This window comes from Triturus cristatus, chromosome 4_2 (assembly GCF_964204655.1).
Source record: "Triturus cristatus chromosome 4_2, aTriCri1.1, whole genome shotgun sequence".
Taxonomy (NCBI): domain Eukaryota; kingdom Metazoa; phylum Chordata; class Amphibia; order Caudata; family Salamandridae; genus Triturus; species Triturus cristatus.
The window spans coordinates 451,830,189-451,902,277 of record NC_140586.1 but is presented as its reverse complement, the minus strand read 5'-3'; positions in this window follow the sequence as shown (position 1 = coordinate 451,902,277).

Below are 72,089 nucleotides of genomic sequence, written 5' to 3'. Positions count from 1 at the left end.
AAGCACAAGATGTCTGTGATGTCACACAGAATCTCAAGGTGAAAAACAACTGTTATTCGACCTTGTACCCATATACAGTTTTTTTTATTTTTAATAAAATCTTTTTTATTAAGCAGTTAACCCATCTATAGTTTTATGTTAAGTATGGCCCACAAAACTCATCTGCCCCAGTTTTCAACTGCTACTCAGTGGCAAATGAGTAAGAAGGAGCAATATATAACATGGCCTCTCCTTTATCTCTCAAATGTAAGTAGACAATCCTAGCCACTTTTCACTCACTCCCACGACCCTCAGTGCCGTCCCTTCCTAAGATCTACTTTCAGCTCTCCAGCACAGCAACTGCAGGCTCTCAGAGAGGCCTGCCAGGGCGGCTGGAAGTTCCCTTATGACATAGCAATAGAGCAAGAGCATTTGCTACCTACTATTGCTATGTCATACCAGTGAATAACCAGATTTAGAATATGGTGTTCACATATGGCCCTTCAATGTGATCCATACATAACAATGAATGAACTGTGGCAGGACCAGCTTCAGTACCTTCCACTGAGGCAACATTACCACCTGCAGAATCAAGCATGTAATGCATTATTGGCCTCCATGACCTACAGGTCCTTTGATATCAACAAATTAAAAATTAAAAAACCTCAAAATTTAGGACTCACCTTCTTGTAAGCATTTTATAATTAACGTATTTACATACATTATCTCATATAATAACCCCAAATTGGAAAAGGGTGTTAAAGAATATCTCAAAACTACTCATGAAAGCCAGTAAAGTTTTAGTTCTTCCGAAGCACATCATTCCTGTGCTATATTTTGCCACCATTACTTTATCTTTATTACCACATGGCGAACCATAGCAACCAGTTGCACTGCAGGCTATCTCTCCCTCAATGGGGACTTGGGGGGCAGCCGAGCACGGCGAGGTCTGCCCCCAGGCAGATTGGGAAGGGGGGTGGACTGGCCAGCGAGCGGCCATTTTGTATGTGTTTTTGGCTACATTGGGACTAGCCCAATTGTAGCCCAATATTTGTAGAAATAGCCCAAGGGGTATTTATTCCATTTTCGCGCCTCCCCAGCCACCGTTTTAGGTTTGGTGACCTGGTGGCTGGGAGTGCTGACCTAGATAGGTTTTTTGTCAGGTGTTAGGAATTTCTGTGGTGCTTTTGTGGCTTCCTATTGTGAGCGGTGGTCATGGCTGGCGGTGATTATCGTGTGCAAGAAGCGATGCGGCTTCTCCGCGAGGCGGGCAGATGGATCTCTTGATCCCCGCGGTTGCCGTGCCCCGCGCACGGTGAGGCGCGTGTTGGTCGGGTTGGCGGCTGTCGTCGCGGCCTGCTCGCCCCCTCGTAAGGCCATCAGAAATAAGATGAGCGGTGGGGGCTGCGTAGATGCTAGGAGCGCGGCCCCGAATGTGGGAGCGGTGTCGGGTGGGGTTGTGGAAGGTGCGGGGGGGAGTTGCGCGGGCTTGCGGCAAGGCAGAGGGCAAAGCGGATCGGCGGGGGAGCGCATTGTGCGTCTCCCTGCCGGGTCTGCAGGTCACTGGGGGACTCTCAGATGCCAGAGGACCAGCCCCAGAAGAGAGAAATAGCGCGAGGCAGTTGGCCGAGGGCCGCTCGTGTAGTGGAGCGGCCTCGCTTGACAATGCAGCTTTTGGGCAGACGGGCAGCCTGCGGAATGAGCGCGCTGCCCGGAATGCGTCAGGGAGGCTGACGGGGGGATTCTGACGTGGGTGTAAGGAATGTGTCGCAATCAAATGAAGGACGAATAAAATGTTGAAGACAGATGGGCTATATTTAATGAGGTCCAGTATACAAGCCCTGAAATAGTTAAACGGAAAGGGTATACAGTTCCTCTACTGGTAAAGGAGAGTGTAGAGCACACTCTCCTTGGAATTAGACTAAGTGGGGGGTAATGTTCAGTAAGCCTGAAGGGTATAGGACTGTGTGGGGTGGGGGAACCCACATTGGTGGAACTAAAACCCTCACACACCCAGCAAGCTAGGTGTCATGCTTCATCATCTGGGTTTTGCTCCTCGTCGGGTCGGCGCTGCAATTCCCGACGGGCACCCAGGGATGGGGCTCTTTGGCGGAGATCTTTTGTTCCTTGCCGAGGGTGAGTGCAAGTGAGGGCCAGGAAGGTGTAGATGTTTGTGAGTGTGGTTAAAAAGGGGTTGGTTAGTCTGGATAATTGATTTTATTCGGTCAGTAAACCACCCTGTTAAAAATGAAATGAGAGGCGGTAGTCTTGACTAAATGGGTCAGGGACTACTCTACTCTGCTCCGGTGGTCAACATGTTTCATGCCTATAAGGTCAGGGGGATCCAGCGGCAATTCATCAGGACCAGTGATTACAACTATCTACAAAATGTGAGGGTGTGATACTAATTATTTACAGTGATGTATAAAACTACCCTAAGTAAGTGTCGGAAAAACTAGACTCTTACATGCTGGACCGGCCTATAGAAAAGGGAAAAAGGAAACAAAACAGGCACCAGCGTACATTAAGACGCACACTTAGTCAAAATTATACATTGAAAATAAGAAAAGGAGCCAGAGACTCCTCCTATGCATCTTCACTAGACAAACAATTTGCGTTACATACTGGTGATCATGCACAGGTGGATGCATGGTGCAGGTACGTGTCAGGTGATCAGATCTAAAATGTAAAATTAAAAATTTAAAATTAAAAACGCTCAGAATCTTACGTTAAGTGCGGTAATGCTCACCTAACGTATTAGAAAGTGCCACTCCAGTCGGTACTTGGCGAGCCTCTTGGGGATGCGAGATTGCCTAAGTTTTGTCGCCCAAGGGTGGTTTGTAGACCTACCCCGCTCCGCCGAAACCGGGAAGTGAAATCTGCTTCCCGCTGCTCAGTAAAGAGTAAATCCCGTGAGGCTAGGCGGGTACTGATTGGTCACCGGACATCGCCGAAAAGAGTAAACAGGCAGTCTAGTTTCCAAGGTAAACATGGGTGCCATCTTGGAGAGGGGTATGTCACTATGTAGTGGATAGTGTATAGGGCATGATGGGGTCAAGGGGTCCTTTAATGATTACAAAGTGCTGACAAAATATAATCATCTAATATATCCTTCTCAACAAGATTGAGTAGTTATGCTCGTATGTATGGTCGTATGGATGAGACTCAGACACATATATGAGCATATGTCTTATAACAAAGTGATGTAGGAGGTGTGGCGGGTTAATGTTACCACTTGTCATCTAGAGCCAATAACGTCAGATCTGTAAGTAATGGTAGGTGTATTGGGGACTGACATGATGCTGCCGACGGCAGTCTCGTCATAGAGGATGATTATAGGCGCCATATTGGGATGGGAAGATGCGTGATGTAATATTACTGAAAAATAGCAAGGCGCTGCAGGACGTCGTTCTCCGATGTGAAATTCACGACTAGTGTATTAATGTCATGGGAGAAACGTGCTTGGAAAAATATGTAGGTGACTCCGACAAGGCGGTGTATGCCAGAGAAGTATAGTAAGGGTTGCTAAAATTGCCCAGTTACTGTCACTAATTAGGAGATAATGCCCCTCCCTTTCTGGGGTATTATTCGCTGGTAGGATTACAGTGAAATATAGGTATCATAAGAGTCTAGGGATGTGCCCTATCGCTGTCAGTATTATGGGGTGATGTTCCACCCTTGCTTGGGTCAAACTTGTTAGTAGGGACTGGAATGAAAAATAGGTATCATCTAGGTTTCAGTGAGTTAAAGAACCCCATGGTATGTCATCATTAAGACCCCGTGTATCCGAAGCCAGTTTGTGGACCCATCTTTGTTCCAGTCTGAACAAAGATTGTGGTGGCATGCCTGGATGTGATTCAAGAACAACCCATCTCAAGGAGTCTGCTGTGTGGTGGAGATTTTTGAAATGACAATACAATTTTGTGGTCTCCTTAGAGCATCTGATATTACTTTTGTGCTCTGTGATGCGTGTCTTAATTGATCGTGTCGTCATCCCTATGTAATACAAAGCGCAAGGGCATTGTAATAGATAGATGCAATTCTTTGTATTACAATTTGTGTGACGTCCCAATTTCCAGGTCAAATTATCAGATAAGACCAATTCCTTTACGGTCATCGTCTGATAACAAGATGTGCAACTGCCACACGGGAAATGTCCTGTGACTGGTGGAAGGCCCCAAAGGGTCGCCTGGGTGTTCTGCGCTGTTTTTTTGGGTCTAGTATGGATCAGAATATCTTTAAGGTTTTGCGTTCTCTTGAAGGCAAACCTTGGTTGTGGTAGAGTTAGATCCCCAGCCGCCAGAATCCCCCAGTGTTTCTTAATGACTTTTTTTATGTTGTTGGAAGATGGGGTAAAAGAAGTCACACAAGTCAAGATTTCGGTTTGTTCACGGGTCCTAGTCTCTAGTAAAACCTCTCTAGGGTTATTCCTTGCCCGTTTCATGGCGTTATTAATAGTAGCGGGGGGGTACCCTCTCTCTTGTAAATTATTGGCCAGGGTATCTGCCTCTTTCTTGTAGTCCAACACAGAACTACAATTTCTCCTTAATCGGAGAAACTGGCCAAACGGAAGGTTGTCCCTCAGTGCTTTGGGGTGGTGACTACTATACAACAACAGGCTGTTTCTGTCCGTTGGTTTTTTATAGAGACTAGTGGTTAAGACTCCTGACTCCAGTCTGATATCTAGGTCCAGGAAGGCAATGTGTGAGGGGGAGATGTGGTTGGTAAATCTCAGGTAAGGATTCTGGGTATTAATCCATTGGCAGAACTCTTCACATCTGCTCATAGAACCCTTCCAAAGAATGAGGATGTCGTCAATGAATCGCCTCCACAAAATCAGATTCTCATTAAAGGGGTTGGTTGGGCTCTGAATGATTTCCTCCTCGAAGGCTGCCATATAAAGGCAGGCTAAGCTAGGGGCAAAAGTACTGCCCATAGAAGTCCCTTGGCATTGATGGAACAGTTCATTCCTGAATTCGAAAAAGTTCTCAGTTAATGCCAAGGATGCTAGGTCCATGATAAAAGACACCGGAGTGGGTGATGTCCATTCTTCCTTACGTAGGACCTCTTCAATCACAGTTAGGGTGGCTTGTTGTGGGATATTAGTGTAGAGTGCCTCCACGTCTAGAGTGACGAGGAGGCTGATATCCCCATTAGGTGCCAACCCTTCAATTGTTCTTAAGATATCACTAGTATCTTTGATATAAGATGGTATCCTTTGGACCAGGGGTTGCAGGTAGTGATCCACAAATCTGGATAGAGGTTCCAGGACCGAGCCAATTCCGGACACAATGGGCCTACCTGGAGTGGGAAAGGTTCCCTTATGGACTTTAGGCAAGGTGTAGAAATATGGTGTCACGGGATTCAGTGTGTTGAGGAAGTCAGCCTCTTTCTTTGAGATCCATCCATTCGTCTCAGCCTCAAGCGTGAGGCTGTTGATGGTGTCCTTAAGCCTAGGAGTAGGGTCTAAAGTGATCGGAGTGTAGTATTTCCTATCACTTAGTTGTCTCCGACATTCTCTCTCATAGTCAAGGGTGGACTGGATGACTGTAGCCCCACCCTTATCTGCTTGTTTGATGGTGATTAAGGGGTCATCTGCCAGGGCCCTGGCTGCATTCATTTCCTCCTTTGAGAGATTATAGAAGGTGTTAGACCTATCTCGTGTCATGGCTAAATCCTTTAGTATTGCTTTTTCAAAAGTTAAGACTTCTGGGGGGACCATGCCAGCGTTGGGAGTAAAGGTTGAGGGATTGTGCAGCCCAGTGTCTGTATATTCAGTATCGTCATTAGATTTGTTGTGAAAAAAGGCTTTGAGGCGAATCTTTCTGAAGAAACTGTGCAATTCGCAAGCTTCCCTGAAATTATCAACTTTAGGAGTTGGTACAAAGCCTAATCCTTTGCGCATCACTCGTAATTCAGTGTTATCGAGTGATCTTTCAGAGAGGTTGATCACTAGGTCCTTCTGCCCCTGCGTTGGCTCCGGGTTTCCATTGGTGGCTGAGCTTGATCTTGCCACTGAACATGTTGTGTTCCTCGCCTTCGCCCTCTTCCTCTAACCCGCCACACCTCCTACATCACTTTGTTATAAGACATATGCTCATATATGTGTCTGAGTCTCATCCATACGACCATACATACGAGCATAACTACTCAATCTTGTTGAGAAGGATATATTAGATGATTATATTTTGTCAGCACTTTGTAATCATTAAAGGACCCCTTGACCCCATCATGCCCTATACACTATCCACTACATAGTGACATACCCCTCTCCAAGATGGCACCCATGTTTACCTTGGAAACTAGACTGCCTGTTTACTCTTTTCGGCGATGTCCGGTGACCAATCAGTACCCGCCTAGCCTCACGGGATTTACTCTTTACTGAGCAGCGGGAAGCAGATTTCACTTCCCGGTTTCGGCGGAGCGGGGTAGGTCTACAAACCACCCTTGGGCGACAAAACTTAGGCAATCTCGCATCCCCAAGAGGCTCGCCAAGTACCGACTGGAGTGGCACTTTCTAATACGTTAGGTGAGCATTACCGCACTTAACGTAAGATTCTGAGCGTTTTTAATTTTAAATTTTTAATTTTACATTTTAGATCTGATCACCTAACACGTACCTGCACCATGCATCCACCTGTGCATGATCACCAGTATGTAACGCAAATTGTTTGTCTAGTGAAGATGCATAGGAGGAGTCTCTGGCTCCTTTTCTTATTTTCAATGTATAATTTTGACTAAGTGTGCGTCTTAATGTACGCTGGTGCCTGTTTTGTTTCCTTTTTCCCTTTTCTATAGGCCGGTCCAGCATGTAAGAGTCTAGTTTTTCCGACACTTACTTAGGGTAGTTTTATACATCACTGTAAATAATTAGTATCACACCCTCACATTTTGTAGATAGTTGTAATCACTGGTCCTGATGAATTGCCGCTGGATCCCCCTGACCTTATAGGCATGAAACATGTTGACAACCGGAGCAGAGTAGAGTAGTCCCTGACCCATTTAGTCAAGACTACCGCCTCTCATTTCATTTTTAACAGGGTGGTTTACTGACCGAATAAAATCAATTATCCAGACTAACCAACCCCTTTTTAACCACACTCACAAACATCTACACCTTCCTGGCCCTCACTTGCACTCACCCTCGGCAAGGAACAAAAGATCTCCGCCAAAGAGCCCCATCCCTGGGTGCCCGTCGGGAATTGCAGCACCGACCCGACGAGGAGCAAAACCCAGATGATGAAGCATGACACCTAGCTTGCTGGGTGTGTGAGGGTTTTAGTTCCACCAATGTGGGTTCCCCCACCCCACACAGTCCTATACCCTTCAGGCTTACTGAACATTACCCCCCACTTAGTCTAATTCCAAGGAGAGTGTGCTCTACACTCTCCTTTACCAGTAGAGGAACTGTATACCCTTTCCGTTTAACTGTAAGGAATGTGTCCCAGAGGCAGAATCAGAGGCGGAGCCCGTCGCGTGGCTCCCCTCCGCACTCACAAGTTGAGAGGGGCTGCTCGTATGTGAGAAGAGCGGCCCCAGTTAGGGCAGCAGGTGGGGGGTTGGTTATAGAGGCCTGGGAAGGTGCAGGAAGCCAAGTTGTGTTAGAGACACAGTTGGCGGCTGGGGGGGACAGCAGGTTGCTATGGTGGCGGGGAGAGTGGGTAGGGTACCTGGGCTAGGGGCGCAGGCTCACTTGGCAGGCGGGGTGGGGGTACGGGGGCAGGCAGGCCTGGAGGGGGGCTGGGGGCCTCTGGGGGGGTAGGGGGTGAGGCAGACGGGGGAGTCACCTCTTCTCATAGAGTCGGAATGGAGCTTTCGGGATTGGGCAGGTTTGGACATTTTTCCATCATGAGAGGAGGGGGTTTCTGGGGCACAGGGGTCGGGGGAGCAGGACGGGTTTCGTTCGGGGGCAGGTCCCGAGGTTTCTGGGAAGGGGGGGAAGGCTTTGCGGCGCGGTTGGCGGGAGGGGATCTAGAGGAGGAGAGGGCTGGGCCGAGATGGTGGGGGGGTCTTTGGCAGGAGGCTTGGTGTGGAGTGACAGGGAGGGGGATGGGGATGTGGAGGAGGTAGTAGAACTCAGTGCGGTAGGGCGGGCATGGGTGGCAAGCACTTTGGGGGCTGCGAGTAAGAGGGGTTGGGATGGGAGAGAGAAGAGAGGTAGGCCCAGCACACCAGACAATCCTTTTTTGTTACAGGTGGTGGAGCGACGACCAGAGCATCGCGGAGTGCCAGACTTGGTAGGGCTGGGAGCGGCCCATTGGCACCAAGGAGAAGGGAGGGTGGAGCCTCGGGATGCGTACCCAGTACTGGCGCGGGATACCGGCATGGCTGACATAAGTAGGCCCGGGACGGGCTCGTCGGCCCCAACACCCACGGGTACGCAACATCCTGGGGGGCAACGCGGATGACGGAGCGACGCTGAGGACGGGTTTTGTCTTTCTCGTAGGGCTCATTCTGCGCAACCAGCGGGGATCGCTAGGGGCGTGAGGCATGAGGAGATAGATTATGAGGAGGATAGTATGGAAGAGGGAGAGGTGTGAGATGTTGACGTAGAGGGAGAGGGGGGCCGAGTAATGTCTAGTATTTTCCAGGTATCACGACGCCAGGCACTGCCCACGTGTCGGACATCGCGATGGGAGGACAGCTCGACCCCTCGGCCAGGACGCAGTGTGGAACGGCGGACGGAGTCCTTGGCGCCAGGTAAACGGTCATTGTGCGGGCGGCCTGTGATGGTGTCAGTGGGTGTGGGTGGGGCTGAAAGGGAGGAGGGGGAGGGGGGTAGGTTGAACAAGGGTGCTTATGTGGTGGATGTTGGGGTAGGAACTGAGGATTCAGGTAAGAGTGTGGTCGAAGGGGCAGGTAAGACGGCCAGAGACGTGGAGAGCATGACGGACAAGAAGGTGACGGGGGAGATTCAGACAGGGGAAGGGGAGACCAAATTGGAGAGTAAGGAGGTGAAAATAAAACGGTTGCCATATATGGGGGTTACTAAGCCTTTGGGCGCTCATCTAATGTTATGCACCAAGGAAAAGATTTGGAAAGGGGAGTATGTTGAGATGCTCAAACTCCTCCATAGGGAGGTGAGGGCAAACTAGCGTGTATTGTGAAAAATTCCCGGACAGGTCGGTGGCCATGTTTAAATACATGGACGTGATCAGGAAGGCTCAGATTATGGGTGGCGGCTACGCCTGGGCGCAGTACAATGAAGAGTTCCAGGCACGCATGGCGTGGGACCCGGAGACGAAATGGGGAGAGCTTGATACGGATTTGTGGCAATATACGATGGGGCTAGCGGGGTCTGGAAAAACAATTTTTATGGCCAGCTGGCTCCCGCTCATGCATCGGCCCTTTCGAGGAGGTCCCACCCATGGGGGGGTGGGGAAGAAGGTAGGGGGCAGCCGGGGGCAAAAGGGGCTTGCTGGGATTATAACAAAGGGCTGAGCACCAGGGAGTACTGCCGTTTCCGGCACGATTGCTCCGGGTGTTGGGGAAGACACGGTTTGGTCAATTGTTGAGGCGGCCAGGGGCAGTTGCAGGGCTCCCAGAAGTGGCAGACGGGAGGTTTTAAGGCAGGGGGTCAGCAGCAGCAGCAGCAGTAGATGGGAGGGGGGCGAGGGGCTAAGGGGCCTGGGCCCAAGGGCTCGTACTTCGGTTAATGTCGATAATTTGTTGGCAGCCTTGCAGGGGTATCCGGAGAGGTAGGCTGCGGAGCGGTTGCGACTGGGGTTTCTGGAGGGTTTCAGACTGGGGTAGGAGGGCAAAGGGCGAGGAGGTGGGCTGACAATCTAAAATCGGCAAGAGAGCACTCTCAGGTAGTGCAAGACAAGCTTGATAAGGAAGTGCATGAGAGCTGCATAGCGGGTCCCTTTGAAGATTGGCCTTTACCTAATTTAATTGTGTCACCCATTGTTATGTTATGTTATGCTATTTATTCTTTTGTATAGCGCAACGGTTACTCAAAAAGAGTGTCCCGGCGCTTTTTAGGTAAGGGAAACAGATTTCAGAATAACACAACACAACTAAAAACAGGTTAAAAGATAAACAAAAAGAAAACAAACAACTGGGAGACCTATTGAGAAAACAGCCAGGTTTTGAGACCTCTTCTAAAATCAAGGAGAGTAAACGCCCCCCTCAAAGGGAGCGGTAGTGCGTTCCACATCTGTGGGGCCAACAGACTGAAAGAGCGGCCCCCCAGGCGAGCCCTCTTCACACGCGGAACAGCCGCCAAAAGTAGAGATTCTGACCGCAACGAGCGAGTCGGATGGTAGAAGGTCAGTCTCTTTTGAAGATGTTTAGCTCCCACCGCATGGAGCGCCTTGTAGGCCAGGGTCAAAGCCTTAAAGGCAATCCGTTTGCGGATGGGTAGCCAGTGCAACGCCACCAACAACCCGGAGGCGCTGGCCCGTCTACTTAGGCCAAAAATGGCCCTGGCCGCCGCGTTCTGTACAACTTGAAGCCTTTGTAGCAGATACTCTGGCAGGCCCAGGTAAAGAATGTTGGCATAATCCAACCTGGAGCCTATCAGAGCCTGCACCGTCAGCCTCCTGTGCTCCTCGGATAAGAGAGGCAGGAACCTCCGCAGCATTTTTAACAGGCCGAAGCAAGTGCCGGTTACCCCCAAGATCTGGGCTTTCATCGTCAGCCCCTTGTCCATCTTAACCCCCAAGTTTTTAGCCATGGGAGAAGAACCGGACGGAGGGAACATGTCGATGGGCCACCAGGCCTGCCAGCTAGGCTCCGTCTCGCACCCAAAGAAGAGTACCTCCGATTTGTCGGAATTGCACTTGAGGCTGTTCCGTTGGAACCATGCGAACACAGCCCCAAGGCAATTCTGGATACTCTCCCCGTCAAAGTCGGCCCCTCTCTCGCAAGAGAAGAGGAGCTGGGTGTCGTCGGCATACAACACGATCCGGGCACCAAATGACTCCGCCAACGCCGCCAAAGGGGTCATAAAGATGTTAAAAAGGGTCGGGCTCAATATAGAGCCCTGAGGGACCCCGACTCCCAGAGGCGGCATTACGGCGGTGTCAGATGATGTCCAGATCGTTTGCCGGCGGCCGGCCAAAAAGGAAGAAAACCATTTGAGCACCGTCCCCCGCAGACCAATCTCAAAGAGTCTTGCGAGCAGGCCCTCATGGGGGACGGTGTCAAAAGCCGCCGACAAGTCCAACAACACCAGCATGACTTTGCCCCCGGTATCCAACACCCCTTTAATGGTTTCAGAAACCTCAAGGAGCGCGGTCTCGGTGCTGCGATGTGAACGGAAGCCCGACTGGGAGTCATGTAATAACTCATGAGACTCCAGAAAATTTGAGAGCACCGACTGAACGTGCTTCTCCAAAATTTTTACAAGGGCCGGCAGCAACGAAATTGGCCTATAATTGGCTGGGGCTTTCGGGTCAAGTCCCGGCTTTTTAAGCAGCGGGATGACCATTGCCTGCTTCCATACTGGCGGCACCTCTCCCAGACTCAACGACAGGTTGAGAAGAGGGTGCGCCAGCGGATTAACCACCTCCGCCAGTTTACCCAGGAGCTTAGCAGGGCAGGGGTCAAGCGGAGACCCAGATTTTAAGTTGCCCATAAGCGCTAAAGAAGCTGAGGCTGGCAGAGAAGGAAACTCAGCCAATAAGGCACCCTGCGCAACTGAGGGAGGTGAGCCCGCCTCGGGCAGCGGCAATATAACCAGTTCACTCGATAGAAAGGAGTCCTGGATAAGTTTGATCTTGCCAGTAAAAAAACATGCAAGATCCGCCGCCCAAGATTCTGCGGGCCCCTCTTCCGAAGCAGTAGTCCGAGGGGAGATGATTTCTCGAACGATGGTAAAGATCTCCTTACTGGAGTTCGAAGCTGCTTCGATTCTCCCCGCAAGATAGGCTTTCTTTTCGAGGCGAATGTCTCGGTGGTAAGCTTTAACCACCGCCATGTAGGCAGACCTGTCCTTGCTGTCATAATGTGCCCGCCAGGCCCTTTCGGCTACCTTGCACTGCTGCCGCGTAGCCTTCAGAGCAGGGGTGAACCAAGGGGCCGAGACCCGCTTAGATGTCGGGCGGGGGGGCGGGACTGGGGCCAGGTCATTCAGCCTCTCCGTCAGCCATTCTTGCAGGGACTCCAAATCTCTCTCTAGCTCGCCAGACAGAGGACAAGGGTGCTTCACAGCAGCCTGAGCCAGCATCTCAGGGGTCACCCTGCTAAATGCTCTAAAGGCTCGTCCCCGCTGCTGTGAGACAGGGTAAGGCGCCCTGGCGTTGCCGCTGATTACAAATTTGGCCAGCCAGTGATCCGACCACAAGACCGGGAGAATCTCTTTCACCACTAGAGGCGAGGTCGAGAAGACCTGGTCTAGAGTGTGCCCCTTGTCATGGGTCGGGCCCTGCAAATGCGGGGTAAGACCCAGCGGAGTCATAGCCTCCAAAAGCTTAATAGCGGCGGGGTCCGACGGATCATCCATCCGGATATTAAAGTCCCCCGCCACTAAGCAGTGTTCTGCTCTCAGTGCTAGGCCCACCAGCACTGAATCAAGATCAGCAAAAAACGTCCCAAGCGGACCAGGGGGGCGGTAGACTAACAGTCCCTTTACTGATTGATGCGGCGCTAGCACAATTGAAAAAGCCAGCGAATCCGAGCCGCGGATGTCCTCAGTGGGCAGGATAGTGCAGGGCGTGCCCCATTGGAGTGGTGCCTAAAAAAGAGCAGGGTCAGTTTTGTCTCATTCAACATTTGTCGTGGCCTGAAGGAGGTTCGGTGAACGATTTCATTGACGAGCGGGAGGCCGCAGTCTCTGATTCATCTGTTGACGTAGCCATGCCACTGGTAGTGACCGCGGGCGCCACAGCAATGATGGCAAAGTGCAACATAAAGTTGGCTTTCCGGCTGCTTCCAGTTCACCCGGATGACTGGGATCTTTTGGGCATCCAGTTTGGCGGTCTCTGGTACGTGTACAAAGCGTTGCCGATAGGCTGCTCTATGTCATGCACGCTTTTTGAGTGTTTCAGCACGTTCCTACAATGGTTGTTTACGGAACGGACGGGTCACCACGGAGTTACGCACTACCTGGATGACTTCTTTTTTGTTGGCACCTCAGGCTCCGCGGACTGCCAGAGGGCTCTGGACAGTTTCCATGAGCTCATGAGGAGACTGGGCGTGCCGTTGGCACCGGAGAAGACTATGGGACCCAGCACGGTCCTTTCCTTCTTATGAATTGAATTGGACTCACGGTTGATGGAGGCATGACTTCCGGCAGACAAAAAGCAGCAAATGTTGGGGCTGCTGGAGATAATGTTGGCAAAACATAAGGTCACGGTTAAAGACATTCAAGTGCTGCTGGGTCACCTCAATTTTGCTTGTCGGGTAGTCAGAGTAGGGAGGACTTTTTGTAGACGACTTGTGGGGCAGAGGCCTCCGCGTCATCAGGTACGACTGTCAGCGGGAGTGCGGGAGGACTTGAGGAAGTGGCAGTTTTTGTTTCTTGCGACATTTCAATGGCATACATTTGATGAGGGAGGCAGACATGTTATGGGATGTTCAAATTTTTTCGGACGCGGCGGGGAATACTGGATTTGGTTTGTACTGGCAAGGGAGGTGGTGTGCCGAGCAGTGGCCTGAGGAGTGGTTGGAAGGGGGCAGGAGCATTGTTTTCTTGGAGATTTTCCCCCTGGTGGTGGCAATCACACTTTGGGGGGAACTCTTGGCGCACAAGAAAGTCACTTTCCGAATTGATAATATGGCGTTGGTGCACATTGTAAATCGCCAGTCTCCCCGAGATGAGCAGGTTTTGAAGTTGTTGAGGGTCTTCGTGCTGGGGTGTTTGAAGCATGATGTTGCTTTTCGCGCGGTGCATGTGCCGGGTGTGGACAATGACATTGCGGATTCTTTGTCTCGTACACAGTGGGGGAGATTCCGTGGGCTCGCCAAGGACGCGGACAGGATGCGGACAGGACCCCGACCAGAATGCCGCACCAGCTGTGGTATGTAGGCAACACTGGATGTTGCAACTGGTTCTAGGTTCTCTAGCCCACTCCACGAAAACAGCGGGCCTGTTTGGCAGCTAGACAGGAGTTTGTTCTTCAGTTTATCTTGGACTTGGTGGAGAAGGGTCTCACGAAGGTCACGATAGCGGGCAAACTGGCGGGAATTGCTTTAGTCGGGAAATTATTGTGGGGCTATGCCCCCTCCGCGGGGGAACTTGGGGCTCGCATTTTGGAGTGTTGGGCGCGGGAATGCGGATGCGCATCCCGAGTGCGGAATCCTTTGTCATGGGAGCTGTTGGAGGGGGTGATTGGGGTGTTGCGTGGGTTGTGTTTTGAGGTTGAGGAAGTGGTCCTTTTCTCCACACTGATGTCCTGGATGTTTTTCAGGGCCTTTCGAGTCTCTGAATTGTTGGGAACCAAAGCGGAGCAGGGGCTGTCTTGGAGGGAGGTTTCTTTTAGTGCTGATAGGGTTCACATATGGCTGAGGAAGGTGAAGACGGATCAGAGGGGCAGGGGAAAATGGGTTTCTTTGCAAAAGGGGCTGGCTTTGCAGGTTTGTCCTTATCAGTGGGGTCTGAGGTGGAGGTCTTTTTCTGGGGCTTTTGGGGGTTTGGTCTTTGGGCATGGGGACGGGAGGTGTGTCAAGGCTTCACAGCTTTTAACGGTACTGCGGAAAGCGTTGGGCAGGCTGGGGATCGACGGGAAGGATTTTGGAACGCATTCGTTTTGGATTGGTACAGCTTTAGAAGCTCACTGTAGAGGCTGGGAGCGAGGGGGCATTATGAGGTTGGGCAGGTGGTCTTCGGACTGCTATCAGCGTTATGTGCGCAGCGTACCTGGAGGATTATAGCATGTTTGTTCCCTTTTTTCCTGTTATTCATTCATGTTTCTCATTGCAGGTTCGGTGATGGGTCCCCTCGCCAGGGAGATGTCCATTTCGATTGTCGGACATTCTTTTGTGAAACGGGTGCAATTCCAGGCCCGCTCAAGCTATTTTGGGGAAAGTTTGGGGTTTAATAAAGATCTCTTTTCTGTGGGTTGGCGTGGTAGGCGTGGTATGCGGTGGAATGAGATATTACAGGTCCTCAACGGGATTTTGGTGGCTGGTAGGTGCCCGGATGTGCTGGTACTTCACTTAGGGGAGAACGACATGGTCAGGGAGACGGGCTTGGCACTTATGCGTTGCATGAAGAGGGACTTGGCTTTGATTAAAGCTCAGTGGGCTGGCTGTTCTATTGTCTGGACAGAGTTTGTTCCTCGCAGGGTTTGGAGAGGGGCAGTCAACCCGGGTGCGGTGGACAAGGCCAGGCATAAGTTGAACACGGAAATGGTGAGATTTTGTCAGCAGTCGGGGATTTGCAGGATTGCGCATAAAGATATTAGGTATGACACGCCGGATTTTTTCAGAGATGGCGGGGTCCATTTATCCCGGCTGGGTATGTACTTGTACGTATTGGAATTGAGAGAGGTGTTGGCCAGGTTACTGGGTGTTTATAGGCGTTGAGAAGGGAGTTGGGGTGTTGTTGTGGGGGGGCAGAAAAAGGGGGAGGCGCGTCTCTGCCTACACTCCCGCCTTTTTCTGGGTGGGGGGTTGGTTGACAGTTGGCCGGGATTGGCTGTAGTTTTTTGTTATATGTTGCTAGTTTGTGACAAGGGAAAGGGTAACGAGGTAGGATAAGTTTAGATTAGAGGTTGGTTAGTTACAGTAGCACAAAGGCAGGTAGTGATTAGGGTCAGGGGAGTTTAGGATTTGGAAATGCTGCCTTGCGTAGGATTGGGTAAGATTATGGTTATGGAATGTTATGTTGTATTTTGTGGGGTGGGGGATCTGATGTGGGGATCGTAGGGGTGGGGGGAGGAACAAGGGGTCAGGAAATTCTTGTATAGTGAGGTTTTTAGTTTTGGAAGGCAGTTGCCAAGGGTTGAAATTGGGATATGCACCTGTTTCAATAAAGCAGCCTTTTTCACACACAGAAGGTGGTCTTGTGTCAGCTTGCTCCCCCCCCCCCTTATCTCCCAAAGTGTGCCTTCTTTTATTCTCTTTAAGAAGTATGGTGGATCGGCACCTGTCTCGTGTTGTACTTTCGCTTCTTTGACAATGTAATTGTAGTACAAATCTTTCAAATACAAATTGCGCTGCATTGCTTCGATACCATTGTAAATGTGGTTTACTTTAGAACTAGAATGTGGTAAAACCCATCCCTTCACTCCTCAGGCTGGAATCACTGAGAATAAACTGGTTAAAAGCGATTCATCTTCTACAATTTAGTGGACGCAGTAAAGTCCCAAACACTCACCAGTAATATTAATTTCACTGAGCCCTGCCTAATCCTACTCCTCATTTACGTGAGCAGTCAGTCTTTACTCAAAGCAATTAGGGACTGGAACAAAGAAGATGAACATGGTGGTAAAGTCTCAGTTACTCACTGGTAATCTTCATTTCGGTGGCAAAGTCTTCCTCGTATGGGGGAGATGACTCTCCTTTTAAAGTGCAAATGAACTGGGATGGGGAGGGCAAATGAGGTATAAATTAGCACCCAAGTATTTATTACTAGACCATTATATCAGCAAAGTGTAGTGAAAATAGTCTCTCCATTAATGAGATCAATTTGTGATAAATATTTTTATGGTCTCATAAAAAGTCTTGAATTTAATTGGTTTCTGAAATACACAAGAACAATTATGTGTTAATCTCTTGTTTGGTCAATGGTGTACTACCAAGAGATTATTTTCGGTAATATGTTAGCTGCTAGAGACCCCCTAGTTGAGGATGCAATACTCTTTGTTCCTTTTTCTTTGAATTTATGTTATAAACATCAATTTCATCTGTTCTTGCTACGGAAGGGAACAAGCTGTTTCTGCCTTTGTTCTGAATGCTGAGAGGAGGAAAGGAGTGGCCACAGATGATTTTAAATGTTTTATTTTTAACGAATTGAGCAATCTTCTACTTGTGCAATTTTGTAGTAATCAGCATTAAACTTAAAAAGGCACTCAGTGTGTCCATGTATAATATGACAATTCAGGCTATGACTCACGTTTTTTCCCTGTGAAATCCTGATAAATATTCGATGCTGTTTTCACTTTCTATAACCATTCTGCATCATACAGATATGATGGGGGGGTTGTTTTGGCCGTTCTTGGGCCCTCATGCTGAATTCTAATGAGGGTTCTATTTTGCTGCCCTCACAGCAGCAAAGAAGAAATAAGCATTGGCATAGCCAATAGGTCTTGCCTTTGGGACTTTATAAGTGTTTAGCCATGCAACACTTGATGTAGTTGCACCAAGGATATTGTGCTGGATAACTAAACACTTATAAGGTCCCAAAGGTGAGACCTATTGGCTATGCCAATGCTTGTTTTGTTGTTGTTGCTGCCACAAGAGATTTTGCAAGCTCTGTGTAGGCATAAGCTAAAAATAACACTTTGTGTAAAGCAACTTGTGAACAATTTCTTTGCAGTGGCTATTAACTACACTTTGTGTGACTTAGAGCAATCAATGTAAAGGATGGGGTGGTGGATGCAAAATACATGTTACTTCGCAGTCACTGTAAAATTCTACTAATGAGTGCAAGCGCCCTACAAAAAGCAATAAGGTAACCATGCCAAAAGATCATTCCTGAGCATCATCAGCTATCAGAAACAGTGTCATTTTCTGATGGATGAGATACTGCTATAACTGACGAGGTGATACCTGACAAGTAAACATCTAGTAATGATCCCTTCCTCAACCGACCCCAAAACGTTTATGAGCCTCTGTGAAGCTCACTTAAACATTGGATCGCTAACATATGGTTCTGAGTATTAAGCCTGCACTTCGAAACCCGAAGTAACTGGTGTGAGCAGAGGTTTCCGAACCTTGAAACAGGTTTACCAGCAACTCCATAGAAATGGTCAAGAGTTGAAATCACAGAGTATCATACCCATCCAGCACCAGTAATTACAGTCACCCATGCGTGGCTCATGGGGAGGAAGCCATATACTTCAAAGTATCGGGCGAAATGTTCCACCAAACTCCTTCATCAAGGTGGAGGTAAGAGAAATTCACAAGTCCGTACTCACGACCGACTCACAGTTACATCACAAAATGATTGTTTGACACAGGAAACACCAGCCATGGATTCTGAAAATGGAAGGTGTGTATGTATTAAATCTCGAGAACTTTAGCACCAGGAGACTGGGGATGTAATACTTAACGATGCATGCACCTCTAACCAATACGGCCAACAAAATGATTATAAGCAAGCAGAGAGCGCTGCATTAATAAGGTACTTGATGGGAAGGGTGCGTTCTGGAATAGAAGGGGAGGTTTGGAAACTCAATTTATTGTAGCAATTTTGTGTGCCACCTATGTTGTTACCCGTCTGCACAGATCTATATACAGTTACGTCCAAGTACTTGCTCCATCTATGTGACATTTGCAGTACAGCATGCCATGTTGCCTTTTAAAGAATTTGCTAAAAAAATAAGGTCGCCTTTTTACTAAAAAAGAAATATCCGCACCTGAAATCTCTCAAAAGCACATGTTCTGATGCTCCCTTTTGAATTGGCTGCTCTAGCCGTACGACGGCAGCACAGACATCTAAAATGTACACAAACTGAGGGGTTGAAGAGAAGTGCTGAATTTCAGCCTAACGCATTTTTTCTACCTGGGAAATTGCATGTGGCGAGATGTGCCAGACCCAGATTGCAGCTCTCCCAGGCACAGTTGATAAACACCTTTTGTCTTTCACAATACATTTCACGGAAGAAAAACATTTCCAGAAGAGATGTGAAACCAGAACTGGTCTGCGCAAACCACAAGTTCAAACATCAACTGTAACAGACTGCTTTACAGTGTCACTTTCATGCCACTATTCAAGATGACAGAGCTATGGGTTTTAAAGTGCAGTAACATACAGATCTGAGTACCAAAATATAAGTTGATCACAGCTTAAAATGCAGTAGCATGCCTACAACAGTACCAAAATACAACACTGTAGTTCAATACGACCTATTCGGTTTTAAAAACAAGTCCTATAATAACAAGCATTGGCCGCGTGGCTCACTGAGTACATCAAAGCGGCCGAAAGCGGCCGAAAGGGGAGAAAAGAGGGGTGAGTGCAAGCTGAGGTGACAAGAAGGGCTGGGCGATAAGGGAGGGGGTAATGCCAGCAGCAGAGGAGCCTGATTAAAGCTGATGAAAAGGGAGGGGGAGGAGGGAGGAGGGAGTGCGAGCAGCAGCTGTGCACGTGCACGCCATCGTGCACTCAAGCTTCAGGCCTGCAAAATCATGTGGGCAGCACTTTGAAAACCCGTATACTAAATGCGCTCCGAGCAGCGCATGCGTTCTTGCTCAGCGAGACCTAAAAACCCAGATGGCAGCTGTGCACGCTTTCGTGCACTCAAGCTTTAGGCCTGCAAAATCATGTGGGCAGCACTTTCAAAACCCGTATACTAAATGCTCTCCAAGCAGCGCATGCGCGCTGACTCAGCGAGACCTAAAAAACTAAAGATCACTAAAAAGCAGGGTACCACATTACATGGTGACTCCAATCTCACCGAACTGAGCCACGCAGGGACATTTTTGCCTGCAGTAAAGATTTACCTGCTCCCACCCTCTAAATAACTTCTGTTTTGTGTGTGGTTCGATCTCAGGTATTGTAGTTTTAGAACGTTTTTCAGTCTTTCATACAATGCAAAGGATTCACCAGAAGAAACAAAATACAAAGACTGAAATATCAACATTTGGATGACATCAAAGGTGATTTAATGAGGTACGATAGACACATTCAAATACATTTAGGAATTACATTTTGTAATAGAAATGGAAATATGGCTGAAGAAGGAAGTTTTTCTAGACTATGAGATCTTGAGGCAAGACCTGATTCCTGATTAAAGGATGCTCAAAAGAGTCATACAAATATTTTTCTTCATGGACATAGTGGTAAGGTAATGGAAAGGCAAAGCCATAACTTTAAAAAAAAACATATTTGTATTGTATGTTTCTCTATTGCAGTTGTAATTATATATAGCACTTCTTATTCCCGACATGGTTTCAAACTCACATGTGATTGGGTAGCACACTATTCCATATGAGAGCAAGGATGAGTGTGTGCCTGCCACGTGACTTACATGAGTACTGATTGATGTGGTGAGTGAGGACCGGGTGTTACTGTGTGTGTACTTCTGTGCCTTGGTGAGTAGTGAAATCTTCAGCCCTTTCACAAAGCTGTTTACAGAGCAAAACTATATATTCTACCCAGTCGTCTCTGAGTCATCGTTGTTAAGAACATTAAAAAGCCAATATTTGCTTAATGCAACTATTGTGTGCTTGTGTGTGCATTTATTTCATATTCTCTTCATTAGAATTTTATAGTCCAATGAGTAAACGTTTCTACAACTACTTTCTATTGTCATTTGATTCTGTTTTTCTTTTTAACATGTGTATTCGTGCATTGACCTGTCATGTTTAAATATTACTTCATATATACTTTTGATGCTCATTAAGTATCGGTTACTTTGTACATGTAAACCACTCCCTTCCATCCTTTAGTTCTTCCACCACTGTTGTGTCTTTTGTTTTGTTTTCTTTGGGAATATTTAGTGTGCCTTGTTATGGAGAAGGGCAGAAAAGCACTGCTGTTGAACCATCATGTCCCCTCCGTCTTGTAAACAGGTGAGTAGAAAAGTGCTTTAAGGACCTCCCTTGCCTGATCTAAATTGTTGCATTTTAAGAAAAGATACAAGAAAATGTAGTCCATCACTGAAAACAGCAAGGTAGTCTGCCAATGAGGCCATGTATTAAGGTAAAAAGAAAATAGTGTATAGTTAAAAACACAAAGAAAATACAATTGTAAAACGTGGGTGTAAGTGCTGCAAAGATTTCAGAACCTTCTCTCTCAGATGTTGCATTCCTGAAGACACCACCAATGCCCTGGTACCAGCTGTGATATGATCAGTGATGTCACTGAATACTTCACGAAATGCATCACCTATGCAACTAACCAACTGAGGCATCTAAATGGGGAAAGGGGTTATCCTGAGGTGCTAAAGAACACCTACATATCTCTTACCTACATAACACCGATGCTCACTGCACAGCATGGTTCCAAGCTATCAGGGTGACAACAAAGATAAAAAAAGATGCTGAATGGGAAGTTTTGGTATTTACTACGTTAATATGTTATGCATTTACCCTGTCTTTTGTAGAGCGAGGAGTACGTTTGTTGGTGTCCAATCTACATTGCTAACTAGTTGGCCCAGGAGGCAGTTCACTATGTACTCTCTCGCTGTGAAATTATTTCTGATACCATGTGCGATGTCATATGTAATTCTGAAATCATCTGTGACGTCATATGTACAAGTTATGAGGTGTACATCAGGAATACCAGGTGCAGGGTTTAAGTCAATGTATATTACCTGCCATGCTTCACGATTTCCGAATTCAGATTGTAATCTCTACGTCACTTCAATTGTTATTTTATTTTTATTTTTTGATGGCGTTATTGTAAACTGTTTGTGCTGCTCTCACCTAAATGTAGCTGAAATTGCAGTTGTTTGATAAGTGTGCATGATAAAAGCCTCTGAATTATTACTCAAGATAAATAAGAACTGTAGTTCATATAAATCTATCTTTCATGTACTTACACCTTTGGTACATCTGAATAAATTATCATAAAACTTTGCAGGCCTATCAGACTGTGTACTAAATGAGGTGATGCCTAATGAAGCTGGGTAGAACGTTCCAATTCCACCAACCATTGGAGAGGAGCAAACATTTGCAAAACAAACTTATAGCATAAATATATCCTTTTCTTTCGAGGGTACGAAGACTTCTGATGAGATGCCTAGTCAGAAGCTAAATTTGTTTAGCGGGTGGAACATGTGGCCTAATGGCTAGGGCAGCGACCTCGAAGCAGTAGAACGGGGTTCGAATCTCAGCAAGCATGCTCAGCATCCTGTGATTCTGGGCAAATCACTTAATTCCCCCCTGTGCCAAACAAAAAATGAATGTGTCTGTCTGTAACGCAACTGGTGCTCATATAAAGCGCTCTGATACCTTCGAGTCAAGTTCACCATATAAAACTGGGGAAAAAAAGCCCGCCTGCTCTAGAGGGTTGTAGGAACATCACATATCTGAATTGTTGCATGGTAGCTTCCTTTCAAATGCAACAACATGGAGACAACTCAGTTGCTTACTAGTAACATCTATTCCACACAATTACTAATTATTATCTTAATTATAGTGAGCCGATGAAAAGATGTCACCCCGTAATTGGTCACCTTCTAGCTCCCATCGAAAGGAACTTTCCTCCAAACCAAGTGTACCTTCATGCAGGTGGACTTACGCCTGGCAAAAGTTAGCCAGGTCCCTTTCTTTCCCAACTCTGTCCAAAAGGGTTGCTCGGCTAAATCGGCCACAAGTACAGTTAGTCAATTCTCAAGCCATTTAAACTGTCCATTGAATTTAACCGTCACCTACAATAAATCTGCTTAGATTAGTAAAGCTCAGAGTCAGGCGGAACTTTCAAATAAAACATCATGGGTATCTTAATTACTCATGTATCTGTGCAGTGGCGGCTGGTGACATTTGAAAGAGGTGGCGTAAAAGTCATGGGCAGCGCAATGTGGCGAGCGAGCGGAGCAAGTGAGCTCGACCCTATGAAGGGAGGTTCGGGGGGTTCTCACCCTGTGAAAATTTTGAAAAAGAGCAAGCAAATGGTACATTTTCAAGCACATTTCAGGAAGCAAGGATGTTAATAAAACATTCTATAAACTCGCACTTTTCATCGTCTCCCTCATTATCTTTTATTCTTTCTGTCATCACTCTTACTCCTACCCATAACACTCTTACTCCTACCCATAACCCTGCACTTAATCCTACTTACGCTTAATCACATTTCACATATCTATTTACTCTTAGTCCTACAGGATGCCATGGACTAGTACTACGATTAAACTATAACGGAATGAAGCAGACCTGAGAGACAAACTTCTCAGATACAACTGTGAACTTACGGAATAAACCAATTCGAAATCATGCTGCCACAGCACTTCTGAGATAGTATTCTGTCCGCTGTAGCGAATCAGTTCATGAAGAAATCACACTTTAACGCCATAATTTGCTACATCACCAATGTTTAGAATTTTGCAAGCCCTACCACCAAGCACGTATGTTGTTCACGGAGAGACTAATCCAAGAAGATGCTAGACGAGACAAAAAAAAAGACAAAAAAATCACTTTGAACCAATGGTGGAGGCTTTAAGTGCACTAAAAAATATACGGAAATTACCAGTTTGTACTAAAGTCACCACAATGGAGCGAAGACCCTGCAGGTAAGTCAGTGCCACTCACTTGGAGTAATGAATTCTACTCTTTTGTGGATCAGCTAGTGCCGCATGTAAAATAAATGTTGAAACTACGTTTATGCTCAAAGCAGTGTTACGATGACAGACTTGCGTAGCCTGCGTACGCTAGTCCATCGAGGAAATAAGGCACCATATTGGAAAAGAGGGTTTGTCTGAGAAACAGCCAGCTAAACCATGTAGGTGCCACAGTGCCGAGTTTAAACCCTTGTGGTTTAGTCAATAACTCTGCTACATATAATCACATCCACTAACCCTAAAGACAATATCGAACTGAATCCTAAATTAAGGCAGAATATAGTTAGTTGTGTAAAGTAAACCAGTTGGCTCATGACTTAGTAGTATGCTGTAAGCATGGTGTGTGGCAGTCGCGGCTCTTGAGGGGGAGGGGGGTGTCGCGCGGGGGTGGGGGTGTTTAAATAACGTAATAAAATAATTTGATTAAAATCAATCCTACCTGAGCAGGTCCGCACCGCCTCGGGTCTGTTCTGGAATCTGGCGCCTACACTGGAACAGCCCATCACTGCTGGCAAGACCCCTCTCAGCCAATCCTGGTGCTGGAGCAGCGCCAGGATTGGCTTAGAGCAGGCTTACGCTCCGCCCGCCTGCCCATTAGGAGACCGAGGTTTGAGCCTTGGCTCAGCCCTCGCTCTCCTAATGGGCAGGCACCAGCCTGTGGAAACACTAGTGCACATGACTGGGCACGGCGCAAAAATTTGCCCTCCGTCCCCACTCATGCGCACTTGTGTGCTGCTGCCTGTTGCCCAGACAATGCCTGTCAGTCAGCATGATGCCAGACCGCCCACCCCCTTCAGACTCTGAAGGGGGTGGGCGGTCCGACGTCATACTGACTGACATGATTGTCAGTTCTCCCTCGGCGTCTCTGAACTTAAGTTTACTTAAGTTCAAAGACGCCGAGGGAGCTGCGGGTGCGGGCGGGGGGGCAATGCCCCAACGCCCCCAATGGACGCACCGCCACTGTATCTGTGAATAATTTAAGCCCAAGGCTTAAGGAATGTTGTACCTTACATGAATACATATTTCCTACATCTTGGAATCCACAAAGGTTTCCACAAATATGGTACGAAAACTGCATGTGGCAGGGTCCATTTTGAACCAGCATGAAGGAAATGCACTTGCTAACCTCTGTGTTTTTACATTGTTTCACGGGACATGTGTTGTTACTCGTAGAGAAACTCTCTCTATCCAATTTCCTCTGCAATACACCCCCATAATTTCTGGGGTGCTCCACCATCCTTCCACTCCTCTTTCCATTCTCTTAAGTGCTTTATTCCTGTCATTGGCAAAAGTACATTTCCAACATTTTCCATGGTGAGAAAACATCAAAAAGGAGCTTGTGGACACTCACAAATGTGTAATTTTGTTGGTGTGCACAGAATCAAATCCATTTCAGTCATTGAGAACCCATTGCCCATTTCTGTGAGAAGATTTAGGCCTCAATTTGAGTCGGTGGTGGGACCGTCATGGGACTGCCGCCAGGGAACCACTGCTCCCTGGAGGTGGCACAGTGGTCCTGAGCCGCAATATGCTTGGTGGGACCACCGTGGTCCCGTCAACCATATTACAAGTTTCCTCTCCACCAGGGTTTTCAAGGCGGTTCCTCCTCCATGAAAACCCTGGTGGAGAGGAAACTGGGCACACTTGTGCTTCCCCCCTGTGTAAGCACAGGGGTGCACAACATGTGCCTCCCTGTGTGCATGCAAACCAGTTCCCGTACGGCATGGACTTTCCCATCTGTGCCATAAAGGAACCGTTTTTGGAGTTCCCCTTGAGGTGCCTGTTTTTAAAGACACTGCAGTGGGAACGCCCCAAAAGATCCCACCAGATACGAGTTTAATTCATAATCTGGGGTTGGCCTGAACACGGGTTTGGTGGTGCGGTGGCAGGGCGGACCCGCCGCCACACTGTTAAATTCGTAATCAGGCCATTAGTGTTTCAAAAATCTTTGTCTAAGCAAACCCTTTTAAGAGTGCAAAAACAACCTTTGTCGAATCAAATGTGATTTTTCCCTTGTAAAAAAAAAGTCTACCTACACCTTGAAGGTGGAAACTTCTCCACATGTAGTTAAAGATAGAGGAAAATAAACAATTAACCTAAAATACATGCTTTCACAACAGACCTAGTGCAGAGCACATTCTGTATCACAGTCCTACACTCTAGTCTCAGCTTGAATATGATCATTATTCACAAAACACCTTGGTATGAATTATGACCAATGGGTAGGAGTGAACATGTAATGCAAGTGGTGTGCTGACCAATGCTCCATGCATTTGCAATATGGTCCATATGCAAAATATACACATTCACAGGCTTTCAACATCCTCCTATGTGGATGGCTGTAGCATGTTGATGACTACTTACCTCCACCTTCAGCTCAAATTGGTGCCAAAAGCACATTCCAGAAGATGTGTCTTTAAAGGGTCCATTCTCTGAAAGAAGAATTTTAATTTCTACTACAAATTAAACTAAGGATGGCAACACTTACTCATAGTACTACAATACATAAACCATATGTGTGTTCTGTACTAGTTCATTGCAGTAGTGGTGTGAAAAGGTACTGCAGTCAACTTTTCACTTTTCACTGTCCTTAATCCTACCAGGCACATGGGAAGACCTGGCCTGGTATGCACAGTTAGTAAGGTAATCCCAGTGTGAAATGGGGAAATAGTTTTAAATAAGTTGTTCATTCACTATTCCCAACCCTGTATGCACAAGTCAATCATGCCCTGAAAGTATACGCACAGTGTCAATTGAGCACATCCAGTCCATATGACATTGTAGGATTACCCTTTGAAAACCAGGACAAGCACAATTTGCACCAGTGAGTTTGAACTGTATCTTAAACTTCTACCCTCTCGCTCCATCATCAGAACAGGGAGTTCTGTGCACATGGATGCACACATGTATAAATTTCATAAAACAGATTCTCCTACTTAACATTTCTTAAAGAAACCATACTAGTCAGACAAGTAACTACCTTAGGATTCTCTCATATACTTGGCTCAGCCCTTTTTTAATTCCAATTGTGGGATGTATGTTTTAAACTTAGAAAATAAAAATGTACACTGTTCCTGTTTTTTATTTTTCACCCACAACAATTGTTTGCTACTTTCCGATATAGCCCGAACAAAAGTTACTCTCCTCTTAATTCTCTTTTAAGGTTTTCCAACATTTTATGTAAGGTATTAACACAGAAGAAGGTGAAGTGGTATACATGTACAGCTTGAGAGGTGGGATAAAATAACAGAACAATCAGTACATCACCATAATTATTTACAGTAAAGTGCAGTATTATGTATAATGGTCTAGGGGGGGAAGGAGAATGTATTTACAGTGATGAGGCAAGGTGTTCTTTGTTTCATAACTGAAACTTAGGACCATGTTGCAGTTCATTTAGCAAATGAGTTACTCTCTGTTGCAGGAGAGCATTTCAAAGGAGCATCAAAGTAATTAACACCATCTGAAGCTTGTGGGGTACAGGTTTCTAAGGAGACGTCTTTTTTCCACTGACCTTTTTGTGAATGTGATAAGCTACAGAATGTAATGGGTTCATGGAGGTAGAGCAAAAGTACCATGGTTAACAACAACTATAATATAGAGTGGGCTCTGTGCTTAGTGGTGAGCCATTAGACTTGGTGTCTGTATTGAGAGGTAGGTGTGAGTTTTAGCGGGTTATATAGGAACTTAATGGCAAAGTTTACTATTGCGACCAAATGAATGAAAGAGTATTATGGTATGTTTATAATTAAGCATTCATTATAATTCAATTTTATCTCCATAAGTTGATAACTAGTGACTTTACTGTAAGGAAGGAAAGGCGTGGGAGAACGTTCCTAACATTGAGGATCTGGAGGTATCCCACAGTGGCAGTGAATAATATGAGCGATTCCATCATCAATGATGTGACACATTTGCTCCATGGGCTCCTGAAAAAGACAGGGATAATTTGAGAGTCAGAACAAAAGCATAGGGTGGATAAGAGGGCAGATGCAGAGGATGCAGGAAAGTAGACACTTTTTTAGTTGACCATCAGGGAGTGGGTGACAAACTAGTGTTTAATGGACATGAATGAATTTGGGATATGTGTGTGTGAAGTTGTAGTGTGAAAGAGGGAAAAGGAGTAAAGAGAAAAATATTTGGGAGTCATCAGCATTATGGTGGTAAGAGAAGCCAAAGGAAGAGATGATGCCTGGGAGTAATGTATACAAGGTAAAAAAGAGTGGATCTAGAACTTACAGTCAAGAGATGCCTAGTAGGAGTGTAAGTTTAACTTTGTGAATCAGGCCCAAACAATTTTGGTGCTGATGTCTACAGAGGTGAGGGCTGCCAGCATGGTATGATGATCAACAATGTTGAAGGTCATGTTGAAACCGATGAGAATAAGAAGAGAAGAGAGGCGGTTGTGTTAGGCTGTGGTAAGGAAGGTTACAATGTGGAATAGCTGTAGCAGCAGACTGGAGCTTCTTAGGGAAAGAATGCAGAGATTAAAGGATTAGAGCTAATTAGGAAGTCTGTTGAAGACCAGTTCTTCATTACAAAGTAAGAATATTTGAACAGGTTCCAGAAAAAAGATAGTAATAGAAGATAGAGAAAAATTAGATATTAATGCTAGACAAGAAAGAAAGTGAATTGATGAGTTGCAGCAAGAACTGATCAGATAGGACAAATGCTGAGTTGGCAGATCTAAGGATATGGATGAGTTAATGACTGATATGACTTTGATGATTGATACAAATGTGCTAAATGAGTGTGACCAAGGTTTGAACACAAGCGGAACAAGTGGCTCTAAATGTGATGCTGAGTTCCTAAAAACAGAAACTGATGCTGAGGGGTGAAATGTGCTTGTGGCTGGATTGAGATAGTTGATAACTGAACTAGGTACAGAGACAGATATATGTGACACAGAGTGGTCCAATGGGGAAGGGATTGTCACAGAAGTGCTTTAAATGGTTGAAAATAAGTGCAGGTACTCATCAACTTTAACGGAGGGGGCGGGGAATGGAGCAGGGCTAAGGACGTGGTTGGGAGACAAGCATTTACTTAAAGTTTTCTTGGAGTGCAACTGTGCACATTAATACAGCAACAGAACTGCCGCCCCTAGAGTATTTTTTTTCTTAATGCTTGTACAAAAAGGTAACGTTAAAAGTACCTTTCACATTTTGTGAGTTTAGTTTGCCTCTACACACGACAAACTATGTCTGTATATTCATATTATGCACAATTATTGATATTGTGGGCAATTTGTGACAAAATTTGTTAATTATAAAGTATGATCCCTTTCTATTTAGGAGATTGGCAGATCTTACAAGCAACCAATAAGTTGCCTCAGTGCAACTTAGTTTAAGGAGTGTGTAGTCTAGTGATGGTAAACCAACAACACTGTCTTGTGGATAACGATTACATCAACACGCTAACCTAGGGACGGATCAAATCAACAGCCCAGACAGCGCTACAAGGAAGTCTGTCCAACTCTTTGCAGGGCATGAAGGAGGATCTGGAGAGTGGGCCAGAAGTGGAGGATGACGAGAAACACCGAAACGGAGAGTACGCCAGCAAACGGAGATGGAGCAGAACCATCGGGACAGGGAGGAGGCGTGGAGGATAGAAGAATGGAAGGACAGAAGGAAAGGACCGTTGGGAAGCAGCGAAGCACCGAAAGAACAAACCCTGTACTCCGCCTACAAGCCCAGCTGTCCAGGGAAACAGGTGGATGCAGCAGCACCCTCAGCTGGGGTCCCAGAGAGCCGCAGCCACAGAAAAGTCTTGTGAGCTGGGGCGACTCTCATAAGAAGTGTGGGAGGGATTACGAGGGTAGCGGGCACAAGGATAAAAATCGGACACTGAACAGTTCACATCTGGTAGGGGGATGGAATAGAGCACACATCTCCTTTTAGAATAAACTAGTGTATGGTTAACGGAGAGTAAATAAAATATATAGAAATACTGTGTTTTTGAGGGCCACGGGTAAGCTGTTGACCTGGAGGAGGTGGGAACTGAGCACAAATCGTAGACCGCTGAGGGCCCAAGGGAACATACGGGACAGGGGTTCAAAGATGGAAGGAGGGACAGCCTTGATCTTTCAAACAAGCCTGTACTGAAGGGATGTATGGAAAGGGGAATTCAAAGTCATAAGAAAAAATAGCCTTGAACTTTCACTTAACCCCTATAATAAAGGAGTGTTAACCTTGAGCAAAGTTGTGTGTGAGCCTGTCCTTTATTAATGCCAATTCTACAGAGTGATAGTTCAAAGACAGTAAAGAGGCATTAGAAATTGGGTGGTAGGTCGTAAAATGTTGTTGAGGAGTTCAATCTTCAATGACATTCTGAATGAGGTCAAGTAAATCTGCCTAAGTGTGGCACGCAAAGCAGGCCCTGTGAGACCCAGGAGAAGAAACCCTAAAGGAAGGGCTGCGCCCGCCATTCTGATTTTTCCCTCTTGAAACCCGATTGTTATGCTGATCGATTATTTCAACTTTTTCTAATTTTGGACTGACTGGTCTATGTTACAGTCGATAGCAGATGGACTGAGCCTTCTTTGCCAAACCATTTTCCAATTTTCTCATTTCTGGTTATGATAATGGACTCACCCTTAATAGACTCTAAACTGAATCTTTCCCATCCTCTTAGAATCTGAGCTGTTAGACAATGAACTATCCTCCCATCTATATGGTGGTTGGACTTTGTAGCTCTGTGGGTATTTCTTATTTGAATGCCTGCTTAAATGCTTGGCACTGTTATGAGAGCTGTTGTATTTTTGATGGAACGTCTTAAGAAATTGCTTGTTATGATGAATTTGAAATATTTAAAACAATAACCAAATTATTCAACTTTCTGTTTGAATCTATTTTGGGTCCTATTGTTTTGTCCAATTTGACCGTAACCAATGATTTAAATGTGTTGTAGGGAGAATCAGCAAGCTCTGTCAGAATACTTGGTGTTAATTCAGTTTTATGTAGCAATTGCAGAGCTAATGGGTTTTATAATCCTGACTCCTCTTAACTTCTCTAGGAGGTTGGTATTTCCTGTTGCTAGTCTTTAATTCTACTCTATGGTTTTAAGAGTGGCATACCTAAATCTGATTTCTAACTTGTGAGTTGCTTGTCAATTAATGATCTCATTGGACAGCCAATGTGGAGGTTGGTCACCCTAACTTCGATCCCTCCTATTGGTGGAGAAAGATACAACAGAAAATCATTGCTTCTCTGGTAAATGAGTGTGACTTAGTTTCCATAATTATAGAGGGCCCTGTGCTGTTAAAGAAGTTAGTGAGAGTAAGCAAATAAAATAGGGGCATATTATCAAGGACGGCGTTAAAATTATCGCTGCTTTAGTGTCAGGAAACTGCCGCTAAAGCGGCGATAATGGGCTTCATAATATGCCGCAGAGAATTCCAAAAGAAGCCCATGTTCACACCAGAACATGGGCTTCTATTGGAATTCTCTGCGGCATATTATAAAGCCCATTATCGCCGCTTTTAGCGGCAATTTCCTGACACTAAAGCGGCGAATAATTTGTTACCACACTTACTCTGCATGAGCGACAAACCCAAGAAACCAGGGGGAAAGCCGTCAAATCAGAGCAGTCAACTGAGACGGACAGCAAGGTCACACAATCAGGTAATGTGATTTGTGTGTACTGCGCTGATTAGAGCACTTGGGAGATCCGATCTGCTTCATTTCTAAAAGTATTGTGATTTTAACCTCATTATGTGCTATTTTAACTTACCTGCTAACTGCTCGCGCTGACTGCGGTGCCCGCCTGTTAGAGCGGACCCGCTTGGAAGTCAGCACTCTAGTTTTTCGCCCGGTCCCTTCCCACCACTGCCTACAAAACATCTGATATATCTGATAAGAATCTTAAATCTATCAGCTGCTTCTTAATCAACGCTAGGTCAATGACCAAACATAAACATGATCTAGAGTGCTTGATTCAAGTAGAAACCCAGATCTGTTTTTTCTTACGGAAACCTGGGCAAATGAAACAAGTGATCCCGAATGGAATGTTGTAGTGCCGGATGGCTACTTTGTTGCGAACAGTGATAGGGTAGGGACAAGGGGGGGTTGGATTGCGTTAATTTACAGATCCTGCTACACGGTGTAAACTGTGCCAGAACCATCATTGGATGCCGAAGCAATGTCTTTTAGTGTTAGAGACAATAATCGTGAACTCTTCCGGGGCTACTGATTTATAGACCACCAGGGTCCAGATCCTCTTTTATCACCTCCCATCAGACTCCTCTGGAATCCTGTTTAAATACTGACTTTACGGTGTTAGGTGATTTTAACTTTCACTTGGAAGTTGATAACAATTCTGACACAATAGGCCTGACTGACAATTTAGTCAGTTTCGGGCTGAATCAAATTGTGCGGGAACCTACACATTTAGCAGGCCATACCCTGGACGGTATCTTTACAAATAATGACCTTATTGAAGTGAAGAGTACACAAGACTTGATCCTAGCTCTGAAGGAGAATCCCCCAACCTCTATACACTCCAATGAGGCAGCAACTAATTTTGACAACTGGATCAACCAGGCAGTAAATAAACTGGCACCGGAAGTGACTAAGGAGGCTTTGAGAAGGCAAGTGTCATGTCCCTGGTATTCGGTTAAGCTTAAACAATTTAAAATCAATTGCAGACATAAGGAACACATTTGGAGATCCAAATACAGTATGGCACATAAGAAAGAATAGTGCTTAGCCTTAGAGCAATACAAGTTGGCAATAAAACAAGCAAAGACAGCTTATTTTACTTCCAAAATTCAGGAGGCCACAAATTCCTCTAAAGAACTATTCAAAACAGTGACGGCTTTGTCGAGCTGCCCGCGAGATACTGTTTTTGTTCTGGATAAAAATGTTGTTGGCAAATTGGCGGTCTTCTTCCAAAACAAAGTCCAGACAGTCTATAATGAACTCCTGAACACTTCTGAAGCAAGGGGGAGAAACCATCAAGAGGGTCAGGAAGACGAGACATTCCTTTGCAGCCTAACTCAGTTCTCCGCTTTCAGTGAAGAGAAAGTGATAGATCTATTGCTGCAAACTAAATCAGGATCCCCACTTGATCCTTGTCCCCCACACATCCTACATCTGGTGCCGGAGGAGGATTGTACATCCTTGACCCCACTATTAAACCAAGTCACAAGATCAGGGGTCTTCCCTTTGTGTTGGAAAAAGGCCTGTATTCGACCTATTTTGAAAAAAACTACACTCAATCCCCTAGAGGCTAAAAACTACCGCCCAATCTCCTGTCTACCTCTTCCCTCCAAAATCTTGGAGAAAGCCATGAATTCTGAGTTAACGGCCAATTTGGATCTACATAACATCCGTGATTCCACTCAGCATGGCTTTAGATCTCGGCACTCCACCGAGTCAGCTCTGATCATGGCGACAGGGGAGATTCGTAAGGTGATGGATGGAGGTGGTAGGGCCGCCCTGATACTGCTTGACCTTACGGCAGCCTTCGATACCGTACATCATGCGGTATTAATACGAAGGCTGCAGGCCGTCGGTATTAGTGGTAAAGCCCTAACCCTTCTAACTTCATTCTTGTCATCCAGGGATCAAATAACTAATTGGGAGGGACTTCGGTCAGAACTGTTTACTCTTCCAGGTGGAGTCCCTCAGGGCTCGGCCCTGCCCCGACCATGTTTAACTTGTACATGGCCCCTCTAGCCAGATTAATAAAAAGTCATGGTCTGTTGCTCGTGTCCTATGCTGATGACACGCAGCTAGTGGTGTCTGTTACGCAAAATGGGGACACGACAGCTGAACGGTTTTCTAACTGTCTTACATCGCTGATGTCCTGGATGAATACCAACTTCTTAAAACTCAATACTGAAAAAACTGAGATCATAGAATTTGGTCAGAAACCATCGATTTTGAGCCAATCACGGTGGCCCATCGAAGCCGGAACATGCCCGGTTCCGGTGCCCAAGGCTCGAAACACTTGCCTCTTAGATAAACCAAGTGGCTTCAGCCTGTTTCTTCACGCTGAGGGTTCTATGGAAGATTCTTCCTTTCATTCCTTTCTCTCTGCGGAAAACGGTGGTAGGAGCCTTAGTTCTATCGAGAATAGACTATTGTAACGCTCTCTACCTAGGTGCTGGTGCAAGGCAGCTCACTAAACTCTAATCACTTCAAAACGCAGCAGCACGAGTACTGCTTAGTCTACCCAAACACCACCCCACCTCCGCCAGTATAAAGCAACTTCACTGGCTTCCAGTGAGACGGCGGGTGGAGTTTAAAGCCCTCTGCCTAATTCATAAAGCCCTTTATGGAGGTGGGGCAAATGACTTACAATCTCTATTCCCTCGGTATGCTCCAACACGCTGCCTAAGATCTACTGACACTGGACTGGTACATCTACCGAGGATAAAAAGGATAAGATGGGGAGGGAAACGATTTTCATTCCAAGCAGCTAAGTTATGGAACTCCCTCCCTGTCCAAGTAAGACTTCAGTCCTGCCGGACGGTTTTTAGGCAAAACATAAAAACCTGGCTTTTTACGCAACTCTAATCTTTCCTGCCGTTCTGCTTTTCACATTCCTCAGTGCCAAGACGCCTCGGCAATAGTGCGCTTTATAAATATTCAGTCAGTCAGTCAATCATGAGGAAAAGGCTCACCTGAGTCCACTTCATATGTATGGTATCGGAAACAAAAGTTCTCGCCAACAGACAGCTAAAGTTATCTATTTACAAGGCTTAAAACATGAACTTATGAACTAATCATGCAAAGACTCTGAAAACCTGAAAGATGTGTTGTTGAAGGCTGCTGTTCACTGTTTTTTGTTCACTGTTCTCCATTGGGTTGTTGGATTGTTCGTTGGCGGAAAGGAGCTAACCACTCTATTATTCGCAACAATCCAGATAGCTAAATCGGTTAAAAAAAAAGAGATGATGAATCGGAACATCTTGAAAGGCAAACACCCAGCAGATGCATTCGACTCCCACATCTTCATGAAACACATCTTCCAAATAGAATATTATTTTTTAATCAAAAGTGATTAAGTATGTGACAGTAAAATATGTCAGGGATTAAACGATCAGCCAGCTTGTCTTTATGCGTATGTTATGCTGCTGCATGTTAGCAGGCGGTATCTGGCACGGGGGATTATTTGTAGCTTTTCAGACTTCAATAAGATGTATATTTTCCTACACTGTTTATCAGCCAACACTAAAGTCAAAGGTGGTGCTGTACCTGGAGATTTAGTTTACTTAATACCATTCTGGCCCAAGGCAGGCCTTGTAGATAAAACCTTTAATTTACTTGGAAGCCGAATGAACCCGTCGTTTACAACATGGTTTGTGATAAATTGGTTCACATATTCAACTCAGCTCATTTTTGTTAGTTAAAGGAGAAATCGGAATTTGGAGCAAGAGGATCAGTCGAGCAAACATATTTTAAATAAAGATGAAAGTTTGTTAGTACTGATTTATACATGCAAAGCATTTATTCAGTACAGTATTTATAAAGCACACGTCTAAAGTCAGATCTTGCCATCAAGGTCTATATGAGTGTAAAAACAGAGTAACAAAATACAAATAGTCAAAAAATCCCACAAAATGCCAAAGTAGTGAGATTTAAGTCGTGTAGGACAGAATACACTTCAAATCAACGTGCAAAAGAGCATACTCAAAACCAACGTACAAAAGAATACATTCCAAAACAACAGTCTGTAATGAAACTGCACAATACCAACCGCGCCATCACAAAAGGTAGCAAACCAATTAAAAGGATGTCTCCCACTCCCCGTTTGACATGAAAATAAAACGCAAAGTACTATAAGGAAATAAAACACCTGCGCAAATAATCTGACACCGGGCTAATAAAGAGCATTACGGAGAGTTAATTGAATAAAACAATCAGCTACGGCAATCCATTAACGTAATTTTTACAATAGTCACTAACAAGACCTACACAATCCCACAAATCATAATTAGAGGATTTAAAAGAACTATGATAAATAGGAAGATAAAACAGTCCTAGTTAAAACGTGATACACAAATCACCAAACAACTTAAATTGCATTATAGGAAATGTGAGTTAACTGCACAGTAATGATCCCAGTTAGTTGTAATCTTCATTTGACCGAATGCTACTGGAGAAATTTTACACATCACAATACGCATATATATGTGCACTTGGCACTACATACTTGTGTGTCCTAACGTTTTAATTTAAGTGTTGCACTTGAACTCAGTGCTAAAGTGCATTTCCTGTAGAACAAGGAATTACAAATGTGCCTTAACATTATTAAAAATAACAAATACTCCTTAGAGACTTGATGAAACCCATCCTTACACTATTAAAATGTATTTACTTTAGAAACGAGAATGATTTATGTAAACGGTAGACTAATGCTTTGGCATTGGTATTCATAAAGTAGTTCTTAGTTAAATTTGTGTTTGTGCTTTCAAAGTTTTCACATATACTGAGATGTAACATAATTCTAATTCTGAATCTAATGTACAACACTTCTTATTCATTTGCATTTGTATGTGCATATGCATATTAAATGTGCACCGTTGCGTTAACACGTTAAGTTGGGATGAATAGGCCAGTATTTCTTTCTGCATAAAATACTGTTTTCAATTACTGTTTGTGTGACCTTTCCCTTGCATGTGCATTCACATGGTTTGTTTGTCTGAGAATATGTGAACATAGAGAGCTAGAGCATTAACTGACAGGCTCTATTCAGCAGTGTTGTGAGGAGCTTCAGGTATCCAAGGACCATGTCATTCTCAGGACTGCCCTGGGAGAGTCTGCTAATGTTGAAGCTCACAACATGAGAATGTAAAGGACAATGGAGCTGCTGATGGTGTGATCAATGGGTATTACCCAAAGATTTGTGTGGTATTTACTAATGTTCTCACAGATTGATGTTCGCCATGTTCTTTTGGATTTTGATTGGTATAGACCTCCATACTTATGCCTTTGATTCTTTGCTGACTGTGGCTTAGACTAACACTTATTTCCTTATCCTTAGAGGACTCTTGACCAAGCTTCTGAAATGTTGACACCTTGCCAAAACTTCTTGCATTTTTCTCCTTTCCTTGGTTTTCCCACCTTTTGACATCCTTTTAGGCTTAACCATCCTCTTTAATTTAGACTTTAGATTTCATGCTTTTAAACTTTACTCATATTTGGGAGAGTAGATCAAAGACTCTTCTCTGAGCACCAGATTCTGCTGTTAATTCTTTGAACTGCTGTGAATGAACTTATTGTTTGCCTCATACTGATGTGCCTGAACGTCTTTAGAAGGTTTAGTTATCCAGTTTTTATTCTGTACCTTTGCAGCATGGTATGGAGATTGATTTGCATTAACCTGACTGCTAATTTGTAATAAAATGTATTAACTTCATTTACTGATTCTTGGTCCTTATTGTGTGGCCAACTGGGCTACACTGTTAATTAGATGTGTTTGACTAAGTGCTAACTCCCATCATCTCTCAATCACACACAAAGCTCCATCAGATAACCAATATTAAGAGGGATGGCCCAGTGCTGGATCATTACTCTTCATCATCACTGTCCTTCCACCCATGACCAGCAATGCACTCCTCTGTTTATGAAATAAAACACATTTTTACTCCACATTAACTGAGTATAAATATAACCATCCGTTAAGCAGATCACTAATTCTCTCTATCTCTGTCTACTGTGACAGTTTTTTAACTGAATGCACATTTATTGCATCCAGGATGTTCTAGAACCAGGAGAAAGGGATGCCAAGAGCATTGATCACATCTCCCATGCCTTGGAATTTATTATCATTCAATGTCTGATCATTGAGCTTTCATCTAAATTATCACCACCTAAGCCACACAGACCATATCAATTCCAATGTTCTGAACTTCTCACTTCCACCACTTATCAGCAGGAGACTTGGCATTACACCTTCAGACATGTGGCACTCCTGCCAATGAGGTAGTCCCATTGAAAGACAAACAAGCGATTCAGGTGCGACCAAGAATCTTTTCTTATTATGGCTATTAGCCTAGCTCCCACAGAAAGGCACTCAGGTAGCATTTATTGGAATTTTACAAAACTCATCACCAAATTAATTATTTAAGCCAACATAGACAATCACATTATAGTATTGGACAAAATCGGCACAAAGAGTCCAGCTATTAGAACTTCTTATTCCTTTACTGCTTCCACTTGAGTTAAACTCAGGAAAATGTTATTCCTCTTGTGGAACGGCCTTGTGTAAATGGAGATAATTCACAACGAACCTGATACAGTTGCTAAAAATCATCAAGATAGGCTTCCTACTCTTATGTTTCCTATTGATGTTTCCAGTAGCGAGCAACATAACTAGATATTAGCACTGCAAATCATGTAGTAATGTAGTACTTGAATGTAAGATATATACACCTGCTCAACGGAGAGATAGAAAGGTTAGAGAGTAGATTAGGAAGCGAGAGGAGAGTGAAAAGGAGAGAGGCAGAGGTATATCCCCGGTGTCAAGGATCCAGTCCCGAAGGGGAGGGCTCAGTCTTGCCTCTTAGTTGCCCTCACACACCCCGAAGGATGTCATGCTTCATCATCGGACTTTTTTGCTCCTCGTCGGGCCGGCGCTGCAATGCCCAACGGTCCCCCGAAGGGTCACTTTCGCGGAGATCTTTTAAAGAGAAAAGCCGATAGGTGAGTGCGGATATGTGGGGTAAAAAAGGATCCAAAAAACAGGTTGTTGCGTGCGTGCAGAAGTGTGTGAGTAAAACTACCTAGGGGTGTCCAGATAAGGTTATTTAATGGTGTGGGACCCCTGATAGGATAAAAAACCCGAAGGTCAGTGAGTTACTGTAGGGCGCGATGTGCCTGTGTAACTAAAAATAAGGTCGACATGTTTCACGCCTGCTTAGCCTTAAAAGATCAGTGGCGTTTCTTCAGGACCTAGCTGCTGTGAATAGTTGTGCACGGTATAGGTGGGGTTACGGGTTAGGAAGGTAACCCGCGTGAGTGTGGAGGTGTGCTTGGGTATGACTGCAAGGTTCAATGGCCTAGTGTGCGGTATATATCTAAATGTTGTCCATAGATTGACCCAAGGCTTGAGGTACCTTGTAGGGATAAAAAAGGGAGGGAGACAAAAGACAGGAAGAGGGATCGTAACTATATGTCTGGTGTTACATGGCAAGAACTGTCCATACATCTGACTGCCATCCATAAGGTAGTGTCCCAAACAGTCATACGATGGCCCAAAAAGAAAATGAATAAAAACATGAATAACAACACATTGAACACAAAGAAAAAGTTCCAAATGTGAACAACAAGGATGCGAGCAAGAGTCGAGGGTGGGGGTTTTTTGATCTCAGAAGAGCTCCCGGACATGGTAGTAGACCCTCGCGGTCAGTAATGTGGTCGGTGACCGTGGCACCCTGCTTTTCCCCCCGGTGGTCGTAACAGCCAAGTGGCCCAGGTAGACAGATCCACGCTCCAGTGTGGTGTGCGTGGTGACCCGGGGGGAGGGAGGGAGAAATAATAGCCATCCGTGGGTATTACACACAACCAGAGCAAATGGAGGTATGGGATCGTTCATTGAGGTAAATACATGAGTGGATAATAGTGACCCCAAGGAGGTATACCAAGCGTAGGCAACAAAATTGCTGAGATCGAGTAACGGGCATAGTTCTGCTTACCCTTGTGTGGGGGCGAGAGCTTCCTAGGCTTGTCCGTTAGCTGCCCGCACCCTTTTGCTGGACAATTTACTTTTTTAAATTTATTTTTATTGATTTTTCCAGAAAGACAATACAGAAAGGAAAAACAGCACGTCACGTTGCACAGTATCATTGCGGCACATAACAATCATGGTTGCATCATTCCTTCACACAGCGTAGTACAAGAAAAAGGGTTTTAGATCCGAGAGGCATGATGTTGGAGCTTGGATACCCAGGTGAAGGTTAGAGCAAGTTGTTTGGGGATCGGGAGGGTGAGAGTGAGAGAGTTGGCCAGGCAGTGGCGCCACCGCTAATGGCCGGCGTGACCCTTACGGGGAAACTCGAAGAAGGGCTGTCTGGGACATTTAGGTGGTGTAGGTAGGAGATGAGAGGGGCCCAGATGTCAGGGGGTCTGCTAGCTGCCAGCATCAGGTCCCAAAATTCACCCAGGAGTGTCTGACAATGAGCAGCGGTGTCTAACCAGCTGGCAACCTTGGGCGCCGGCTTGCGCCCCCAGTGGAGCGACACCCTGCGTTTTGCAAGAACTAGGAGCATAGCGGTTAGTTTGCGGTTTGCATTAGATACATGTTTAACATAGCCAAGGAGGCATACCAAAGGATACAAATAGTTATTATATTATAAGCACCTTAATGCCAAAACAATAGAAATACAGTTTATACTTTTCCAGATATGCACTTTTAAGTACATCACTCGTTGTCCTGTAGAAAGAAAGGTTACAACAATAGAAATACAGAATGTACTTTGCAAACAATGCAGGTGTTGAACATATCACATTAAATTCACCCCATAAATACAGGGCACAGGAACACCTGCGCGTGTACTAAACTTTATATGGTAATGGTGCATGGGCTCCCGAAGAAACTGGAGTCTAATTAGGCAGTTCAGTATATATACAGCTGTACAACTCCCCCGGGCCCTACTCACCAACAGTAGTCCTGGTGGGGATGGGCTCTCCTTGGGAGAGGAGGTGCGCTGATCTCAGGGCACCCGCAAGCGGCGCAGGGACGGTGTGGCCACAGATGTATTTGCAGCCTTGGGTCTGTATGGGCAGCAGAAAGGAGGATCCAGATGTTGGGATTCCAAGGCCACTGCCGGCATGGAGTGTCAGCTCTGCTCACAGGTGCGACTTGTGCTGTGGTGATGAAGCTCCTGTCATCACGGTAACCAGGTAGGAAAATGCTCACAGGACATCCCTCAACGCTGCGGTATCAGTCTCAAAGCCTCTGTCTTGACAAAAGTGCCCCAACTTCAGGTTCCAGCAGAAAAGAAGCACTCAACATGCGCTGACTTCGGTAATATGAAGCGCTCAACATGTTCTAGTCTTTCCAGGTAACGGAACGTTCTACATACACTGGTAAGACACGAGTGTTCCACACATGCTGATCCTTCTAACCGTGGGAAGATATGAAGCGATCAACACATGCTGGTCGTGGAATGTACAGCAAGGAGAAATAAACCACGTCTACTAGTCAGAACACACTGCTGCTGGATTCACGATTGACAGAGTCCCATGGAAAAGATGTTTAGGTAAGTTCTTTGATAGCCCTGAGATATCAAAACAGGGGCAACCCAACAAACCCTTGGAGAACATTTGGGGCACAAACGAAGGTAGCAGGGAGCAGGCCAGCTCATCCAGATAAGTTGCAAAGTGGCAGTTCCTCCTACAGCCCAGCAATCAGAAGCCATCAGGCCAACACAGCAAAGCAGTTGCCAGGAATGGTGGTTTCTCCTGGCAGAACAACAGTCCTCCTGGCAATGTGCAGATGTAGAGCCAGCAGTGTTTGGTTACAAGTCCCACACAGTGTCTGATTAGATGGGGTCAGAGCCCCAGTACTTATATTCAAAAATGGCTTTGATGTAAGGGGTGACTTCAAAAGAACCCTCGGAACATCCTTTTCAGCCCAGCTTTGGCTCCAGACTACCAGTAGGGGGCTAATCAGCTCTTTGTGGGAATGTAGGACATGCCTTATTCAAATGTAAGTGTGTACCACCTCTACTTCTCCCTGCACAGGAAGACTATCAGTATGCAGAGGAATGCAGATATAGCTCCTGTGACACCCGGCCCTTCCTGTGTTGTGGGTGTCTAGAGAGAATGCACAAAGTGTAGCTGTCACCCGCCCAGACATGCACTGGAGACAGGCTACAAAGCACAAAGTGTTAAAACGACAGAGAAAAGCCAACTTTCCAAAAGTGGCAAATTTAAAATAGAAATGTGAAATTCAACATCACCAATAAGTAGGATTTATCACAACCATTCTAAACATACCAAGCATGGCAACGTCAATCCTTTCTGATCAGTAATTACCACTTAAAAGTATACAAGGGAATTCCCAATGCTAGCCTATGAGAGGAGTAGGCCTCACAGTAGTGAAAAATAAGCTGTTTGTCACTGCCAGGACATGCAAAACATACATACATTTTCTCCCTTTTACTTACACAGCACCCTGCCTATACGACGACTTAGGGCCTACCTTAAGGTTGACCTATGTGTAAACAAAGGGGAGTTTAAGGCTTGCCAAAAAGTTTTAAATGCCAAGCTGAAGTGGCGGTAAACTGCACACACAAGACCTGAGGTGGCAGGCCTGAGACAGGTTTGAAAAGATAATTCAATGGGTGGCACAATCAGTGCTGCAGGGCCACTAGTGGCATTTAATTTACAGGCCCTGGGCATATGAGATCCCACTTTACAAGGGACTTATAAGAAATCAAATATGCCAAACAGATCTAAACCAATCATACCATATTTAGAGGAGAGACCACATGCACTTTAGCTCTGATTGGCTGCGGTAAAGAGCCCAGAGTCCTAAATCTAACAAAAACAGGCTAAAAAATAGGTGGGGAAAGTAAAAAAGTTTGGGGATAACCTTGCAGAAAGGGTTATTTCCAACGCTAAGAGAATAATTGGTTTAAAATAAATATGACCAGAATGAACTTAAAATAGGCATCTTTGTAAACATGATTCGGTATTGCATTAAGCCCTTGCCCAAAAGTAACAGGCCAGGTGGGCGGAGTACTGCTGACAGTGTACTAATGTTCCCAAAAATGAGGTGAATTATTGCAGAGCCTGAAGCGCTAGAGGCAAGTCCACTGATGGCACAGGAGGACAGGTGTTTGAATAATAAAGGTCACTTTGATATAAGAGGTGAGATACATTGTTGTAAGTGAACAAAACATCAGTACAAACCACTCTAAAGGTCAGACAGTAGCTTATTTGCATCTCCTGCCTGCCAAAGCCAGCAAAGAAAAATAAAAACTGATAATGCAATAGTCTCAATAGATGACAGATTCTTAGATAAAACTCCTTCAAAGAACAACAGTCTGTGAACTAGGACCAGTGATGGACATGTGAAAATATGGTTGAGGGATGTTGGAACTGTTGTATAGAAAATGGCAATTATCTACACATATCACACCTTTGTAAAGGCAACAGGCAATCAAGGAAAATCAGGTGAGAGAAGGAGGCAAAGAATCCTTGTCTTTTTGATTGCCACATAGTGAGCAGCATGATATAGGAGGACTAGTGACACTCCATACTGCCAACATCTTTGTCCCTCTCAACCTCAATCAGCACCCTGAAAATGGCAGGTATTGGAGGGCAGGAACAAAAACAGGTAAACTCAGAATGCAATACATATGTTCCTAAGCTATTAGATTGGTTGTCAGGGACAAACAATTGCTAATAAGGGCATTTACCTGAGGCGTAACCGTCAGTTGCGATCCATCTGACATCTGCCCTTGTGGCCTACACCCCACATTACGATGCGGTGGGCGGAGGCATCTGGCAGAGGAACCATACGCTGGTGTTCCAACAGGCTCCTTGAGCCCTTTGGAGCATGGAAAATGCTAATAATTCCTTAATGACAGCGGAGCCAGCCTCGGCTCCGCCTTCGGGAGTATGATGACATTTTCAGCCAGTCTTTCCATGTCGGCCTTTACGACATGGAAAGGCTATCGTAAAATTACTTTTGGGGCCCCCGTCAGCCCCCCCTTCCCCTCTGGCCATCTGTTATGGGGCCTGTGCCCCCCTAAACATCCCTGCACTGTGTGGCAGGCACCATTAGGTGCCTGCCACCAACAACTGCGGGCCTTTTCCACCTGCTGCACAAGCTGCCATAGTACAATGGATGTTTCTGACTGCCCTATGGGTGCTCACATCCTAATACCAAGACTGGAACCACCGACCTAGGCACATCCTCTCAACATCGTAATGAGCTTCATTGTATTTTTCTCCAGCAAAACACTAGATTGGACACCTGGAAGACAGTGGTGCACCCTGATGGTAATGCGTTAGACAGAAGCATCTAAAAATAATATAAAAAGCAACTGTGCTTGCTTTCCCAGCATTTAAATATAAAAGAATCAAAATGTCTGTAATGTCGAAAAACTTTGACAAGGTATAGTATTGGAAGTAAAAGTGTTAGCTTCCATTTAAAAAAAAATATTGGCCATGTAGAACCACTTTAGAGCAAAATCAACTTTCCTGTCCACTTGTCAAGCTTTGTTTTGAAGGGCCACAGGTTAGTCACAGATTAATGAGCCACAACCATTCAGGCTGTTTACAACTGGTGTTCTCTGTACTGTCAAACTATCGATTTTCCAAGTAGGCAAAGAACACCTCTCCTACATTTAACTCTCACCAGAGCATGGTTGAGCAATCTAAGGCTCCTCAGGGAAGAAATGTACGGGGCAAGAGCTCAGACCTTAACAAACAACGGACACAATAACATAACTGTGCAGTATTATATTAATAAAAAGAAAGTACTTTAATAGGTCAACAAAATTAAATGAAAATGCTACACAGTTCACTATGGCTCTTGAAGTACTGGGAATTTTAAGCCCAGCGGTGCAGGGGAACACACCCTATGACTTCGGGTTCTTCCTGTTTCAGACCTACAGAAACACAGAGTCTTCTGGATGAAGTCAAAGATCAGTTTATTGGCTGCAGACCAATTACAGGCATCCTAGAAGTACAACAGCGTGTATGTTCTCAGGAGACTGCTAAAAATTCCAGAAACGGGCTTCTCCTTAAAATACAAAATATCCTGCTTCAGGCATACATTCCTTGTTTTATGATATGGCCATATAAATGTATACATTACAAACGAAAAGGCAGAGTCATAATGACCATCCCACATTCCAGTTAAGCCAGCCCACAATTATTTACCCAGCAAGGCTCAGATCCCACATCAGATATCAACAGGCCCCAATAAACACGAGCATCTCCTGTTTGGAAAACAAGCCATAAAGCAGGAACAGTCAGGTGTGAAAGAGATTAGCTGGAGGCTCGTGTGGGATGAAAAGGCTTTATGGTGTGTCAAGCCCTGATGCTAATCACAGGTGGCCGTAGGACGGGGAGCTCGTGGGACCGGACTGACCTGGGGCAGCGGAGCCAAGCTGCCCAGGTCACAGAGAAGTCAAAGGAAGGCACATGTGCTCTAAAAGGCCCGTATTTGCTTCATGATATGTAGCCTATGTGAGGGCAACCATAAGATGGCCACCACTCTAAGATGGAACCCACGGAGTCAATGTATAATAACGTATACACAGTGCATTCATAGCTAAAACGTTACACAAAGCACTTGTACATACCGCATTGACCATTCGCGGTTCGCTAATACCGGGATAGACAGGGGTAGGGCCCTGCCTCCTACGCGGTCCCAAATTTTAAAGTACGACACTCTGCGATAGGGTTGCGATCTGACCTATGATTTCTATTCAAGCGTTACACCCATGAAGGCACCCTCTCACTATTCTAGAAAGATCTCCCAATGTCTATGGTGAATTAAACACAAGACAGGAATAGGTATAGGTTAAGTGCAGTTGCAGTTCGCTAATGATTACCTCGCAGTATAATTCGTACAACAATTCAAACAGGTCTTGCCAAAAAGAGGTCACACTGGCAAATGGTAGTTTTCTAATGACAGATTTACTTTTGTGTGATTAATTGAGTCTCTCACACTTAGGTCTCACCTTACATGATTACAGAAATGCGACTTTTGGGAAATGGGTAGATGTGCACATCAGACCAGCATGTTTAATGCTGCCAGCACCGTGGCTTCAGTCTGGACTCAAACCACTAAGGGTGGAGCAGTGTGGCAGTCCTGCTTGGAAGGTGCTGATCTTCAGGGATGTGGCCACTGGTCTGGATTCAGGTGGGTGCTCGTCTTCGGGAGTTGAGCCCTATGAGAGATTAAGATGAGTCTTCATCTCTGGCATTTTTCCCTCAAGGCTGGGTACAGATGGGTGCTTATCTTCGGCATTTGCAGAATCCAGGCCTGATTCAATGAGTGCTTGTGTTCAGCAGTTTCAACCTCTAGACCAAAAACAGGGCTTCTGTTTTGGTGGCAACAAAAACCCATGACCACGTACATCAACTTTGGGCAGGGGCAGTCCCAGGGCACTCTGTAAGAGTTCTAAAGGAATGATGTTACTTTCAGTCTTCATTTATTTACATGGCATCTTAAAGGAACCACAATAGGAGACCAGAAGACCTCTCACAATATGGATCACCTCCATCTTTTCTCTTGATGGCAGTTAGTTGCTTCTGGGTATTTCCAATACCAAGAACACAGCTGATCTTTGCTTTCTAGAAAGTCTCTCCTCCTGTTGGGCCAGGAACTTTGCTTCTCTCTCTGAATAGGCAGGCAGGTAGGCAGGCTTCTAGATGCTAGGTAGACCACAGGCATTTTCAGAACTTTGCCCAGACTTCAGATAAAGGTACCCCACTTTTGGAAGACTGGCTGTCATGCAGACACCAATCGTGGTCACACAGCAAATCTTTGAGTTCTCTGAAGAAGATCCCCTTACATGGTCAAGAATCATTTAGAATTGGGACAAAGTAAGGTGATTTTGGTCCCCCTTTCCTCATTTGTTCCTGAACAGGATGTGTGTCCACAGTTTAAAGTTCTGGAAACAATATGGAGTTCCGTTACAAATGTTCATTTCTGGCCATAGTGCAGGTACAGCCTATGTCAGAATTCCCCAGAAGATTGTGGTCAGGTTTTACAAATATTGTAGTTGCAAAACAATAATATTTCAACTAAGGAAGCAACATTTGTGGTATTTTTGTGACATACACAAAATGTCCCTGTGTCAAAAATACCACGGGCCAGTCAGCTAACCAGACCTGCTCAGTAAGCATGAGCTGGGAAATGGAAGGGCTGATGCCAGTGAGAATGCAGATTTCAATTGACCCTCTTGGTTGCTAAGGATATGTTGGAGCTACCCGCAGCACCAGTGCTCAGGTGCAGAGGACAGCTCAAGCATGACCTGGCACCAGAGACTGAATATCCCTCTTGTGTGTGTACCAGAGGGACTTCCCTTTTGTATTTTTAGCCTCAGCTGCTGTGGAAGAGCTTCCCCAGCAACCAAGGGTGTTTTTCTTTTCTATACAATGACGATTGGCATGCATCGCAGCATATGTCAGCCCTCGGGCACCCATTTGTGTGGGGGAGGTGTCATTAGAAAGGGTTGAATCTCCCCTTCCCAATGTTACCTTTCCCTAGTGGATCCTCCTCCGTCCTTCAAAGCCTCAAAAGTCTTTCTGCCCTCCCAGTGGCAGATTAGAGTCAATCATCTCCAATCTACCCGGGGGGGGGGGGGCAGAAAGTTCACTAGACATCAGGATGTGTTTCATTTATTGGAAAATGGGTGGGGCATCCCACTCAGGCACCCACCCCTCACACCACCCCCAGCAGTCTTTCTGCCCCACCAGTTGGGGGCAGTTAGGAAGTACTCTCATCCAATCTGCTACCTGGTAGGGAGGTAGAAAGCCCACAAGGCCCACAAGGAGAATATTTGGAGGAGGGAGCGCCCCCCGTGGCAATGGGATAATACTCCTGAGCCCCAAAATTCTTTCTGCCCTACAAGGGCAGATTAGAGGTAAGTAACCCCAATCTGCACCCACAGGGGGCCAGAAAGCCCACTAGACACCAGGGTAAGAGAGTGGGGGCCCAGCCTCTATCCCCAAATTACCCCAACTGCTTTTCTTCCCCCCCTGTAATGGGCATACTGTTTTTTTTTTCATCCAATCTGCCCCCTGGCAGAGGCAGAAAGCCCACACGACCACCTGGGAGTGTATATGGAGGGGGAGCATCCCCCTGGTAATGGGTTAATGCTACCCCCTCCCCAACCCCAAAAGCCTTCCTGCTCCCATTGGGCCAGATAAGAGATAGTTGCCTCCAATCTTCTCCCTGTGGGGGGAGAAAACCCTCCAGCCACCAGGAAACTTTTGTTTTCTGTTTTTTATAATGCAAAGGGGTGGGAGCAGCTCAGGGATTGGGTCAAACCCCCACCCAAAAAATATGGCAACAGACTTTCTGTCCCTCTACGGGGAGGTAGGAGGCCATTGCCTCTAATCAGCCCCCTGGAGGCAAGCAGAAGGCCCACTAGATGCCAGGGAGTGTTTTGGAAGGACAATGGGCTAGTACTCCCCTTAAACTCCTCCCAGCCACAAAAGTCTTTCTGCCATGCTGGGGACAGATCGGAGGTAGTTTCAACAGGTATTCTTTTTGTTTTACAGAGTAAAGGGGTGTGGGTTGTCCACCAGGGGAACAGGCCAAACTCTGACCACAACGAATGTGGCAATAGCTTGTCTGTCCCCGGGGGACATATAGGAGGTGTTTACTTCCAATCTGCCTCTCGGAAGGCAGAAAGCCCACTAGACACCAGGGAGATATTTGTATTAGTGTCACGGTATGGGGGGCCTGCCCAGACATTGTGCCGAGCCCCACCCTCATAATGACCCACATAGTCTTTCTGCTGCCCAAGGGGCAAAGAGGATGTGTTTACCTCCAATATGCCCCCCCTTGAGGGGTGGGCCAAAACCCCATTAGACACCTGGGATTGTTTTTTTTTAGAATGGAAACTGTGGGGTTGGCCCGCTGAGACATTGGGCCAAACACCACCCCAACAAATATGCCTATGGCCTTCCTGACTCCTTGGTGGTCCTTACCTCAAATCTGCACTTGCTCTCGGGGAGGGCTGAAAGCCCACTAGACACCAGGGAGATTGTTTTTATTGCTGTTGCATTGGGGTTGACCTGACCAGACATTGTACTAACCTCCCATCACAGAATAGCCCTAATAGTCTTTCTGACCCTCATGGTGGTAGATAGGAGGTCTTTACTTCTACTTCTAATATGCCCACTGGGGGGAGAAAATCCACTAGATACTATAGAGTTTTTTCTGTGCCTTATGTAAAAAAAAGGGTTGGAGGTTGTTCACCCACAATCTGTCTAAAGGGTCAGAAGAAATATTGTGCCCATTCTGGACTAGGTGCAAGGCGCGATGCGTGGTTGAGATGCCTCACCTCTTTTTTTAATTTTCTTTGGCCTACTTTTCCCTTAGTGTCTAGTGGCCATTCTGTCCCCTGGGGCACATTTAGGTCAAATGCCCTCAATCCACCCCCAGGGGAGCAGAAAGACTAATGCAGCTATTTTGGAGAGGGAGCACAGCGTAATGTCTGTGTGTGCTGCCACCACTGATGCATCTATTCTGGGTTTAGAGCATGGCATGATGCCTGGGTGATTCACCCCCACACCATTTTTAATGCAAAAAAACAGGGGTGTGGATCAGCTTATGGATCAAATGTGTTTACCTAATACCTGCCCCCGGGGGATTGAAAGGCCACTAAACACCAGGGGAAAAATATTGCCCAAAAAATAAAAAAGGTTGCGTGCGGCATACCAGGCACCGTGCGATGCTCCCACCCCAGAACAGGTGTATCCGTCTTTCCGCCAACTGGGTGTATTGAAGGTATTTGCCCAAAAGCTACCTCTGGGTGACAGTAAAACCACTAGACACCAGAAATTTCAACATGGCACCAAAACAAACAAAAGGCTACGGTGACCTACTCTTGCATTGTGCTAAATACTCCTACCCCAGAATGAGCAATAGAATTTGTCTGCATCTATGGCAGGTACAGCATTCCTGCCCCTATGGCAAGAGGGGACATTTTTTTTATTTTTTTTATATATATAGATAGCAGAGTGGGGCTAAATCCCAGTATTGCGTGACTTCAATTGCATGTTTCGTGCTCTGTTTCAGTGCCACTCGGAGAAACCTACCTAACCCAGGTCTTTCTATAAACTAAACACTTGTAGCAGTCCAAGATGGTGTGCCTCATGTGGTTTTAATGACATTACCCACAATGCCCTATCAATCTCACACTTGGACTAAAATTGCCCATTTTTCTTACACAGGGATCCACAAAACTCCTACTACCCAGCGCTCCCTAACTTGTCCCAACTTGTCCCAATAAAAATGCTACCCATTTGTGTGGCATGGCCTCGTGCCCCCAACAAGCACACATCAAACCAGGGTCAATTAGGCTTGCCCTGTAGGGCTCCCATTGAGTTTGGTTTGATGTGTGCGTGTCATGCCCATAAGGCCCAGCCCAACAAGTGGTGTTACATTTTTATCGGAACAATTCAGGAAATGCTGGGTGGAAATAATTTTGTGAATTCCTGCTGATTCAAAAACTGTGCGTCACAGAAATGCAAGGAAAATGCACAATTGTAGGCAAATTTGAGGTGCGCAGGGCATTGTGAGTGAGAAAACTTGGTGGGATCCATTTCACCCTGAACTTTCCTTGTTGTTAGAAATGTCTAGCTTTAGTAGGTGGCCGCTGAGCCCTGGCCTAATTAACACAGCTACCCCCATAGCCACATCAGGTCATTTTTGTGATGGGAAATGTTGAAGTCTCCACATTGTGTTTTGGGCCCTTTCCTGTTGCATGCAGTGGGCTTGTCCACACAAGAGACATACCATTTTTATCAGGACAGTCAAGGGAATGCAGGGTGGTAGGAATTTTGGCTCTCCAGAGATTCCAGAACTCTCCATCCCACAAATGTAAAGAAAATGTGTTCTTTTAGTCGAAGTTTGAGGTTTTCCTGGGCTTCTGGGCAAGAAAATCTTGTGCAAGCCACACAACTCACCCCAACTTGGATTCCCCAGGGTATCTAGGTTTAAGAAATGTGCAGGTTTGCTAGGTCTCCCTAGGTCCCTGTTGAGCTGAGGCCCAAAATTCACAGCTACACACATAAAGGCATATCTCTCCTTTGCCCTCCCCATCTCGATTTCTTCCTGTTCTCCCTCTATCCCATAAAATTATAAAAGACTTTTATGATTTTCTTTTTGCTATCTAATACTGCATATTCACTTCGGATTATTATTGTTGCTCCTTTGTATTGTTGGTATGCAGTATACATTGAAATCAATAAAGTCTTTTGAACATGAAAAAATGTGTGGCAAAGGGTCAAAAGGGTAAAAACCTTGTTGTAAAGGCTGCTTCCCATTGGAAAAATGTGATATGTCCATATAGCATTTTGGGCCCTTTCCTGTCACGGGAACTATGCCAACCCACACAAGTGCCATGTGCATTAGGAGATTTGAAGGAATGCTGGGTGGTGGGAAATGTGTGGCTCCCCACAGTTTTCAGAAGTTTTTCTCACAGCAATGTGAGGAAAATGTGTGTGCTTTAGTCCACGTTTGAGGTTTGCAAGGGCCTCTTAGTAGGAAAAGCTAGTGACAGCCATGTAAGTCACCCCAACCTGGATTCCCCGAGGTGTCTAGTTTAAAATAATTTGAGGTTTTGCTTGGTTTTCCTAGGTGCAGACTGATCTAGGGCCCAAAATCCACTGCTACCTGGATTGCAAAGAAAGGGCCAGTTTTCAGCTGAAAAATGTGGTGTGTGCCTGTTGTGTTTTGGTACCTTTCCTCTCATTAAGCCTACCCACACAATTGAAGGTAACATTTTTAGCAGGAGACTTGGGGGAATGTTAGTTGGTAGGACATTTGTGGCTTTCCACAGATTTCAGAACTTTCCATCACAGAAAAGTATGGAAAATGTGTGTTTTTAGTCAAAGTTTGAGATTTGCAAAGGCTTCTGGGTAGGAAAACCTGGTGAGAGCCACACACATCACCCTAGTCCTGATTCCATTAAGAGTCTAGTTGTCAGAAATGTACAGGTTTGCTAGTTTTTCCCAGGTGCCGGCTGGGCTAGGACCCGAAATCCACAGCTACCTATACTGCAAAAAGCAACTGCTCTGTGTGTTCTTTTCAACAAGGTACGTTATTAGCGACCACTGTTGGCACTAAAGGCTCGATTGCGAGTTTCAGTGGTGTGGGGGCAACTGGTCCTTCACCACCGTACCCTCGTACTGCCGGGCCTCGCCACCACCTGCCCGCCAGATTACAAGTTATTTGTAATCTGGCGGGAGGGAGGCGTGGCGTTCCCTGGGTGGTGCCACTTTCAAAGGCTGCAGTGCCTTTTAAAAAGGCAGAGCAATGGGAATGCCTCACAAGGTTCCTGCATAGCATGGACTGAAAAAGACCACGCCGTGCAGGAAGTCTCGTGCATGCACACAGGGGGGCACATTTTATTCCCCTCTATGTGCATGCAGAAGCAGAGGAGGCACAGAGGGCCCTTTGTTTCCATTCTGCCAGGGTTGACATGGAGTAGAAAACTCCTTGTGACCGCCATGGAGAGGAAACTCGCAATATGCCTGGCGGGACCGCAGCGGTCCCACCAAACATATTGCAGCCTCAGACCACTGTGCCACCTCCAGGGAACTGTAGATCCCGAGCAGCGGCGGCTGTCCCAGGGCCCAACTCAAATGGGATGGCCGTACCTCTGGTACAGCGGTGGCTGGACAGCCACCACTGGGCCACCACGAGTCTGGCGGTCCTCAAACCATCAGGCTCATAATTTGGCCCTAAGTGGAAGGAGGAGCGATGATGGTCAAATAGCAAAAGAGAGCTTATGTTTATGAATGAAGGATTTGCAATCTGCCTGTGTCCAATATGTTTTTCTTCTCTGCATGATCCACCTAACTTGGACTTGATCCAACCTATGTACAAAAAGGTTGCACTGCACAAATTTCCCATTTGTACTGAGTTACACAATGACCAGCATACAGATTATTAATTAGGCAGGCAGCCATATGCAACTCACTGTGTTTAGCTACAATACTCAGCGATGACAGCAATCGACTGCTTCTTTGTTCGCATTCCCGAAGAGTGAACATAAAAAACTGCTTGTGTCCCTTAATGGAACAGGTGCTTCTCTGTTAAAAAATGTACAGTATCGGCTGGAGGTTAAAGTCATCATCAGGACAATTTCCTGATACTACAGAGGTTGCATGACATAACTCCTAAAGATGGAGCAGCCCCCCGTGGATAGCTTACCCTTTGAAAATCAGTTGCTTCCTTCTTTGAGGTGATAATAAACTTTAAAAGGTTTCCAAATGCAATTGCAGTCACAGACAATTGATACATACCATTGGGGCTCACAATCAGGAGTGGTCATCCCTTTCACCTTACCTTCTGAGTATATTTTGGAATGGATTGCAAACCCCATTTTGCGAGTTATGGGCTACATAATGGGTTTAAAACATTGCCTGTAATACTTTTGCATTCACAAACAATGTGATTTTGTGAATCGCATGATTAGCAGACATGAAAGTGATTATTATATCAAGCCCTTAGTCACATGTGGCTTACACTGTATTCTCCTCGAATCATTCAGCTAGAACTCAACAGGAGATGTTTCAGATCCAGGAGGGTATTATCAAAGATCAGCCACAGAAAATTCCTCTAGAAATATTGAAAGCAGGTACTAATCATATTGTTTGTGTTAACATGAGTCCAACTGGCAACATCGCCCTCACAGTGATGATTTTCAAAATGGCTACCATGATTTTATTCATCCACGTTTTACCGGGGACTCCAGCAGTACTGGACAGATGGAGTTTCTGTTGGGTGACAACAGATCTGCAACACCAGCTATTGTAGATCGTGGAGGATTTGATTATGGTTAATCAAGTGATTTGGAAGGTAATACACAAGTCACAAAATAGTGCCAAGCAGAGAAAACACTGGAAGAGTCCTGTCTTGTTACAACACTGCAACCAGACAGGTGCACATGCTCAGCAAAGGAATGTGCATGCCTCACAGAATAATTAGGATCCCATTGCGCAGAAACAGATGTCAGTGTATTCTCATCATTTTCGGTGCAATGTCTTCAACGTTTCCAGCTTTGCAACTGGTTTAGTTGTTCACAAATATCTCTGCCTTTTACACTATGCCACCTTTGTATCTCTAATGAGATGCAAAGTGGGCGTTCCTGACATACACTACATGTCAGGAGAGCAATAACGCGTCTTTGCGCTATCAGCAAGGATGCCCTTGCATTTTAGCAGACGTTAGTTTTTGGAGAAAACTGCTGTTTTCTCCAAAAACTAACGTCTGCCATCTGACTAAGCCATCCCTAACATTGGGGGTGGATTATGCGGATACGACCACAGGGTCGTATCAGCAATGTTATCGCCCTTTTGCAGGGAACATCGCTGGGAAACCAGCGATGCTCCCTGCAAAACGGCGATAACATCGCTATCTGTGGAATTTTTATCGCCCTGGAGCAGCGCGTTGATGATAACGCGCTACCAGGGCGAGAAAAAGCAGAGATAGCCAGCGATAAGAAAATTATCGCTAAGCACGGCCAGCGATAATTATCGCTGGCCGTTGCTGATTTGGCCCCTAGTTATATTAGACACCTAAATAGCATTACAATGTCATGGATGTGCAGCTGAAAGTTCAAGCTCTGGCAGCTGGATAAATAAACAAATGATCACACCTGCGTTGATCTCAAGCACTTTTTTGGCCAATCATAACATGTGCTCCTGGCTCCCAACATGTAGGCAGAGACAAAGATGTTCTCCTGGTGATACCATCACAATTCTAGCAACAGCTGCGCTATCAAGCCAGACCATAAAAATTACTGTATTGGATAAACATGTTTTTAAAATAAGCTGTCAGTGTGGACAATTCGCAAACACAATTCCATATGGTAATTTGAGATTCAAAAGAAATGTTTACATTTGTGAGGCTCAGAAAAAGTAAATTAGCAGGCAATTTTTGCAAAGCATTTGTTGAAAGTGTTCTGGCGAGTTTTCTACAATCTGTTTATATCTTTATGAATTAATACCGGTGGCATCAGAGTCCAGTGGCCCGAGGGTCACACTGAACTCTAAACATTGCTGTATTTTATAATTCAATCAGAAACCGGGGGCCATTTCCTTCCTTTCACTTGGCCCCATGACACACTAGCTATGCTGCTGATTAATATGTTTTATCAATCAAAGTTAATGTTAAACTTAATGTTATATGAATCATTGGATTCAAAAGTAACTTTCGATCCCTTATTGCACAACCCCAAGGCCAGATGGCACATTGTATGATGTGTTCACTGAAGTATTTGCTAAATGTTACATTATAGCAAAATATTACACCTAACCTACATAGCTTCTTATATAATGTTTTCACATCACATGCTGCAGCTAACAAGTGCACTGGCTGTAATTCACTAAGGGGCATATCAGCAACGAGGCGCTAAAAAATTATCGCCGCTTTTGTGTCCGTTTTCAGGCGAAAAGCGGAGATAATTTTATCGCCTAATCAGCAAGGTCACGCTATTGCGTGAAACCTTGCATTAGCGCCTGAATTCTGAACGCCCAGCTTTGCATCTCTAATGAGATGCAAAGTAGGCGTTCCTGCCCTGACATGACTGGAGAAATGTTGCCATTTCTCCTATCATCAAGCCCCACGCTATGAAGCATAGCGGCAAGAAAAGTAGCGAGAACCCCTGTTATCGCTACTTTCCTTACGCCTGCTTCAGGACTGACTTAGCCATGATATCCTATGTAAGGCGGATATCATGGCTAAGTATGCCTTGCCCTATCAGCAAGCTAACGCCAAACTTCGTGAGATTATCGCTGGGTTTCCAGCGATAATCTCAGGTTCGGCAGTTAGCGCTAGCATTTTTATCGCTTTTGAGATAAGCGTTGCTAATAGCACGCTATCTCAGCGATAAAAATCCACGTTAGCCGGCGATAATTATCATAGCGCTAAGTGCGCTTAGTGATAATTATCGCCGGTCCTTGATGATATGCCCCTAACTTATCATTAATGAACCTCTGCATTGACGTTCAGCAAGTCATTATTCCCCAAGGTTTTTGCTTCTCTGAATATGACGGCACTTGTGCACAGGATCTCCTACCCCTTGAAGAACAAAAAACTTCTCCGAAGATTGTACTGCATTGTCACTTTATAAAACACTTACTAGTGTTGATGAGGTGTTGAAGTGCTTTTCGGATGGGTAGCAAGCTACTTCATGAAACCTAGTTAGTTTCAGGTGCAAGTTGTAAGTGTTGCATTTAGTCGTGTATTAGGTAGCATTATAAGAGTTTCTAGTGCAAGTAATAAGTGCTACAGTTAGCTGTCTGTACATTACCTGTCATTATTAGAGTTGAGATACCTATTAAATACATACAGGTTTCAGTCTATAGGAAATTAGTTGTTAATTGTTGTTTTTAAGGTATATGCTCCAGTTATGGGCCAACGTGCATTCCTAATTGTGTTTACAGTTTACAATGTCTGATATACTATTCTTTTGCTGTTGTAGTACACAGCGTTATCTAATGGAAGTAATGTTGTAAGTGAATGCAGTGATATCTTTTTTAAGCCATGTTTATAGATGTTCCAAATTATTTACCAGTGCATCTAATTATAAACGGCAATTCAGTCTGTCAGGCTTATTTGCCTCAAAAGCTTACACGCTCACTGACTAATGGGGTTTAATTGACATTCTGCTCTTGAATATTATTAACAGAGCTCCTACTACCTGCAGCATCACACTTTGACCAGTCCGATAGTTTTTGATTTAAATTCAGAATAAGAAACACCTCATGAAATTAGGAAGGTTTTCCTTTAAGGAGGAAAAGGATGACTTTTTTCTCCTCTCTCTGCTTCGCCTCTCACATCAATTAAAATTCGATGCAATTATTCGTGCAGATTATGGATGTCTTAGGGGATTTCTAATGTCATAGAACTTTTAGGTTCATTCCACAAGCATAATATCCATTTAATTAGCACAACAATTGGAGGGCTTTTCCTCATTTACAAGAGGGATTTCAGTCTATGGGCTGATTATCTGCACTAGTTTATCCTGATAAGAGATCAGTTTTACCCATTTTTAATGTTTAACAATTTAGATTTAAAGAAATCGATAGGCACTGATTGGTACCTGCTGTACAGCTAGCTCATGGAATTGTGCACTGCATCTGCCTGATATAAGGACATTTAATAAACTAGATGCTAGAGTGAATATTGCACTGCTTTTTATTGGTGCATTTAGGATGCAATGGCCACAGATGCTATACATTAGGGATATGATAAGTCATAGCTCCTGTTTTGTCTCAAAATAATGCTTGACATTTCTTAAATAAAAATATGTTGAAACATAAAGAGCATACTTCTATACATAGCCTATATTCACCGAAACACACCCAAAAGCATACATTAAACAAGCATTGGCATAGCCAAGAGGTCTCGCCTTTCGGACCTTATAAGTGTTTAGCCATGCAACAGTTGCATAACTAAACACTTATAAGGTCCCAAAAACGAGACCTATTGGCTATGCCAAGCGGCCGTGCCGCAGCGAAAGTGATCGCGATCAAACATCAAAGCGGCCGCGAAAGTGAAAGTAATCGCGGTAAAAGTGGCGCGCGCGCCCGCGCACATGCACTGTAGCTCTAGGCTGGCCTGGTAGCACTTTTTGGAGCCCTCTCAATATGTCTCGCCAGACCAGCGCATGCGCAGGGTCAGGCGAGACCTAAAAAACGAAAAGGATTGCAAAAAGAGGTACAATGTGTTTTCTGTAATATCGTTGTAAATTGCATTTAGATAAAAGGCATTTTTAATTGAAATCCACATGTCATACCAATGTGTATAAACATGACAGCACATAGTAATATTGAGAGGTGTATTGCTCTATACATAATGTGATTTTATGGAGTTGTGGAGAAACAGAGGATGGATGTATTTTTTCATGTTTCATTGCTACATATCATGCTGTTGTAATTAGTGGCTGATGATCCAAAATATTTTTGAGACTGACTTCTCCTTTGTTATCCTCTGCCAAATCACAAGTAAGTAGTATAACAAAGGATAGAGCTAGCCCAGTTTCTTAGCAGCTAGTCTACCTTGTAGACAGAGGGATCCCCCTTTATTTTCACGTAAGCCTGAGGGAGGTGGTGATCCCCGGGGTATTTGTACGCCCCAGGGTGAGGGGGGGGCATTGCACCACCCTCCTTTGATTTCCCCGGGACCTGGCCCACCTGGGGTCCCAGTACAAAAGCAAAGTGGGAGACGTTGCTTTTTTCTAAAAACAATTTCAGCGGGAGCTGCAGCTCCATGTGGTTCCTGCCAAATTATTTTTTTTTACTTTTTTTGTCCTGGCAGCGCCCCTCTGGGGGCCCACCTCCCCCAAGAGGTCAAGGTATTCCTACACTGCCCCTTCTAATTTTTATAACTTTTTTTTTACGTTGCCAACACTACCTGGTTTGAAGTGTTGGCAGCCAATCAGATTTCAGTACGAGGGCTCTTGGATCCTCAAAGGATCTGCGTCCCTATGTTTACAATTACGTTTTTCACTTAATATCTCAAAAACTACTGAACAGATTTGTGACAATTTACAAAAAGGTCGCTATGTGGACCAACAGCTAGATTTCTGCCAAATTTGGTATTATTCTGTTCAGCAGTTCTGGCTGTAGTCATGTTAAATCTCTTTGGGAATTAACATGGGGAAAACGTGTTTTGGACCCCCCTTTTTCTCAGCCCACACTTGACAGATCACAACAAAACTTTGGATAAAGCAGCTGGAGCAAGCATCATACTAGTTTTGAAAATTTTGCGAGGATTCATCAAACAACACCAAAGTTATTGGCAAATGAAAACATTTTCTTCCTATGGAAACTGGGTCCTAACTATACATACCTTATGGGGATCGCCAGTAGGTAATATATATATTCCGTCCCCATGGTAGGCCTTACTGAAGGAAAGGAGGGAGGGCCACGCGGCCCCCCTCCTGGAGCCATAGCTGGCCCTGGGGACCGCTACCCCGTAGGGCCAGCTCCTGCTATGTCCCGGGGATGGCCACCCCGGGTCATAGCTGTTTGCTGTGGCTTGGTGGGAGCTTTATCTGCTACCGCCAAGCCACAGCAAACACTACGCTTCCAGCAAGCAAGAGCAGAGAAATATTCTCTCTTGCTGGAAGTGTAGCCTTCATCAGTTTCCATGCCTGCTTTCAAGCAAGCAGGAAAACAGATGAATTGCTTTCAGACAAATGGAGCTGTATGTTTAGCAGCTCCCTTTGTTGGAGAGCAATCACAGCTCCCGCAGGAGGCCGGGTCCGGCAGGGACCTAAGGGGTTTACAGGCTCCCATCGCAGTCCCAATAGAGACTAGATGCCCTTGGGACCCCCAGGGGAAATGGCCAGGTCCTGAGGAGACGGGGTCCCCGGGGCCAAAATCAGCCTGGAGAGGGGGGCCCCGTGGGCCACCTCCCCTTGTACTATTCAATTTTTTTTAAAGGCCAGGCCCCGGAGGATGGGGTCTCTGGGGCTGATCCCACCCAGGGAGGGGGCGTGGCCCACTTCCCTAATAAATTTAGTTTTTTTAAAAGGCCGTGTCCTGGGGATGGAGTCCCTGGGGCCAAGATCAGCCCAGGGAGGGAGGGCAAGCTGGCATCACCCCATTTAAAAAAGGCCCAGCCCTGGGGAAGGGGCCCCCAAGGCCAAAATCAGCCCAGGAAGAGGGGCAATGCGGCCATCCTCCCCTAATAAAAGAAAAGAAAAAAGGCTGGCTCCGGGGTAAGTTGCAGGAGACCCCAAACCTTTCTCAACAAGTCTGCACCTCCTGGTGCACAACTGGTTGTGGGATGAAATGCGCTTCGCTGGTGAGAGTCTTTGTCGGCCAACAACCCCTCCTATTACCTCCAATAAAACCCGTACAGCAGGATTGCCGAGAGATCATCGGAGGCACTGCTTCCTTTCTATACCACTCTGCAAACGAGCATCCAGTCACACTACTTGTTGAGGGATGAAGTCCTTTCGAATGCTGAGGGTCCTTGAGGGCCATGAAGCCCTTCTGTAACCAGCAGTATGCCCCACACAATGGGACCACTCTGCAAACGCATGTAGTAGTTAAAAAACCCTTTGAAATTCACTTAAAAAACAAAGGTTACAGGGACATTATAGTTAGGAAATAGAATTATAAAAACCATAGAAATTCACTGAAAAAACAAAGGTTTCATGGATGTTATAGTTAGGTTCAGATTTTACTCGTACAAAACCATTCAAATTCAGCAGTTATAGTTAGTTGAGCTAACAATAACTCGTGTTTGCAATGACAGGGTGGGAGCTGTACTCTTGTCAACGCAAACTGCTCCCCGGGACCCCGGGACATTGCTGGAGCCGGCCCTGGGGGGGGGGGGCGGTCCCCAGGGCCATGGCAGGCTCCAGGAGGGGGGCCGCGCAGCCCCCCTCCTAACTGTTGTGAAGCCACGGGAAGGTGGTGGTGCCCGGAGCCTGGATTCCACAATGGCCCCCGCACCACAATAAAACATTGCCCCAGGACCTAGCCCACCCCAGGGCTTAAACAAAACGTAGCGCAGGAGCCAGTGCTTTGTTTTTTAAACATTTTCTGCTGGATTCGCGGGCCCCAAAAAAGATAAAATGCTTTATTTGGCCCTAGGGGCCCCCGGAACAGGCCTCGGGAGTCAGGATGTTTCTACCCAGCACCCCTTTCTTTTTTTCTAACCATTTTCAACCCTTTTTTCTTGTGAGATGGTTTTATAGAGTCACAAGATGGCTGCCCAAACTTCTTGGTTTAGAGTGTTGGCAGCCAATCAGAATGGAGCTCGAGATCGGGAGGGTTCGCGGATCCTCCTCGGTCACCAGATATCGATATCGTTTAGTTTTTAAATTTCTCAGGAAGTACTGAATGGATTTACACCATTTAACAAATAGAGCACTTTCTGAACCAAAAGCTACCTTTTTGCCAAATTTGGTGTAATTCCGATCAGCAGTTCGGGCTGTAGCTTTGTCTAAAGTTTCCTATGAAAATTAACATGGAGAAAACGTGTTTTGGGAACCCCTTTTTTCTCAGCCCCCACTTGACACATCCGCCCGAAACTTTCAGGACAGGAGCTGACTGGAGCACCCCATTAGTTTTGCGAAGATTCGTCAAACGGCACCAAAGATATTGGCAAATCAAAAACGCTTTTCCTACGGAAGCTAGGTCCTAACTATACATAACTATAAACAACACAGGTTTCAGGGACGTTATAGTTAGTTGGACATTTCACTCATACAAAACCTGAGAAATCCCGCCGTTATAGTTAGTTGAGCTAACTACAACTCGCGCCCCCGCAATGCACTTTTGATGACGTCACATATTACATCAATAATGACATGGTCTGTGACATCGCTGGTGATATCACTGATGACATCTCAAATGACATCACTGATGACATCACTGATTACATCATCCAGTGACTGTGTGTTTCTGTAAAGTTTAAATATGTTTTATATATATATGCCAAGGTGTATTGAAGAATGAGTGAGTGTAAAAGTGTCTGAATGTCTGTATCAGTCTGTCAGTTGGTGTGTAAGTGGCTGTATGGGTTGGTGAGTAGCTACATGACTGTCTATATAGGTTATTGATTGGTTGTCTGAGTATCTGTATGGGTGTCTGAATATATGTGTGGGTGGGTGGTGTGTGACTCTGTGCATAGATGTGTGGGTGGGTGATTCTCTAGGTGTAAGGGTTCAAGAGTGCATCTGTGAAGGGCTGTATAAGTGGGTGAGTGTGTGTATAGGTGTGTTGATGAGTTAATGGATGTCTCAGTGGTACATGTGTGAGTAACTCCATATGTGAAAGCAGTATATGTGAGTGTTCGAGTACATAAATGACTATATGTGAGAGTGAGTGATTGTGAGAGTGGCTATATGGATGAGTGTGTGCTGGTATCAGTGATTGTATAAGAGAGTAAGTATGTGTTAGTATCTGTATGAATAGGTGAGGTGGTGTGTGTATAACTGTATAGGTGAATAAATGGGAGTGTGATAGATTCTTTGCATGACTGACTAGGTATGTGAGTAACTCTATAGATGAGTGGCGGTGTGTGAGTGTCTGTATAGGTGTTTGAGTGAATATGATAGTGCTGTATCGATGAGTGACTGCATGTATGAGTGACTGTATGGATGAATCAGTAGATGTGTGTGTAGACCTAAGAATCAGTCAGTGGGTATGTAGTAACTGGTTTTGGTGTGTCTATGGTTTCGAAAATGGTAGTCTGTATTTTAGAGTGGGCGTATCAAAAGTTATATTCGGGTGTGAGGAGGTGCATCAGATTATCATGTGAATGATGTCATCAGTGATGTCATCAGTGATGTCATTTGAGATGTCATCAGTGCATTGCGGGGGCACAAGTTACAGTTAGCTCAACTAACTATAACGGCTGAATTTATCTGGTTTTGTATGAGTGAAATGTCCAACTAACTATAACATACCTGAAACCTTTGTTTTTTTCAGTGAGTTTCTAAGGTTTTTTAAATGCTAGTTCCTAACTATAACGTCCATGAAACCTACGGCGTTTTCAGTGAATTTAAAAGGTTTTTTAAATGCTAATTTCTAACTGTAACGTCCCTGAAACCTATGGTTTTTTCAGTGAATTTCTAACATTTTTTAAATGCTAATTTCTAACTATGCCTACAGAGGTAGGACATGTGCACAAAGAAGAAGAAAGGCACAGAAAAAAGCATGAGAAATGCAGAAAGAGGCAACAGAAGTCCAGAAAGTGGAAGAAGGGTGCAGAAAGAAGTAAGAGATCTGCAGAAAGAACCAACAGAGGTACAGAAAGAGGCCTTGTTGCAAAGTCATCCCGGAGGGTCTCAAGGCGCTTGGGGGGGGGGGGGTCCGCTACTGCTCGAACAGCCAGGTCTTGAGCTTCTTCCTGAAGGAGAGGTGGTCTTGGGTCAGGCGTAGGTCGGGAGGGAGGGAGTTCCAGGTCTTGGCGGCCAGGTGGGAGAAGGACCTTCCTCCTGTTGTCGCTCTTCGGATGCGGGGGACGGCGGCTAGGGCGTGACTGGTCAATCGGAGATGGCGTTTGGGAGCGTAGAAGTTGAGGCGGCTGTTGAGGTAACTCGGGCCTTGGTTGTGTAGGGCTTTGTGTGCGTGGGTGAGGAGCCGGAAGGTAATTCTCTTGTTGACCGGGAGCCAGTGCAGGTCTCTCAGGTGTCTGGAGATGTGGCTGTGTCTGGGGATGTCGAGGATGAGTCTCGCTGAGGCGTTCTGGATCCGCTGGAGTCTCTTCTGGAGCTTGGCGGTGGTTCCGGCGTAGAGGGCGTTGCCGTAGTCCAGACGGCTGGTGACGAGGGCCTGGGTGACCGTCTTCCTGGTCTCGGTGGGGATCCACCGGAAGATCTTACGTAGCATGCGCAGGATGTTGAAACAAGACGAGGAGACAGCGTTGACTTGTCTGGTCATGGAGAGGGAGGAGTCCAGGATGAAGCCCAGGTTGCGTGCGTGGTCTGTCGGTTTGGGTGCGGTGCCCAGGGCGGGGGGGGCCACCAGGAGTCGTCCCAGGCGGAGAGCGAGGAGCCCAGGATGAGGACTTCCGTCTTGTCTGAGTTCAGTTTCAAGCGGCTGGTCGTCATCCATTCGGCTACGTCTTTCATCCCTTGGTGTAGGTTGGCTCTGGCGGTGGCGGGGTCGTTGGTGAGGGAGAGGATCAGCTGTGTGTCGTCGGCGTAGGAGATGATGTTGAGGTTGTGTTGGCGTGCGATGGCCGCAAGGGGGCTCATGTAGACATTGAAGCTGAGCGAGGAGCCTTGGGGAACGCCGCAGATGACTTCTGTTGCTGCAGATCTGAACGGGGGTAGGCGAACTCTCTGTGTCCTTCCAACGAGGAAGGAGATGATCCAATCCAGTGCCTTCTCCTGGATTCCGACGATGTTGAGGCGCAGCACTAGGGTGCGGTGGCAGACAGTGTCGAATGCCGCAGAGAGGTCTAGGAGGATGAGGGCCGCTGTTTCTCCGTTGTCCAGCAGGGCTCGGATGTCATCGGTGGCAGCGATGAGGGCGGTTTCGGTGCTGTGGTTGGCCCGGAAGCCAGACTGTGAGGGGTCGAGGGATCCGTTCGTCTCGAGGAAGGCGGCCAGCTGCTTGTTGACTGTCTTCTCGATGACTTTGGCTGGAAATGGGAGGAGCGAGATGGGGCGGTAGTTCTTGAGTTCGGTGGGGTCCGCTGTTGGTTTCTTTAGTAGAGCGCTGAGATCGGCGTGCTTCCAGCTCTCCGGGAAGGTGGCGGTGTCGAAGGAGGTGTTGATGATGTCCCGCAGGTGGGGTGCGATGACAGCGTCGGCCTTGTTGAAGACGTGGTGAGGGCAGGGGTCGGTTGGGGATCCGGAGTGGATGGAGTTCATCGTGCGGATGGTGTCTTCGGTGTTGATCGGTGTCCAGGCGCTGAGGGTGGTGGTGGGGGGCGTTGGTGCAGTCGTGGGGGGCGTTGGTTGTGTGCTGAAGCTGTTGTGTAAGTCAGCAATCTTGTTGTGGAAGTACGAGGCGAGGGAGTTGCAGAGGTCTTGCGATGGGGTGATGTCGTTGTTTCCGGCGTTGGGGTTGGAGAGCTCTTTCACGATGTTGAAGAGTTCCTTGCTGTTGTGTGCGTTGTTGTCCAGGCGGTCCTTGAATGCTGTTTTCTTGGTGGCGTGGATCAGTTGATGGTGCTTTCGGGTGGCGAGCTTGAGGGTAGTCATGTTGTCCAGTGTTGGGTCTCTTCTCCAGGCTTTCTTGAGGGCTCGGCAGTTCTTCTTGGACCATTTGAGTTCGTCGGTGAACCAAGGGGCCTTCTTGCTGCCGGGTCTGCTGGGCGGGGTCCTCAGGGGGGCGAGTTCGTTCGCGCAGTTGCTGATCCACTTCGTGAGGTTGTCGGCGGCCTGGCTGGGGTTCGCTGAGCTGGCGGGAGGGTGCTGGCTCAGGGATGCTGCGAGTTGGTCAGCTGTGATCTTGTTCCAGCTTCTTCGTGCAACCTGTGGCTGGTGGTGGTGGATCGTGGTCCTTCTGAAGCTGAAGTGGATGCAGCTGTGGTCCGTCCAGTGGAGTCCGGTGGCGTGGCTGAAGACGATGTCCTTGCTGGATGAGAAGACGGCGTCAAGTGTGTGTCCGGCGAGGTGGGTGGGGGTGATCACCAGCTGCTTGAGTCCGAGGTTGGCGAGGTTGTCAAGCAGGGTAGTGGTGTTGCGGTCGTTGTCGTTCTCCAGGTGGAAGTTGAGGTCCCCGAGGAGGATGTAGTCAGCGGAGGGGAGGGCGTGCGGGCTGATGAAGTCGGCGATGTCTTCGCTGAATGGTGTGCGGGGTCCCGGGGGTCGGTAGATCAGGGTGCCTCTGAGGGTGGTCTTGGGGTCGGTGTGTATCTGGAAGTGCAGGTGTTCGGCGGTTGTCAGGGTGTCGTCGGTGTTGGTCGTGATGCGGATGGTGTTCCTGTGGATGATGGCGATGCCTCCTCTGGTCTGGTTGCCGCGGTCCCTCCGGGTGATCTTGTAGCCCTCTGGGATGGCGATGGCGATGTTGGGCGCTGAGGAGGCGTTCATCCATGTTTCCGTGAGGAAGGCGACGTCAGGAGCTGTGGTGTCGAGGAGGTTCCAGAGTTGGACGGCGTGTCTGTGGATGGAGCGGGTGTTGAGCAGGATGCACTTCAGGTGGTTGCTGCTGGTGTTCGGCTTGGTGAGTGTTGGTGCAGTGCAGGTCCGGATGCAGGTGAACTTGCAGGAGTGGCAGCTGAAGGGTCCGTGGGTGCGTCTCGGGGTGGCTCGGTAGCATCCTGGGATTCGGCCGGTGTTGAGTGCGTTGAGGGTGGCAGCGTCGTAAGTCCGGCGGGTGGGCTGGGGTCTGCGGGGGCCAGGGGTCCTGGCGCGGGGCACGGTCCAGGCGCGGACGGGCGTAGACGGGCTTACCTTTGGCGCACCTTCGGCGCTCAATCGGTGCTCCCGCTGCGCGCGTCCGCTGCGCGGTCGCTCAGGGGGCGTCATAAGAAGGGAGCCAGGAGGGAGGGTCCGCTGGGAGGCGGGGAGCGTGGGGGGCAATCGGCAGGCGGGGGGCAGGGTCGCGGCAGGGAACGGCGGGAAAACCTATGCGGGCTTGGTGGGCGGCCCTGCGGCGGCTGGGGCGCCGGGGATCCGAGGTCGGGCGGCCCTGCGGCGGCTGGGGCGCCGGGGATCCGAGGTCGGGCAGGCAGCAGGTAAGGAGGCAGGCAGAGCAGGCGGGCAGCGTGGGGGCGACCAGGCCGTGGAGGGCGCAGTGGTCGCTCCTGAGCCGTGGTCTGGGTCCCCTTAAGAAGGGAGCCGGGAGGGAGGGTCCGCTGGGAGGCGGGGAGCACGGGGGCCAATCGGCAGGCGGGGGGGCAGGGTCGTGGCAGGGAACGGCGGGAAAACCTATGCGGGCTTGGTGGGCGGCCCTGCGGCGGCTGGGGTGCCGGGGATCCGAGGTCGGGCGGCCCTGCGGCGGCTGGGGCGCCGGGGATCCGAGGTCGGGCAGGCAGCAGGTAAGGAGGCAGGCAGAGCAGGCGGGCAGCGTGGGGGCGACCAGGCCGTGGAGGGCGCAGTGGTCGCTCTGACTGACCCTGAGCGCTGCCTAACCAGGCCCAGATACAGTGCTATGCTGAAAGACACTTAGAAAACAGTGAAAACACCTACATACACTAGGGTACACTATGGGTGGAAGTACCACTGTGATTGGCATGACCTCACCTGTAAGGCCCTAGTACATAATAGAGCAGGGGGATTAAAACTACATCTAAGTCCCTAGCATATAATAGGGCATGGCAGTTTAGAGGCCAGCAGCCCTTTCCTGAACTTGCATGTGTGCACTGCTGAGCCTGAGGTCAGTTTAAAAGTAGTCCTGTGTGTGCAGAAAGCGGCAAGAGAGGTACAGAAAGAGGCAAGAGAGGTTCAGAAAGAGGGAAGAAGGGTGCAGAAAGAGGCAAGGGAGGTGCAAAAAGAAGCAAGAGAGGATCAGAAAGAAGCAACAGAAGTACGGAAAGAAGCAACAGAGGTGCAAAAAGAGGGAAGAGGGGTGCAGAAAGAGGCAAGAGAAGTGCAGAAAATAGCTACAGAGGTGCAGAAAGAAGCAAGAGAAGTTCAGAAAGAGGCAGCAGAGGTGCAGAAACAGGCAGAAGAGGTGCAGAAAGAGTTAACAGGGGTGCTGAAAGAGAGAAGAGGAGTGCCGAAAGAAGCAAGAGGGGGCAGAAATGTGCAAGAGAGGTGCAGAAAGAAGCAAGAGCAGCGCAGTAAGAAACAACAGACGTGCAGAAGGAGGCAAGAGGGGTACAGAAAGAGGCAAAAGAACAATAGAAACAGGCAAAAGAGATGCAGAAAGAGGCTAGAGGGGTACAGAAAGAGGCAAGAGAGGTACAGAAAGAGGCAACAGAGGTGCACAAAGAGGGAAGAAGGGTACAGAAAGGCAAGAAAAATGCAGAAAAAAGCAAAAGAGGTGTAGAAAGAAGCAAAAGAAGTGCAGAAAGAAACAACAGAGGTGCAGAAAGAAGCAAGAGCAGTGCAGAGAGAACCAACAGAGGTGCAGAAAGAGGCAAGAGGGGTGCAGAAAGAGGCAAGAAAAATGTGGAAAGAAGTAAAAGAGGTGCAGCAAGAGGCTAGAGGGGTGCAGAAAGAGGCAAGAGAGGTACAGAAAGAGGCAACAGAGGTGCACAAAGAGGGAAGAAGGGTGCAGAAAGAGGCAAGAAAAATGCAGAAAAAAGCAAAAGAGGTGTAGAAAGAAGCAAAAGAAGTGCAGAAAGAAACAACAGAGGTGCAGAAAGAAGCAAGAGCAGTGCAGAGAGAACCAACAGAGGTGCAGAAAGAGGCAAGAGGGGTGCAGAAAGAGGCAAGAAAAATGTGGAAAGAAGCAAAAGAGGTGCAGAAAGAGGCAACAGGGGTGCAGAAACAGGTAGGAGAGGTGCACAAAGAGGCAAGAGGAGTACAGAAAGAGGCAGGAGGTGTGCAGAAATAAGGAAGAGAAGTGCCGAAAGAAGCAACAGAAGTGCTGAAAGAGGCACGAAGGGTGCAGAAAGAGGCAAGAGAAGTGCGTGCAGAGAGAAGCAACAGAAGTACAGAAAGAGGCAAGAAACCTGCAGAAACAGGCAGGAAAGGTGCAGAAAAAGGGAACAGAGGTGCAGAAAGAGGCAAGAGAGTTGCAGAAAGGGGAAAGAGGGGTGCAGAATGAGGCAAGAGGGGTGCAGAAAGAAGCAAGAGAGGTAAAGAAAGAGTCAACAGAGGTGCAGAAACAGGCAGAAGAGGTGCAGAAAGAAGGAACAGGGGTGCAGAAAGAGAGAAGAAGGGTACCGAAAGAGGCAAGGGGGTGCAGAGATTTGCAAGAGAGGTACAAAAAGAAGCAAGAACAGTGCAGTAAGAAACAACAGAGGTTCAGAAGGAGGCAAGAGGGGTACAGAAAGAGGCAAAAGAAGAGCAGAAACAAGCAAAAGAGATGCGGAAAGAGGCTAATGGGGTGCAGAAAGTGGCAAGAGAGGTACAGAAAGAGAGAAGAAGGCTGCAGAAAGAGGCAAACGGGGTGCAGAAAGAAGCAAGAGAGGTGTAGAAAGAAGCAAGAGAAGTGCAGAAAGAAAAAACAGAGGTGCAGAAAGAAGCCAGAGCAGTGCAGAAAGAACCAACAGAGGAGCAGAAGGAGGCAAGAGGGGTGCAGAAAGAGGGAAGAGTGGTACAGAAAGAGGCAGAAGGGGTACAGAAACAGGTAGGAGAGGTGCACAAAGAGGCAAGAGGTGGTACAGAAAGTGGCAGGAGGGGTGCAGAAAGAAGCACTAGAGGTGCAGAAAGAAGCAACAGAGGTGCTGAAAGAGGCGGAAAGGGTGCAGAAAGAGTCGAGAAGTGCAGAGAGAAGTAACAGAGGTACAGAAAGAGGCAAGAGACCTGCAGAAACAGGCAGGAAAGGTGCAGAAGGAGGGAACAGGGGTGCAAAAAGAGGCAAAAGAGGTGCAGAAAGAGGAAAGAGGGGTGCAGAAAGAGGCAAGGGAGATGCAGAAAATGACAAGAAAACTGCAGAAAGAGGCAAGAGGGGTGCTAAAAAGGAAAGAAATTACATAAAGAAGCAAGAGACGTGCAGAAAGAGGAAAGAGAGGTGCAGAAATAGGCAAGAAAAGTGCAGAAAGAGGCAAGAGAATTGCTGAAAGAAGCAACATAGGTATGGAAAGAAGCAAGAGAAGTACAGAAAGAGGGAAGAGATCTGCAGAAATTGGCAAGAGGGATGCAAAAAAGGGAAGAAGGGTGTAGAAAGAAACAAAATAAGTGTAGAAAGAAGGAACAGAGGTACAAAAAGAGGGAAGAAGGGTGCAGAAAGAGGCACAAGGGGTGCAGAGAGAAACAAGAGATGTACAGAAAGAAGTAACAGAAGTGCTGAAAGAGGCGCGAACGGTGCAGAAAGAGGCAAGAGAAGTGCATGCAGAAAGAAGCAACAGAGGTACAGAAAGAGGCAAGAGACCTGCACAAACAGGTAGGAAAGGTGCAGAAAAAGGGAACAGAGGTGCAGAAAGAGGCAAGAGAGGTGCAGACAGAGGAAAAAGCGGTGCAGAATGAGGCAAGAGGGGTGCAGAAAGAAGCACGAGTGGTATATATTAAGAGGCAACAGAGGTGCAGAAACAGGCAGAAGAGGTGCAGAAAGAAGGAACAGGGGGGCAGAAAGAGGCAAGGGGGTGCAGAGATTTGCAAGAGAGGTACAGAAAGAAGCAAGAGCAGTACAGTAAAAAAACAACAGAGGTTTAGAAGGAGGCAAGAGGGGTACAGAAAGAGGCAAAAGAAGAGCAGAAACAAGCAAAAGATATGTGGAAAGAGGCTAAAGGGGTGCAGAAAGAGGCAAGCGGGGTGCAGAAAGAAGCAAGTGAGATGCAGAAAGTGGCAAAAGAGGTGCAGAAAGATGCAATAGAGGTGCAGAAACAAGCAAGAGAAGTGCAGAAAGAGGCAAGAGAATTGCTGTAAGAAGCAACAGAGGTACAAAAAGAGGGAATAAGGGTGCAGAAGGAGGCATGAGGGGTGCAGAAAGAAGCAAGATATGTGCAGAAAGAAACAAAAGAAGTGCAGAAAGAAGAAACAGAGGTGCAGAAAGAGGCAACAGGGGTGCAGAAAGAGGCAACAGGGGTACAGAAAGAGGAAAGAGGAGTGGTGAAAGAGGCAAGGGGTCTAGAAAGAAACAAAAGAGGTGCAGAAAGAGGGAACAGAGGTGCAGTGAGAGGCAAGAAAGGTGTAGAAAGAGGGGAAAGGGGTCCTGAAAGAGGCACGAGGGGTACAGAAAGAAGCAAAAGACATGCAGAAAGAAACAAAAGAAGTGCAAAAAGAGGGAACAGAGGTGCAGAAAGGAGCAACAGGAGTGCACAAAGAAGGAAGAGGGGTGGAGAAAGAGGCAAGGGATGCAGAAAGAAGCATGAGAGCTGCAGAAAGAAACAAAAGAAGAGCAGAAAGAAGGAACAGAGGTGCAGAAAGAGGCAAAAGGTGTGCAAAAAGAAGCGAGAGGTGTAGAAAGAAGCAAATGAAGTGCAGAAAGAACAGAGGTGCAGAAAGAGGCACGAGGGGTTCACAAAGAGGGAAGAGGGGTGTGAAAGAGGCACGAGCTGTGCAGAAAGAAGCAAGAGGAGTGCAGACAGAAGCAACAAAGGTGCAGAAAGAGGCAAGAGGGGTGCAAAATAAGGAAGAGGGGTGCAGACAGTGGCACGTGGGGTGCAGAAAGAAGCAAGAGATGTATAGAAAGAAACAAAAGAAGTGCAGAAAGAAAGAACAGAGGTGCAGAAAGAGGCAACAGGGGTGCAGAAAAAGGGTGAATGGGTGGAGAAAGAGGCAAGGGTGTGCAGAAAGAAGCAAGAGAGCTTTAGAAAGAAACAGAAGTGCAGAAGGAAGGAGCAGAGGTACAGAAAGATGCAAGAGGGGTGCAGAAAGAGGGAAGAGGGGTGTAGAACAAGGAAAAAGGGGTACAGGAAGAAGTGAGAGGTGCAGATAGAAACAAAAGAAGTGCAGAAAGAAGGAACTGAGGTGCAGAAAGAGGCAAGAGGGGTGCGGGAAGAGGGGTGTGAAAGAAGCGCGTGGTGCAGAAAGAAGCTAGAGAGGTGCAGAAAGAAGCAAAAGAGGTGCAGAAAGATGAATGAGGGGTAGAGAAAGAGATGCAACAGAGATGTAGAAAGGGGGAAGAGGGGTGCAGAAAGAGGCAGGAGGGTTCCAGAAAGAGGGGAGAGGGTGCAGAAAGAGGCAAGAGAGGTGCGGAAAGAGGCAACAGGTGTGCACAAAGAAGCAAGTGAGGTGCAGAAAGAGGCAGAAGGGATGCAAAAAGTAGAAGAGATTTATAGAAAGAGGTAAGAGAAGTGCAGAAAAAGAAAGAAAGGTGCAGAAAGAAGCAGCAGAAATGCAGAAAGAGGTAAGAGGTAAGAGAGGCACAGAAAGTATCAAGAGTGGCTTGCACACCATTAATACCAATTTAACACCCACATTTAGCAATAAGTAAGAGGTGACCATTCTAGGTTTGCAAAGGACCTTCTACCATGCTATAACTCTTCTCGCTGCATTTTTGGTAACATTTGAGCTAGAAACAAGGCTTTTTTGGTTAAAATCTGCAGATTAGGCAGCAGATGATGGATTATGTGGCTAATGCGTAAAATGAATAATTGTGCGAAAGTCGGTGCAGTCAAACAGTCGCATAATTCCAGTGGCCCTGCTCATACCTCCGACTAGGTCTAGAAGTGCTCCTCAGTGATTCCTTCTTTTTTTGTCTCATTGAGTTCATAGTTTAGCTTCTATGGAAGCTAGGAAGACTAAACCTGAGGTTACCACTCCACAACACACACTACTATACCACATAATTACTCTCCATAACACATAATCCCACTCTACATTATTCCTATACACTAAATAACACATACTTCCTATCCACATAATTTCACTGCACAACATACAACATAATTTCACCATGCACAACGTACATCCACTCCACTTCAAAAAACATCAGTAAAAAACTTTTACATTTACAATACCAATAGCTCTAACTCTTACAAATGAAAGACCTATTACATTACAAATGCTTCTTTAACTGGTAGTCACGTTTGTAGAGGTGTGGAGAAAGGGTGCTGGGCCTCCGACCAGCGCTCGGGAATTCCGCTGCATAAGATTTACAGGAGGTACCAAGAGGGCTTTGTGGCCCCCAAAGTGCCTCAGGAGAAAATTGGACTTCATTCACCAACCTGTAGTGTGCCAAGAGGTGTGTTTGCAGAGTGGTAGAGAAAGGGGGCATGGCCTCCGAAGACCTCTTAGCAATCCCACTGTATGGGACTTACTGGAGGTAACAGAAGGAGTAGCTGGCCCCCAAGGACATCTTTGGGGGACAACTGCCCCTCCTATTAACTCCAGTAAGTCCCACACACAGCAGGATTGCTAAGGTCTCATAGCAGGCCACACCCCCTTTGCCCACCACTCTGCAAACACGCCTCCTGGTGCTCTCTTAGATGGGGATTAAAGTCCCCTTCGCTGCTGGGGGTCCTTAGGAGCCAACTAGCCCACCTGATGCCTCCAGTAAGCCCTAGCTAGAGGGATTGCAGAGAGATGGACACATGCCTTGCCCCCTTTCTCCACCACTCTGCGAACTCGCCTCCTGGCACGTTCTTGGTTGGGGGATGACGTTCCCTTGCTTCCTCTGGGTCCCTTGGAGCCAACTAGCCCACCAGGTACCTCCAGTAAGCCCCACACAGCTGGATTGCTGAGAGTGGTCCGAGGCCAAGCCCCCTTTTTACACCACTCTGCAAACTGGAGATGAACTCCACTTTAGGCCTGAGGTCCTCAGGACACAAGAGGACATCTTCGCCCCACCAGCAATGCACCAAGCGGCAAGTTTGCAGAGTGATGCAAAAAGGGGTGTGGCCTCAGACCACCTCTCAGCAATTCCACTGTGTGAATTTACTGGAGGTACCTGGTGGGCTAGTTGGCCCCCAGGGACCCTCAGGATTCAAGGGGACTTAATCCCCCAAACCAAAACGCGACAGGAGGTGAGTTTGCAGAGTGATGCAGGGAGGAGGCGGGGCCTCCGGCGAGATGCCGGCTTCTCCTTTCTTTTTTTTTTAGAAGAAGGGCTGTGTGGCACCCCTTCTCTTAATAGATTGTGGGCCCTTAGTACACCATCCCCCAGGGCCTTACCATTTTTTATTAAAATAATTATAAAAAAATGG